The 72,089-nt window shown below is 46.1% G+C and overlaps 1 protein-coding gene and 3 pseudogenes across 1 annotated transcript; 2 read left to right on the top strand and 2 right to left on the bottom strand.

Moving 5' to 3' along the window:
- Window positions 1-12,390: 12,390 nt before the first annotated feature.
- Window positions 12,391-16,043, bottom strand: LOC136485702 (calcium-dependent protein kinase 1-like; annotated as a pseudogene).
- A 941-nt stretch (window positions 16,044-16,984) lies between these two features.
- Window positions 16,985-17,702, top strand: LOC136485703 (uncharacterized; annotated as a pseudogene).
- A 17,741-nt stretch (window positions 17,703-35,443) lies between these two features.
- LOC136489623 (uncharacterized) lies at window positions 35,444-41,941 on the top strand. Its single transcript, XM_066486203.1, has 4 exons — window positions 35,444-36,260; window positions 40,326-40,396; window positions 40,595-41,083; window positions 41,330-41,941. The coding sequence occupies exons 1-4, from the start codon at window positions 35,444-35,446 to the stop codon at window positions 41,939-41,941; spliced, it is 1,989 nt and encodes a 662-aa protein (XP_066342300.1).
- A 2,037-nt stretch (window positions 41,942-43,978) lies between these two features.
- LOC136487266 (uncharacterized) lies at window positions 43,979-45,549 on the bottom strand (annotated as a pseudogene).
- Between the last annotated feature and the right edge of the window lie 26,540 nt (window positions 45,550-72,089).

Below are 72,089 nucleotides of genomic sequence, written 5' to 3' on the forward strand. Positions count from 1 at the left end.
CTTGGGAGCCTGCTTTCAAGAACCAAAAAATAGAACATTGGAAGCACTAGATGTAGAAGAAGAAGGAAAAAAAAAGAGAGAAACAGAGAGCAATATGCAGCTTTCCAAGGGAACCAAGTGAAACTATAGGGACGTTGCTGTTACCTATAGTTGTTCACAGTATTGAAAAAAACAACACAGTGAGAGGAACACTTCAAGGTACTGAACGCAACGGCTTTATTTAAGTCTGAAGACAATGCAATTACGTTGGTGTTACCGATTACAGAATCAAACCAAGCGGCATATGAGAAGTGGAATAAAATGGCATCTCTGAGAAGGTTGCTAACAAAAAAAAAGGCAACAACAGATGCTACTCCTGCAATGTCCAACTCCATAGTTGTTCACAGTATCAATAAACTAGTATTGCGTCATAACAGGTTATGGGTGGAGCTAGAAAAGTATTGCATCTAGATCAGAGAAGTATCGATGTTTTTAAGTTAATAAGCCATAGGTAGTTTATTATATGTGATGGACGGAGCCACCACTCTCTCTCTCTCTCTCTCTCTCTCTCTATATATATATATATATATAGGGAGAGGCTATTCAGTAGCCGGCTACAAAATAAGTTATTCTGTAGCCACCTCCATTTACTATAATTTTATATACTAATTTACCATAATGTCAATACATATTTACGATAGTTGGGTTACTATAACACATGGGGATATTTACCATAACATTATATTAAACCACTTAGTAAGGAGTTACTATAATCTCGTAAATTAACATAGTAATTATCATAACTCAAAGTGGCTACAGAATAAGTTATTCTGTAGCCAGCTACAGGATAGTAGTTCTATATATATATATATATATATATATATATATATATATATATATATATATATATTCACTGGTTGAAAATGATGTGCTTCCCTAGGTTTCCAATTTCACATTATTCCTGCACGCTCAGCCAACAAAAGGAGACGAGGTCCACTGGACCCTCCAATACATATACCAACCTCTGTGCCCAAGCACAAGAGATGCTTGCTTGACGTACTACCATATAAACTAAGTATATGCGAGCAGTAAATGAAACTATAGGGAACAATGCAGAGAACAATGCAGGCAACTAAACATATTCAACTTGGCCAGAAGGCATGTCAAGGCAACTAAACATATTCATCTTGGCCTCGTGGAGCCTGGCCAGAGTGTGCAAAAATATGGTCACACAATACTCAAATCATAAAATAGATCGACTGGCCATCCTTTGAATTCTAAGTCAGCAAGTGCAGACCACCCACGGAGAAAAAGAATGCCACAAGATACCCAGACAAAGAAAATTTCAGCTATAATGCAGCTTGACCAGAGTAACTAACTAAAGAATTGGTCCTCCCAAGTTATATTGATGTCTATAGATTGGTTCAGAGACAACAGCTATGATTCTATATAACAGATTGATTCAGATTGCAACAGTAGCAAAAAAAGAAATATTGCTATACCTTACCAATTTTCCAAGCATGCAATGAGGATTTACGCAAATAAGCACACAAGCATTGACAAACCAAGGCAATGCACATTGGGTAAAGCATCAGGAGCAAGTGATGGAGCAGCAAGCAGTGAGCAGCGAGCAACAACAGTGGTGGATCTGAACCTGTCAGGTGTAGGGGAAGCTGTGGAGGAGCGCGGACGCCGAAGAGCATGGGCAGCCGGGCCGCCCGCCGTTGGAGGTGTGGATGCTAGGGAAGGAGTGCAGACACCGGAGAGCTCGGGCACCATGGCCGCTCGCCGCAGGAGGGAGCACGGACGCCTGGGCCACGGGAGGGCGGGGAGCTGGCCCGCGGCACCTCAAGGTCGGAAAGGAGGCGGCGGCGGACCGGCTCGTGGATGTGGACGGTACGGAGATGGGGAGGAGGCGGCGGGTTGGCCGGCCGGGGCTCTAAAACCCTAGCCGCCGTGGAGATGGGGCGCGCGGCGACATGGCTGCCCGGAGATGTCAAGTTGTGGCCTAGGGATGCGGAGAGGGGACGCCGGCGTCGGGAGAGGTCCAGGAGGCGGCGGGAGGCGGTGCGGAGAGGGAGGCGACGGCGTCGGGGATGTCGAGCTGTGGCCCGGGGGTGCGGAGAGGGGGTGCCAATGTCGAGAGAGGTCCGGGAGGCGACGGGAGGCGGCGGAGAGGCGATGCGGAGAGGGAGGCAGCGGCATCGGGGATGTCGAGCTGTGGCCCGAGGGTGCGGAGAGGCAGCCTGACGGCGTCGGGAGGAAGAAGAGAGCGCCCAACACTTTGTCACCCGAGCGCCCGTGGTTATATACCAAGGACGATTTGTAGGGGCGGTTCATGTTCCAGCTGCCCCTATAAATGCATTTGTAGGGGCGGTTCCTGATCTAGCCGCCCCTACAAATATTTTTTATTTTATTAAATTATTAATTCTGTATTTTTTGTATCACAAAAACATAAAGTAATATAAAAACAATCGTATATATGCACAAAGGCCCGTTCGCTTGTCTTAAAAATGGCTTGTTCGGCTTCTTTTTTCAGCTGGAACAGTGCTTTTCTCTCACAACAATTCAGCCGGAACAGTGTTTTCAACCAGTTTCAGCCAAATTTCAGACCAGCGAACGGGGCCAAAGTTATATTAAATGATTTTAGCTGAAAAGCTCATAAGTACCAAAGTTATAGAACTCATCAATATGTATAACTTTTATTTTGATCATCTTTTCATTTGGCCAAATTTGAACAGTTGAAATTTTGAATTTCAACAAATGACAACTTCAAACAAGATTTTGAAACCTTAAATGATTTCAACAATAAAAGTCGTGAACATAAAAGTTGTTGAACTCATCACTATCTACACCTTTTATTTCGGTCACTTCTTCATGTGATCAGGTATTAGTAAACATTGTTCACAAATTCACTTATGACTCATAGTTTCATGAACTATACGAGAAATATGTTGATTTATGAACAATGTTTACAATAACTTTATCAGATGAAGAAATGATCAAAATAAATGTTGTAGATCTTGATAAGTTATACAACTTTGGTATTCATCACTTTTTCAGCTGAAATCATTTAATGGTTGAAAATCTCGTTAGAACTTGTTATTTTTTAAATTTGAAAATTTGAATTGCTCAAACTTTATCAAATAAAAAGAATGACCAAATCAACACAGTAACTTGATAGGGCATGATTTTAGAAAAATTTAGGAAAAAAACCATCACATTTTGAGTTAGTATGAGGGAGAAAGACTAGTTATAAATTTTACCCAGAGATTAAAAAGAAAAATCACAACTATTCATGATGATCAATGATGAACAAGTGTGATTTCTCTTTTTAATCTGTGATTGAAACTTATAACTAGTTTTTCTCCCTCGTACTAACTCCAAATGCGATGGTTTTTTTCCTAAAATTTTCTAAAATCATGCTCTATCATTTGAGTCTAGTCATCTATCTTTGTCACTAATTTTAAACAATTCAAATTTTGAATTTCAGAAAATAATAGCTTTAAAGCTGATTTTCATCTAATAAATGATTTCAGCTGTAAAGATGATAAATATAAAAGTTGTTGAACATATCACTATCTATAATTTTTATTTTGGTCATCTTTTTGTTTGACAAAATTTGAACAGTTCAAATTTTGAATTTCAAAAAATAACAGCTTCAAACCTGATTTTCAACCACTAAATGATTTCAGTTGTAAAGGTGATGAATATAAAAGTTGTATAACTCGTTAAGATCTCCTACTTTTATTTTGGCCATTTCTTCATTTCATAAAGTGTTAAGTGAGTTCATAAAGTTTTAGTAGTAATAGAGTGGATGTTGAAATAGATTCATCTGGATATTACAAAGGGTAATCTCACACACATGCATAAATATAGTCTCACACACATATAAAAATATATAGTCTTACACACATACATAAATATATAGTCTCACAAGCATGCATAAATAAAGTCTTACAAACACACACTTACACAAACACTCCACGTTTAACAACTAGCTAGCCCACTGTAACGACTTTCCCCTTGACACTTTTTCGTTCCCATGGCAATATATCTTTGGGTAGGTTCTTTACCACAACACTGATCTTCTTAGGAAAGTCTGTGAATAGCAACATCTCATCGTAGTTATTGTAAGCTTCAACATCGTCCACGCCATCAACTCCGATAATGTGCTGTTTCCCGGAGGCAACCACGTGCTTTGTCTTCTTCTTCGGGGGAGGATACTTTGTGGGTCAGACATAGAGAAAACTTGTGCGACACGTGAAGCGAGCACCCAAGGGTCATCTTGGTAGCCTAGATTCTCGAGGTCCAGGACCCTCAATCCGATCTTGTTTAGTTGGTGTTCTTTGATCCAGCGGCATCGAAATAGGGCCACTGTTATATCCCTTCCATAGTCAAGTTCCCATATCTCTTCAATGATGCCAAAGTATTGGATCTTTCACCCCAATCCATCGAGAGCCTCTATTCGAACGCCACTATTTTGGTTCACATATTTACTATTCTTTACGTGGGTATAGTACGTATACCCATTGATGTCATAAGCATTCCAATATGTCACTTGTCTCGATGGCCCCTCCGCCAACCTACTGATGGTAATAGAGTCTATGGTTTCTTTAGCGGTATGTTTTGGTCCTTCAACCATGTAGTTAGTCATTGCTTGTGCTGTTTCATGACCCAATTATCTGAACGACCACTTCTCTCTGCCATAATGATAGCCAAGTGTTCATCAATATACGGTTGCATCAGTTATGTACTCTGTAAGACACTATAATGCGCCCAACTCACCTTTTTGTAATCATGGTTAATGAACATTTTTCTACCACTGGTGCCCTTCCTAGCCAACCTACCCTTGTGACGAGAATCGGGTTTACCAATCCTTTTCTGTACTTTTAGGTACTCTTGATAGTACTCGACGACTTCTTCAGTACTTTAACCCTCTATCATGGAGCCCTCTAGGTATGCTCGATTATGCACATATCGACTTAAAACCGACATGAACTGCTCGTAGGACCACATTTCATGCAAGTAGCAAGGGCCCAGCGCCTGTATCTGATGAACCATGTGAATCATGAGATGTGGCATTATATCAAAAAAAAGTAGGAGGTAAACACATCTCTAGTTGGTTTTGTGTCTCCACCACAAATTCATGTAGGTCACTCAGCTCTTGCTTGCCAATCGTCTTCTGTGAGATCTTCGAAAAGAAGTAGCACATGCGGGTGATGTCCATTTTCAAGAACTTTGGCTTTATAGCCCTGATTGCAATAGGTAGAAACACTATCAGTATTACATGACAATCGTGAGCCTTGCAGTGTGTTATTGACAAGTCCTTCATCGACACTAGCTTATTCAAATTTGCTGAAAACCCAGTCGGGACTTTGACCCCTCTCAGGAAAGTGCATATAGCTCTCTTCTCGTCTGGTGTTAGGTTGAAGCACACCACAGGCAGAGTGTATTTTCCATTAGCCTTAGGTATCAGGTGAAGCTGTGGCATCACGTTTAGCTGCACCATGTCTTTCCATGCTTTTATACCATCCTTTGACTTGCCTGTGTCCATCAAGGTAGCAATGAGACTCTCAAAGACATTCTTCTACACGTGCATAGCATCAACGACATGGGGGACCTCCAAGTCTGGCTAATAAGGCCGATACTGAAAGAAGATCGATTGTTTCTTGAAAGGTATGCCTTCGATAAGAGGTGTGCTTCTATCTCTGTTAGTCCCATCTGGATTCTTCTTTCAATAGACGACGCGTATGTTTTTTACCATTCTGTATATGTGTTCTCCGTTATGACGCCTCTCCGGAGGGGGTTCAATCTCCAGGGTATTGTCAAAAAATCTAAAGAACAATTTGCTGCGGTACTTGTAACATGTCTTTAAGAAGCGTCGGTTCCTTAGGTAAACTATCTTCTTGGATGCATACAGGTACACCCATGTAGTACCATCCAAGCAAACCAAGCATCCCATCTTCCCTTTGATCTATCCAGACAAAGCAAATAGCGCGGGGTAATCATTGGTAGTAACAAATATTATTGCTCTACATATGAAGTCCTCCTTTTGAAATGCATCATACATCGGCTCCCCATGCCTCCATAGCCTCTCTATTTCTTGCATCAAAGGCTCGAGGAACACGTCTATATCAATGCTTGTTTGTTTAGGGCCAGAAATAAGAATAGTGAGGAGAATATACTTTCTCTTCTGACACAACCACGTTGGAATGTTGTACATGGTCAAGATCACTGGCCAAGTGCTGTGGTCGCTCATCCTCTCATTGAAGGGATTCATTCCATCGGTGCTCAAGCCAAACCGTACATTCCTTGGGTCATCGCTGAATTCTTTGTGCTTCACATCGAACCTTTGCCACTGACTACAATCAGCCGGGTGTGCAATCTTATCATCATCCACCTTACGCTCATCATCCCACCATGTCATGAGTGCGGCTTCTTTAGGGTTTAGAAAGATACGTCTCAAGAGGTCGGTCACTGGCAGGTACCACATTACTAAGGCAGGAATTCTTCTCTGCTTTGCATCGTTGCCTAATGGATTGTCCTCTAGGGGCTGGGATTCTTGTACCACCTTTTTGTACCCTTCTTATTCCTCTTTTTCCCCATGGAGGCTTCATCCCCAACGTAAAGGTCATTGTTCTTGTACCGGCTAGCTCCACACTGGGGACATTTATCAAGTGACTTGAACGTTTCGCCACGAAAAGTATACAGTGGTTGGGGCATGTATGGATTTTTTCAACCCCCATTGTCAATGGACTTATGACCTTCTTCGCTTGGTATGTGTTGGCGGGAACTAAGTTTGGTTGTGGCAACACCCATGACAGGAGATGCAATAGATCATTGAAACTTCAGTCTGACCAGTCGTACTTAGCCTTCAGGATGAGTAGCTCAAGCACAAAACATAGCAATGTCCAATGTGTCGGATAGCCCTTTTCAACACCATACACAGTCTCCTTCGATGCTTTTGTCACCCTTTTCAAATTTTCTAGACCTTTCAGGCTATTTAGTAAAATCTCTGGTCCAAGGGATCGAATCATGTCCTCCAAATCATCTTCATCCTCGACACGTGCTCCACCATCATTATGGGCACCACCTTCGTCGTTACCATCCCACTCACCAGCATCACCACCTTGTTCATTGCCAAACTCGGAATCCATTCATGCATCAAGCTCTGCTGAATATTGGGATAGGGATTCTAGGGTTTCGTCATCGTATTCCTCCTCATCCTTGTCGTTAACAATAACCGTTTCACCATGATGAATCCACACTGTGTAGTCCTCAACAAATTCTCGTATAATTAAATGTGATTTGATGATAGTCACATCTGTCTATGCCATACGGTTCTTGCAATCTTTACAGGGACAAATAATTGTATCCTTATTCTCTGTCAATGTTGCTACATGCTTCTCTACGGCTTCAATAAATTTGTCCACCTCTTCACGGAAACCTACCTTGAACCTTAACGAACCATACATTCAAGAGTTTATGTACTCCATATTTTACAATAAAGGACTACTTATTCAGATATATATAAAAATGAATTAAATTAATAATTACTTAAGAATAATTATATATACTTCAGATGTATATGAATATAAATCAAATATAATTACATGAAGCATACAAACACACCATAGTATAGGAAAATTAATTAATGGCCCATTTATCCATAAAAAATTAAAATACACATTTGTTGATTACAATAAAAAAATTCAAAGACAACAATTAGCAACAATTATATTTTACACAATATCTTTCATACAAACCCTAGTCCAATTTCATCAAACATAAATTTATAAAAATAAAATTAATAAAAAAACCAAACCCTAGATCTAGAACTACATGCACATGAAACATCAATAAAACTAACTAATTGTTCACTAAAATCAAGAAACATGGACTAAATAAGGGTATGATCTTGTTCCCCTACCTAATTTACCCAAGTACATTCAAAACTTGGGTCTAATTTGCTTCATAAGTAGCTCAAGCACCATAGAAGAGAGAGAAAAATAAAACTCTAATTACTCACTAATCAACCATTAAAACTTCAAAAAAAGTGTGGAATAGCTTTTTTTACCTTCTACAACCTCTCCACTAAAGGATTTAAGACCAAAACCTTTCTCCCTTAGTAGAGCAATTTTGGGGAGATGCCTAAGGCCTCCCTACCTTTCTTTCACGGGTCGGAGTGAGTGACCTGAGGAGAAAGAAGGTGCTGCAGTCTTTTTATATGTGGGTTATTTGTAGGGACGGCTAGTGATTGAGCCGCCCCTACAAATCGGAGGTGTTCATACGCGGGCATTTGTAGGGGCTAGTGAGTGACCCGCCCCTACAAATCCGATCCATTTGTAGGGGCGGCTCGTATCACCAGACGCCCCTGCTGTTCCATTTGTAGGGTCGGCTGGTCTCGTGGCTTCCGAGCACGCCACTGTAAGTGGCTCAGGGTGGGCATTCGGTTCTCGGTTCGGTTTCGGTTCGGTTCTCTCGGTTATTGATGAAATTCGGTTCCCTTAAAACGGGAACCGATCGGTTCAAAAAAACTTTAGGAACCGAGCATTTCGGTTCTCGGTTATTTCGGTTCGGTTCGGGTTCTAACCGAACTAACCGAATTTTTTCAGAAGACCTCAAGACAATAATAAATATACTTGTTCTAAGGCAAATTTATATAATACTATATTCATTTTTAATAATAATAATATATAAGAAAACAATAGTAATATAGTAACACAAATATACAGCAGTTTAAATATAAAATACTACACATAATCCTACAAAATACAAGTAAGTGAAGTATAATTCATGTAATTCGGTTCTTTCGGTTAATTCGGTTAACCGAGAGTAGGACCGAATTTTCTTCGGTTATTTTGGTTCTTCAATATCAGGAACCGAACTAGGAACCGAAATTTTCGGTTTCGGTTAATTCGGTTTCGGTTCCGGTTATTTCGGTTCGGTTCTCGGTTCTCGGTTATTTTTGCCTAGGGTTAGTAGTGGCGGCTCCATCACCAGCCACCCCTACAAAAACATTATCTCATTGCTACAAATCGTTTTTCACGTAGTGAAAAAAATAGTACATGCGTCCATAGAAAAATAATCAAAATCCCAACTGAAACTGTACCATGCTTATGCTTTTATGAAGTACTCCCACTCGTAATGAAACAGCCAGTCTGCGTGTACCTTCTGCACTGAGAAAAAAGAAAATCATTTGGGGAGGAGATAAACAGAAGACCACCCGAGTAATCTTCGTCGGAATCATTCAGAAATCACTCACTTTGATTGCCAGGATGACTAGTGGGATGATTGCTGCTGCGTATGGATCCATTCATGAATATAGCAAGCGAACGGAACCGCTGGCCGAGCCGACAAGCATTGATGAACGCCACCAGCCGCTCGTCCGGCCGGTGCACAGCGCAGCTACTCATCCCCCCGGTCTCTCGTGCCGCAGTGCAAATCTACATGGCACCGGCGACCGGCCTCACTCTCCCTCTTGCCCCGAGGCTAGCGTTCAGTTAATTGGGTGAAATCAGTTTGGTAAAAACGGTTTTGGTTTTAGTTTGCAAGAAATGTTAATGGATATCTTTCTTTGTCAAAAGACTAATAAGTACAGTAATAACTGATCAAAGTCGATTTCGGTTCGGCTAATAGGTTAACCATAAGTCTATTATACTTACTACGGGCTTCCTGGCATCTGTCTTCAGAGAACAGTACCAAAGCAAACACACATAAACCTACATTTGCGTAAGAATTCTTCCAGTTTTTGTTCAGCTTTGTATAAAACTTATTTTTTGTTCGTTAGTGCAATGGGGTTTATGTACTTCTGGTGTCATCTGCTTCTGTGCAGCCTAGTGGACACAGCACCATCAAAACCTGCATCAGGTGATTTAATCATTCTGTGTATCAACTAAGGTTTTAAATCTCCGGCTATAGCGTGTCGCTATAGCCACCTATAGCTGTTTGAGGCTGATCAAGCTATTTGTATTTACGTAGAACTTAGCGGCTATAGCCCGCTATAGCCCCATTTAGCCTCCGCTATAGCTGTTTTAGACGTCATCCGCTAAATACCTTTAGCCGGAGATTTAAAACCTTGGTATCAACTCATACTGCAATTTAATTTCCTGTAAGTTGTTTTCTGCTTTGTTTGTGTGCACAGATTGAATTCTCCGTATGAATCTCTCATGTTTCAGGTAAGGACCGGTCTGCTTCTCCTATGCGCAGGTCTCTGCAGTTTAACAGGAGCACCAGTTCTGATGCTATGCAAAAGGTTAGCACTAAGGTAAGCTTGAATATGGCCAAATCTGTATCTTTTTTTGTTTAAAAGGTCTCATTGTGTATATTTTGTTTTTTTTTATTTCACTTTGTAAATTAATAGGCCATGCCTTTCTTTTCAGAACCTATCTGGTGTAAAGGAATTTTCAACATTTCATTCCTTCGACAACCCTAAAGGTCGTGCAATCCAAAAGGCCCCTGTTGGCACTAAAAGCATGCTAGCGGCTCTCTTCATCAAGCACAAATCATCGAAGATGAAAAAGATCGCAGTTCGCTGACGAGCTCACATTTGATTGGGGCGACATCACTGTAAATTTCATTTCGTGCAGGAAAGGAAGCCTATTATTGTACATCTGACCTATCGCTATGCGTTGGATATCCTGATGGTTTTAGGGGCGGATCTACAGGGTATGCCAGGTATGCACCCGCATACCCTGCAGTCCAGCAACTATAGAGTACGTATATATGTGTAGATTTGAGAAAAACGTACATGGAAGATGATCAGTGGCCGTGTGGCGTCTGGATGGTTTCCGCTCACCACTCACAACGGCCATTCCACTTTCCACTTCCAGGCCCACGGCTAACGCGGCCCGTGGCCACAGCTCACATGACCTGACTCCAATGCCTTGGCCACATAAGAGAACTTGGGAGTTGGAGTCCATGGCTCGGACGCCGCCGCGTAGAATTCGGAGCGACGGAGTCTCAGCCCGTCAACGACTCTAGTCAGCGAAGCCGCATATGCACCCGTCGCCTAGCGTGGCTACGAGCAAAGGAGAGTCGTGACTAATTATGATCAGGATCTTTCAGTTTCAGATCAAGGAGTCAAAGGATCTGCTAGGCTGCTCCGCTGCTAACTTGACTGCCGGCCACAGAGGTGAGCCTCTACTCTTTTCTTTTCTTCTTTTCAGATTGAGGGGATATTTCTTTAAGTTGATAATAAAATTAATATAATCAAGATACTCATGTCTCTTAGAAAGTATCACCTAAAAAAGCCAGAAAAGTAGTATTATAAGTCGCTTGTACTCTTTTATTTATGTCTAAACTTTGAATTGTCAGGTGTTCGAATTTAAAACTTACTAGAAGAACGTCCCACGTGTTGCTGTGGGAATCGCTCGTGAAATTATATTAATATGATTGAATAAATATCATAATACATATTAGTAGATGATTTTTAGCATTTTGACGTGGACAACTAAATATATGTTAGTAAATGATGTGGTTTGCTAATGTAAATAGCTTGAATGAAGACATAATGGCATATGTTAGATGGATATGTTAGTGAATGTTGATGTGGACAGAGATAGTTAAATGGGCTAGTGGGATGTTCTAGTGGATGCTGATGTGGTGCATGGCAAGATAAATTACTAGTGGGTTTATCTTTATAAGAGATATAGATTCTGTAACTGCGTGTGTATATTAAATTATGTTATAATTCTATAATTATTATCGAATTCTCAAATGTTTTTATCAAATTGTATACGAAAATTTTTTAGCGGCATACCCTAAGTTAAATTCCTAGATCCGCCACTGGATGGTTTAGAGGCCGAGTATTGTGTTAGTCATATTTCATTTCAGAATATCTCATCTAGCGGATGACCAAGATGTAATGATTTCACATAAGCTCATACAACATCTTGTCGTGTAATGCTGCCTGAAGCTTTGGCATTTAGCATAAATAAATGCATCTTGGAAATAGCCTTTCAGAGTTGATTTTCTATTCCGTAAGAGCAGTTGCTTTTGGCTGATGAATGCCTGCCCATTTCAAGATATGTACATGAGCTCATGTGTTAATTGGAGAAAGCATCGAAAGTGCTCAAACCTGCTCATGTGAACATGTGAAGTGGTTGGTGTCCTGTACCAGCTATTATTTTCTGCTTTGTGCCATTCGAACTACTCTACAGCAACGAATTTGGTCACAAGAAGTCTTAAATATTTGGAAGTTGAGCTAAACAATATTTTATGATACATTATTGATTCTAGTACTGTTGCACTGTACAAAATGGAAATTAAAAGTCGAGCTATGTTCGTTACAAAGTATAATCTTGTCTAGTATCGTCATCAGGGACTGTCATACAAAGCCAGGTTTCTCACATAAATGATCCAGTGACCAAAAAGAAAAGAAAAAGAGGGAGAGGATCAGAAGGCACATCGTATTACTTTTTGCCTGATATATGATAATTTCGAACTGTATTACAAGCCCATTTCTTACATAAAAGATCCAGAGGCAGGAAACATTAGACCATAAGGCACGCCTCATTAAGGATACATGGAAATATCGTAAGATGAGATGGTAGAACATGGAAGCGCCAGAAAGAACCTCCGACCATCCATGTAGATGGGCACACAAAGGCAGTCAACCATGATTGGTAACTTGTCCAAGTATGGAATATCATTGCACAGGTGCCTGGCTGAGGGGTTCCATTTCAGAGTATGAGTTGCTCCCCTCTCTGACACTGGAAAATATCTTAGAAGCCTTTTTTTCAATTAAACGTAGGACTGTAGGAGAGCCTTAAAACATGCGCCTCCGATTTGGAACAATATCGGGGCTATTATTCTTCATCATGGCAACAAACTCCTGGTAGTTGATTCTCCCATCCTACGTAGTAAAACCAAAAGACAAATAGCACTTAGCAACTGAACTAAGCAATTCATGTGAATTTAAATAGCAAACATCACAATAGTCTTTCATCATTAGTCTTTTCTTAACAATGTGAGCCATATGGTTCCAATTGTTAAGAGAGGACCCGATAACATGACGGTTTAGCTTACCAGTAAATGTATAGTAAAGACAATGGTTTCTTGATTACTAGCTAGTGAAACAAGTTGAACCACTGTTCAGACTCAAGGTGCTTGTTATTGGTGTAAATAAATTTCATTACTTTATTGCATTAAGAAAAACTGCTTGTTTTTTAAAAACAAAATCTCCTTCAATGTGCCAAAAGTCTCCAAGATCTAAACAGTGATAATGCTTCCTATGAAATAATAGAAAGTGATATTATTTTGGGTTTCCTGGAATTACTCACATGATCTGTATCTACTTCAGCAATAATTTCTTTAATTGTTGCCTCATCACCCATATCATACTTCTACAGAGCTTCTTCCAACTCATCAACTGTAATGTGCCTGTACAGGAATGTGCAAGCAACAAAGTTAATGTTAAAGGTCAAACTCAGTACATAAGTAATGAAAAAGTAGAGTTAGAAGTGAAATTACCCGCTATGGTCCTTATCAAAATACTCGAATGCTTTAAATATATGATCCTCCTTCTCTAATCTATTCATGTGCACTGTTGCTGATATGAATTCAACATAATCAATGGTACCATTTCCATCTACATCAGCCTGTTCATGAAGGGAAAACAATTAACAAGAGTGGAAATGGTCCCAGAATGGTTCTGGAGAGAATGAACTTGAACGAAAAGCTCAGAATCCGTCAGACTACTAGAAATGTCATCATACTGATTAAAGTCATATGGTATTATTTGTTTCCTCCCTTATCAAATAAGAACACATCCACTACTACTATTTTGTGCACTACTGGCACTTTCACATAACAGGCAGTTGCATCACATTATGTGAATAAGGGAAGCATTATGATTTAAGGCTATGGGGCTACAAGATAAGAGTTTGCCGCTTCCATCAACTGCCTTATTTCTGATTCAGAGATTTTGGTGCCGAGCTTTGGTAAACCAGCTCTCAATTCTTCCAGCGTTATAGTCCCACTGTTATCAGTATCCAGGGATTTGAACATTTCTTTCAAGCCCACGATCTCTTCCTCTGACAAGTTCTTTGCAACAACCTGATTGTAACAGAAGCGACGTCAAGATATTTCATGTATTATTAAGGACTGGAGTGCTAAAAAGAGAGAAACAGTAACAAAAATCCGGAAGATCCGTTTACCTTCAAGGCAACCTTCTTAAGCTTGTTCATTGCCCGGAACTGCTTCATTCTGCTTATTACTGTAATGTCTAGTGGCTTGTCTGGGGCCTCTCCATCCTCTCTAATCCAGGGATGCTCTGTGTGCTTAATGTATTAGATTGAGGCACTATATACAAACAGAGCAAGAATGAAGGCTCATTTTGCAAAGAGAGCATAAAAAGCTTGTATACAGAAGAAGATAAATAGGCAGTGCACTTGGCATGATGAGCAGCACCCCCAATCAGTAGAACCAGGATTGGCAATGGATGGGAGGGGTCGAGAACCGTGTTCGACGATAGCGCTAGCGGATACTTACTCAAAATTTCAGCAGCAGTAAGCCGCTCCTTGGGATCTTGGCGCAGCATCTTCTTGACCAAATCTTTTGCGCTATTCGATATGGAAGGCCAGGGATCAGATGCGAAATCAATATGACCTCGCAAAACAGCATCAAATATGCCATCCTCGTTCTCTGGTAAAACCAAGACCAAAATCAGGGGAGACAGAAGACAGAGCATCCGTGTCGTGTTAGTAAGGGGACAATGGCATTGGCATCAGGATGTGGCTGGTCGGTTTACGCAGCAGGGCGCAGGGACACGTACCGGCCCAGAAAGGAGGGACGCCGGATAGCAGGATGTAGAGGATAACTCCGGCACTCCATATGTCCGCCTCAGCTCCGTATCGCCGCTTGAGCACCTCCGGGGCGACGTAGTAGGCGCTCCCGACAAGATCCCTGAACTGCTCGCCTGCATTGCAATCCAATCATCGATCGTTTTCAGTTTGAGTTGAGTTGGACACGCTACAGAGTGGGAGCTGGATCGCTGAGACCAAATCAAACAACAACGATTCCTCCTCTAGACTCTAGTTAAAGCACAAGGCAATCAAACAACAATGATTCCTCGTCTTGGTATGTGCTGAATTCCCACATGAGGATGAGGATGAGCATCTATCTATATCTATGGAATCGAATCGAAGCAGAATCATACATACATAGTGAGTAATCGAATCGACGCAGAATCATACATACATAGTGAGTAGAGTGAGTAGGACTGAAATCGAAAAGGCATCCGAAAATGATGGATATCCCTGTGAACACAGTAGTGAAGAGCGAAGGGGATTAGTTAGTTACCGGGCTTGAAGAAGACGGAGAGCCCAAAATCCGTGGCCTTGAGCGGCGAGTCCTCCCTCTTATTAAGGAAGAGGAAGTTCTCGGGCTTTAGGTCGCGATGCATGACCCCCATGGAGTGGCTGCTGTGCACGACGGAGACGATCTCCCTGCAGAGCGTGGCGGTGGCGCGCTCGGAGTACTGCCCCCGGGCGATGATGCGGTCGAAGAGCCCCCCGCCCTCGCAGAGCTCCATGACGAGGTTGACGGAGTGGCGGTCTTCGTAGGCGCCCCGGAGCTCAACGATGCTGCGGTGGCCCGTGAGGTGGTTGCATGATCTGCACCTCCCGGCGAACGTCATCCACGTCGTCCCGGTGCGCGAGTTTGCGGGTGGCGATGGACTTGCACGCGTACCGCCGCCCCGTCGGCTTGTGCGTGGCGGCCGAACTGGCCCCGGCCTAGCTCACGCACGAACGTGTAGGATGCGCGCACGTCCTCCATCGGCCGGCCCAGCACGCGGCCGATGTTCGTCGCCGCCCCGGGGGCAGGGGTGGGGGCGGGGGCGGTGGTGGTGGTGGTGGCGGTGGCGGCGGGGGAAGGAGCATGGTGTGGCGGCGGAGGACGCGGAGGTAGGGGCTGCTGCTGCTGTTGCTTGGGCTTGTGAGGGTTGTGGTGGTGGTGGTGCTTGGGCGGCGGCGGAGGAGGCTGGGAGGAGGCGTGGTGGGACTGTGGGAGGACTGGTCATACGGCTGCGCGCGGTGGCGCGAGGCGTGGCTGCCCATGGCGCGCGAGCGAGTGTGATCAGGAGCTGCGGGAGAGGCCTGATAGAAGGGCCGAAGAGGATTTGGGGCAGCAGGAGGGGACTGGAGGGAGCATGGGCAGTTGAGGTGGAGGAGGAAGACAAGGAGGAAGCAGCAGCATTGCTGGTGGCTTTGGTTTGGTCAGGGGTGGAGGGTTTGCACGTGGAGACGCACGGGTCGGCGGGCGACCGGTCGCCGTCTCCTCTCCACGGACGCACGGACGCGGTGGGGCGGGGGAGCCAGCGAGCGAGCGTGCCAGAGCTGATGCCTGCTGGAGCTGAGCAGCCCGCAGCGTTCGAGTGTGTGCATTGGATAACGAACGAGGCAGTTGCGTCGGGGTTTCCGCAGGCGTTGACGGAGACGGACGCCACTCGTCCCGAATTTTTTATTTTTTAAGCTTTTTTTTGAAAAAATTTCACAAATATGTCTCTGGAGGTATGATTTTAAAATCTGGACCCTTAGCTCAGCGTCATCGTTGCTAGCGCCGAGATAACACGTCTCGATGCCATCGTTGCTGGCGCCGAGGTCTTGGGCTTGACGCAGACGTGGCGGTGACTTGACAGTCAGCTCGACGTCGTAGAGCTTGGCGCCGTAGATCCTTGCGCCGAGCTTGGTGCCAATATCTATGGCGTCGAGATGATATTTTAATCCGGCCCCCAACCTTCCTGTCCGAGCCTTCTTCCTCTTCTTTCTCCTCCCTCTCGGGTTTTTTCTCTCCCCACTTCGCCCTACCTCATGAATCGGCATATTAGACCTAGGAAACTTTGATTTGATTCATAGATCTTCGAGAGCAAGGTATCCTTGCTCCTCTCCTAATTTTTTTCGCATCGATTCGGTATATATTAGTCGGATTTTTCAACCTAAGAATCGTCATTACTTAGGGTTTCATGCAATTTTTAATATTTGTATTATACAATCGTAGGATGTCAAGGCGTGGAAAAGCTAGCAAACCAAGGTAAACGCAGCGCATGTTGTTATGTTATGGGTTCATTATTGTGCATCAAATGGGAAATCCTAGGTCTAGAGTTTAATGTTAATTGATTTCGGTTCTTAGAACAAAATTGGTTGAATTATAGTTATGGCCAGATGACAGGAAATGCCTTTGACCCATTGCCTCTGCCTAGTGGTGTTCTAGTGTCCATATGCTTTTGCGGTGATCCTTACAAGGTAGCCATGTCTGATAAAGAGGACACGTATACGCAGAGGTATTGGATGTGTTCTAATTTTTCGTTTGAGCATACACTTCGTCAGCGCCGCATTAACAAGATGATGAGGAATTGATGTTTGTGTCATATGACATCTTGCAAGATTTTTTTTGTTTTGTAATAATTACATTTTTTACAGACCCCTCCACCGCTTTGTGATTTTGAGCAGTGGATCGACACTGAGATCAAGCCTAAAAACAAGGAATGGATGCAGAAATTGTTGCGGTGGAAGGCAGAGGACAAGGAGATGATAAAGAACAGACACGGAGATGAGGCTGCAAAAAAGGAGCACAAGGAAGAGGAGGAAAGGAGGCGTGTTGCTGCGTACAGGGAGGAGAGGGAGAAGAAGCTTGAGCGTGCACGCCGAGCGAAAGCAGCGATGGAGGAGAATTCCGATACCCTGAGGAAAGAAAAGTGGCCTCGTTACACTCAGTAGTCACTGAGACAGTGGACCCACATCCACGACGTAGTATCGCCCATGGCATCAGGGAAGAGAACGCATGCAAATAGGTGTAGGATCCACGCCGTGCAGTAGTACCCAACTGTCTCCTCATCTGCCTCCTCGGGGCACTGTGCGAACTCTTGCCGGAGCCAGGAGATTAGATCTCCATAAGTGCGAGCCCCTTGCTCGCCAACCTCACTCCCAAGAAAGACCTCTACTCGTGCTCTCCAACCTTCTGACATGCACTACCCAGTCACTGTGTTGCCGTGAATCCTCAGGCCTAGCATCTTCTGACAGTCCTGGAGCGTGACTGTCATCTCTCCGAAAGGTAAGTGCAAGCTGTGATTCTCCGGCCGCCACCTACATTTTAGACAAAGCAAGATTACATGTCAAAAAGGCAAGCGCATAAACAAATGGCCATGAATGAAGGCAATGATTGAAGATAATACCTATCAACCAATGTAGTTATGGCCACTGAGTTGAACTTGGGCAACCCACGATGAACCTGAAAAGAGATGACATCTAGGCTAGCTCTTTGCAGGAAAGGAGTGTACATGTTGTCGTGCTGCATGTCCAAGAACACATTGTGGGTTCTAGGATGAAGGAGCGAAAGGTTCTGCATGGAATACAATATAGTCTCCCGTTACTTCACGAACAAATGTACGCTCACAAAAATTTCAACAAAACGTATAGATTATTACTGTCCCTCCACTATGAGACGTCCTCGGTAGGTCGCCTCGTACGTCAGGTCGAGCAGGTGGAATTACGTCATCCTACAAAAAAGTCAATGAAATAGAAATTCAATATACAATGAAACATGAACTTAGAAATGTACAAGTAATTGACACAATTCCATGCATAATTAATTAAATGAATACAACAAACATGAAATAATGAAAACAACCAATAGTCGCACCTCACAAATCTGCGAATGGCAAGTGCGTGAATTGTGGCCTAGTCTACCACACTTGCCACACTCGTACTGCTCGGGGTTAGTAAGAAATGGGGTTTCTCTCCCACGCCTCGTTCTTCTGGGTATCTGATCCATAACTATCCTGTGCCTCGTTCTCATGCGCTCGATATTATAGTTGCGATGTCTAACTGCAGCCACCAAATGAGAATATAGAAAGTGGTACTGTCTTGGTTTACCACAAGTGCATGTGAAATTTTGGAGGATAACCACATGCATCCTCGACTCTCAGACCTCGCCGTCGGACGTTGTACCGCCCCTATGCTTGACCTGATAAGTCCCTATGGCGTGGTCAAAGCATGTAACCTCATGTGTCCCAGCCCTTTCATTTGCCCTCTCTAGGTGTGCCTTTGGTTTCGGAGCCCATATCTCTCTATCACTCCACAACTTCAATGCATGGACGTGTCTATCGTTGAACCAGGCAACAAGCTTGTAGAAGGTGAATTGAATGATTGCATTCACGGGCATACCACGTATCTCCAATAGCAACATATTGAATGACTCCGCCATGTTGCAGCACTGAAACTCGTACCTCCATCCATCGGCATCGTGAGCTCTTGTCCATTTCTCCAAATCCCTCATCAAACCTATGAGCCATTGTCTATCTTCTGCATTTGATGAGGTTCTAACCTGCTCCAACTTTTTCTAAAAGTACTTGTCCTCAAGCTGTCGAGTAGCCTCCTGGAACAGATCCAAGTTATCCTTCACACCATCCTTTTAGAGTAGATTTTCGGCAAGGTGCCGAGTACACCAACGATGGTGCAAAGGTGCATACCTCTCTATCTGCTCTCGCACGACATTAAGTATGCCCTAGTGCCTATCAGATATGACGCCAACCTCCCTGCTAGGCCCAACCACATGTATCTAGACTAGCCTCAAGAACCATCCCCAACTGTCATTGTTCTCCTTCTCAACCAAAGCAAATGCTAAAGGAATCAACTTGTTGTTCATGTCACAGGATATGGCTATAAGAAGTGTGCCCTAGTATTTGCCAATTAAGAATGTACCATCAATGGAGAAGATGGGACGACAGTTTCTAAAGGCCTCGACACACTGAGGGAAGCACCAGAAAGCACGGAAGAATATCTACCTCTCATCCTTCCATGCGTTTGGTTTTGGGATGTACTCATAATGCATGCTTGGATTCAACGCTTTGATTGCATTGAAAAGCACTGGCAGCTGCTCATACCCATCCTCCCAGTCCCCATATATCATCTTCCATGCTCGCTGCTTAGCCCTCCAAGCTTTACCATAAGTTATCACATAACCTCCATACAACGTCACAACGGTCCTAATAATTGTCCTAACCTTCATATTGGGTTCTCCATGCAATATTCCCATCAACCGCTTGGCAATGAGGGTAGATGTCAACTGTCGATGCTTCAGTGTCAGCACATGGTCAGCACAATTGTGTGGCCTAATAACTTTTGTGATCTTCCACTTTCCGGTGACCTTTTGCTTCCTTGCACAAACCCTCCATGGGTAGCATTCCTTGTCACACACAACTGTGTAATGGTGCTCTGCATATGAATGCAAGACCTTGTAAGGTCTCTTTCGTATCACTGCAAATGCCTACAACCACCTCTTCAATAGAGGGAGATCCTTGAATACCCAACCATTCTGAATTACCATGTTAGGGCCAGCCTCAGGAGCTTCTAGGAGCACATCATTACATCCTTTTGCTCATGCCTGATTGGAATGAGCAAGATCGCTGAACTCATGAACTCTTGGATCACGACGATCGAGAAAGATACGCCTCGGCATCTCAACATCACTCTCTGTCAGCTCTCCAACAAGGCGATCATCATCAGAATCAAGAGCCCTTGCCATCTCATATGGCTCCGAATCATTCATAATTTCAACACTATTGGAGCCACGGAATCCATCTCCATAGTGCACTTGCGCAGCAACAGGGGGCACAGCCACATTGTCAGGAATGTCTCCTACAACATAAGTAGAAAAATAATGAAAGAATGAAAGAAATGGATGTAAGGAAGGGGGTAAGCTCCCAATAACCATGCGGATAAGAAACTTACTCGGATGATTATGTGTCAAAGAGATCTCATGAGGAGGATCTGCCACAACATCATAGTCTAACAAGCATCTCCAGCTACCTTATTGGGGGCAAATTGAGCATCGGATACCATAGGTGCAACCACCACATCCATATCAGGTTCCAGGATAGAAGGGTCAAAGTGCGCCTGCTAACCCATTGGTGGGGAAAACCCATGAGGGATGGGATCAACTAACACCTGACGCACAACCACATCCAAACATTGCAGCTGGCTCTTCATAGCCGATCTCACATAGTTCTCCCACTGATCCGCACACCCAATTGGGATCATTCGCCTGAGAATGTTGGGAGGAGAACCTAGGTGCAGTACACCCTCAACTATAATGCCATCATCATCTCCAAGGCAATGCAGCTCCTCCCGAGCCCTTGCAACCATCTCACTAAATGAAGGCCTATCATTGAATAGCACAGGCACGCTTTGCATGTCAACAAACTCAACATATCCATAGCAATCGCATTCAACGGTGCCTCCATGATATATGATCACTAGGTTGTCCATCTAGTTCAAACACATAACGAAACACATGTCCTTTAGTCCAAATTAGATGATAGATAGTACCTAACAAGTACTTTCTAACTACAAACTAAGTAAATAAGATAATAACTATGTATATATAGTGTACTCACAAAATAGCTATGTCTATGTACCTATGTATCTATGAGTCTATCTATCTACATATCTAACTATATCTATGTACCTATGTATCTATGTTTCTATCTATCTACATATCTATCTCACTAGATCACTAACTAAATCAACTACCTGAGTCATCACATTAACTAGTAAATAACAAATAATCCAACTACTATATTACATTCAAAGATAACTAAGTACCTACATTGCATATTCACAATTTTTACCTGGCGCGGCTAGGCGCTGTAGGGTCCAGGGACGGCCGACACGGGCATGGGCATGGGCAGGGACGACCGGGGGCGCGGGCGGGGATGGCCACTGAGGGCGTGGGCACGGTCGCGGGCGGGGACGGTGCGGCAGCGGTGACGACTTGGTAGAGAGAAAGAGAGAGGAAGAGAGAAAGGAAGGGAGAGCCCATACGTAAAGAGGGCTTGGCACCAGGATTATTGACGCCGAGCTCGGCGCCAAGATCCACGGTGCCAAGCTCGGCGCCAAGATACATGGCGCCGACTGCCATGTCAGCGTCCATGCCGCCAACGTGGCCCCGAGCTCGGCGCCAGAATGTATAGCGCCGAGACATGTAAGCTCGGCGCCACCATCGATGACACCGAGCTAAGAGTCTAGATTCCACCATCGATGACGCCGAGCTAAGAGTCCAGATTTTGAAATCGTACCTCCAGGGCCATATTTGTCAAAAATTTTCAAAAAAAGGGTTAAAAATAAAAAATTCAGCCACGGCCCTCTCCCTCCGCTTGTAGTTGTAGACACCGGCGGTCCGATCTCGGGTCTTGGCTGCCTCTCTCTCTCTGAACCTTCTTGTCCTATGTCCATCTGCAGCCTGGACAAGACACCTCACTCACACTAGTGTCCTCATCATAGACCGCACAATGCAACGGTGGGCTCGTGTGGCTGTATGCTGCAATGAGTACTGTTACCGGAACCAAAAGCCAAACTAGCACTTTTTTTTGGCAGTTACTCCCCCTGTAAAAAAATACACAATTCTAGCTTTGAATCTATACAAAGTTAGAATTGTGTTTTTTATGGAGGGAGTAAGGTTTCCTCAGTATCCTCTGTCCTGCCCATGGATCAATGATCCCATCCCATGACGTGGCGACGACGACTCAAACTACCGTGCACACTATAAGGAAAATGGACCCTAGGCCAATTTACTTTGGATTTTGGTGTTTGATGACCAATACAACTAAATTAGACTAATGAATTTGCAAGTAATTGTTTTGTAGTTCAATAGGGTGCAAGACGAGACTTGGACGAAGGCGACATGATGATCCCATGATCAACACCATAAGCAAGACCCTAGAAGCATAAGAGAAGACCCAAGATGGACTTCACTATTCATCATCAACGGCAACGTTCTCAGCGTAACCGAAAGCGACGGTAGGACGACCAGACACACCAAGTGCAGCATCCAATCGAGTCCAGAGAGGTTCCAGAGCGGCGCAAATGCGATCGGACGCGTCCGGTCGATGATGACTGGACTCGGCAGTGAGTCCGATCAATGCGCGTGCTCAATGGTCGGAACGACTGGACGCATCCGGCCAGGACGACAGCAGCATCTGGTTAGTAGCAGAAAGCTGGGTTTCGCCCCCAACGACTACTTTCTTCATGGGGCTTATAAATAAACCCCCCAACCGGCCATTTGAGATGTGGAGAGCCAAGGAAACATACCAAGGGTGTTGATACACCATTTTAGTGATCTCCACTTGCATAGTGCTTAGTGATTTATTAGGTGATTAGCGTAGGAGCTTTGCGAAGTGCTTAGCCTGATTAGACCACCGCTTATGCGCTTGCTCTAGGTTTAGGCCTTGTGTTTAGTGAGGTTTGCACACCTCTTACCACTCGGTGCTTGCGCGCATCATTGTTGTACATTGAAGGGGCTTGTAGTCTTACGAGATCACACCAACCGCGTTTGTGGTGTGGCCACCACCGTGTACCGAAGGGAACAAGGCCCGCGGCATTTTGGTCGGAAGCTTGATAGTTAAGACGGCGGGGACGGTCTAGGAGAGGCTTGTCGGAAGGCATGTCGGAGACCCACTTGCATGTGGGGAAGGCTCGAGGCTATCCATGGATTTACCAGACCGAGAGCTTGGCCCTTGCGAGCAATTCCTTTCGATGGGCTCCAACGAGGACTAGGGGGAAGCTTGCGCACTTCTTGATACTTCGGTAAAAATACCAGAGTCGTCGACGGAAGTTTGCATATCTCTACCTTACTCTTTAGCTTCTACACTTACATTGCAATTTGGTTTGTGCTTTACTTTCCTAGCTTAGTGATAGGCTAGTTGATAGGATTGGAACCTACGTTACATAACTCCTTTTTGCGGTAGAGATAGGAACACATCTAGCATAAACATAGTTGCACATTTAGATAGTTTATCTTTTGCATAGGTTTTGCTAAGGGTAGAAAAAAAGGCCATAGTTTAGAGTTAGAGTTTTAAGTTGCCTAATTCACCCCCCTTCTTAGGTGTCATGGTCCCTTACAAGTGGTATCAGAGCCGGTTGGCTCAATTTAGAGCTTTGGCTTCACCGCCGTTGAGCCGACGCTATTTAGAGTGTTTGGGATGGATACCTCTAGGCCTCCGCACTTTGACGGCACTAACTTCCCCTACTATAAAGCTAGAATGGATTGTCACCTTAAGGCAGTAGATTTTGGATGTTTAGAGAGTCACTCGTGACGGGATGAAACCCATTAAGAATCCCGATAAAACCACAAAGAGTGAAGAAAAAGAAATTCATTTCAATGTTAGAGCTAAAAATTGCATATTTGAATCTTTTAGCATGGATGTGTTTAACCAAGTGTTCACTTTAAATACAGAAATTTGGTTAAAACTCCAAGAGCTCCATGATGGCACAACTAATGTCCATGAGCAAAAATATTGTCTAGCTAAACAAAATTATGATTCCTTTAAAATGAATGATGATGAGCTTGTTCGTGATATGTATTCTCGTTTGAATCTAATTATCAATGAGCTCCATTCAATAGGATTAACGAAGCTAGATGATGCAGACATTATGAGGAAGATCATCTCCGTGCTACCACAAAAGAAATATGCAAGCATCATCACCATCCTTCACAATATGGAGGACTTGAGCACCATGACTCTGGCCATAGTCATTGGAAAGATAGTGGCATTTGAAATGTCATGGAAGATGAGTCAAGAAGAAGCCTCGTCATCAAGCAAAGGCAAAGCTCTCGCATATAGTGAGAAAAAGAAGATGAAGGGCAAGCAAGTTTAGACAAGCTCAAGCTCAAGCTCCTCGAGTGACGATGAAGAAGAAGATGATGATGATGACGATGATGAAGATTCAAGTGGTGATGATCAATCTTCCTCGGACCTTAATGAAGAATCAATCAAACTTATCAATAAGGTGGAGAAGATGATCCAAAGGCTCAATGTCAAGGGTGTGCCCATCCAAATTCAAGATTTCATTTTCACCAATCAAAGAAATGAGCAAAGGAAGAAAGGATGCTATGAATACGGTGAGTTGGGGCACTTTGTGGAAATTTGTCCAAACAAGCCCACACCCAAGACAAAGAAGAAGGCGTGTAAGGACAAAGCCCTCATATCAATAAGGTCATGTGATGATTCTTCAAGTGAAGAAGAAAACCATCACAAGAAGCGAGGGTACAAGCACTCATCATCAAGCACTTCATGAGTGTGCCTTATGGCACGAGGTAACAAAAAGTCTATCCCTGGTAATAGTGACAATAATAGTGATAGTGATGATGAGCTATCTTCTTTTGAGCAACTTGTGCAAGAAAATCTTAAATATGGTAAAAGTTGCATTAGTCAACAAAAGAAGTTAAAAATGTTGCAAGAAAAGCTAGATAGTTTACAAGGAGCATATAAAACCTTGCTCGAACAATATGAGACATTTGCTAATCTGAATATTAAACTATCTACTAAAATTGAGCAACTTGAGGCTATTGCAACAACAAATGCATGCATAATCAATGATGAGCAACTTGTAAAGAAAAATAAAAAATAAAAAGCAAAGTTAGTAGCTCACAAGATGCCTATAAAAGTTTGCTTGCTAAAATAGAAACCATGCGCATACATTGTGATGAGCTAACTAATAAAGTTGCTAAGTTTGAAGCCGCAAAGAAATGAGCAAAGGAAGAAAGGATGCTATGATTACGGTGAGTTGGGGCACTTTGTGGAAGTTTTTCCAAACAAGCCCACACCCAAGACAAAGAAGAAGGCGTGCAAGGACAAAGCCCTCACATCAATAAGGTCATGGGATGATTCTTCAAGTGAAGAAGAAAGCCATCACAAGAGGCAAGGGTACAAGCACTCATCATCAAGCACTTCACGAGTGTGCCTTATAGCACGAGGTAATAAAAAGTCTATCCCTGGTGATAGTGACAATAATAGTGATAGTGATGATGAGCTACCTTCTTTTGAGCAACTTGTACAATAAAATCTTAAATATGCTAAAAGTTGCACTAGTCAACGAAAGAAGTTAAAAATGTTGCAAGAAAAGCAAGATAGTTCACAAGAAGCATATAAAACCTTGCTTGAACAATATGAGACATTTGCTAATCTCAATATTAAACTATCTACTAAAATTGAGCAGCTTGAGGCTATTGCAACAACAAATGCATGCATAATCAATGATGAGCGACTTATAAAGAAAAATAAAAAAATTAAAAGAAAAGTTAGTAGCTCATAAGATGCCTATAAAAGTTTGCTTGCTAAAATAGAAACCATGCGCAAACATTGTGATGTGCTAACTAATAAAGTTGCTAAGTTTGAAGCCGTCGATACTACCCCCACCGGGGCATCTAAAAACAAAAATTCAATTTTTGATATGCCTAAAAAGGATACCTCTACTTCTTGCAATGATTTATGTTTAGACTCATCCTTGTGCAACCAAGTTTGTGTTGTGAAAGTTGTTATAGATACATGCACACAAGAGGTCACAATGAAGAATGAGCAACTCAAGCAAGAAGTGGCTTGCCTTACCAAGGACTTGACTCAAGTAAAAGACAAAATAGAGCAAGCCCAACTTCATCAAGATAACACCATCAAGGGAGTGAAGAAGCTTGATGAAGGACAAACCGTGGTTTGCTATGTATGCCATAAGGATGGCCATAAGTCCTATGAGTGCAAGGTGAAGAATGAGGGAGGAGCTAAGAAGAAAGAGAAAAATAAAAAGAAAACAAGCAAGCTTTCCAACACCTACACCAACAAGGTGGACAAAAAGGCATCCATACCTTATCTCTTGAAGAAGAAGAAAAATGACAAGGTGGTGGCCATCAAGGTGAACAAGCAAGCCAACAATGGGGCCAAACGCATTTGGGTGCCAAAGGAGATCATTTCCAACATGAAGAGCACCAAGAAAGTTTGGATCCCGAAAGGGAAGTGAGAAGTCCGATGGATTTTGGGAAATTTGGAGACTTGGCAAAGTATGGGTGCATTTTATGGGGTGCATCATTATGGACAACGTAATTGCCAAGTGGGTAGTGAATACTATGGACCCAAATTCCCCTTCCCATGTTATGTAACTAGATTTAATTTTTTGCAATTTCAATTAGCATCTAGTTCCTTTTCATGCCTAGGTTTGCCTTTGCATGTTTAATCTTTTGTCTTGCATATACTAGGTATATCTTATGGTAGGCTTGCTCGGTTTCACTGTTAACCCTAGGAGCAAACTTACATGATTTAAATTGTTTAGGAGCACGGCACATAGCTTGTTTTACAATTGTTCATCTAATATGTGTCTAAGTCCAAAATTGTAGATAGTTTCTCTCAAATATCACTTTCGAAAATGATTCTCACATTTATGTGATGTCATCTTTCAAGTGGTATTTTTTATTCTAAAATCAATGTGCATGTCTCCTATAAGTATTCCATACTTGTGTGCACAAATTTAGGGGGAGGTTACTTTACAAGTTTGATGCTTTGAGACTAACACCTTTTCAAGCTTATCATGTGTGTAGTAGTCTCATTGCAAGGAAAATGGAGTCCTCGGAGTTAAGCATCATACTTCAAATATTCACCACCTATTACAAGTGGTATAAATCAAATTGGTTTCCACATGTGGTATTTCTAAACCGGTATCATCATGTTGATTTCACTTTGGTATTTATATGCTTTCTCCATGCATTATATAGATTAAACTCCCTTGAGCATTAATTTGTCAATTATGCATAAACTACATTCTCCATCATATGTATGGATATATTTAGGGGGAGCTTAGTCTATGTAATGTGAGAGTTAAATTTTGTGACATATTCCACTCCACATACAAAGGATCACAAAGTTTGATCCTCCCTTATGCTACTAATGTCTTCCTTTTCGGTGTTTGATTCCAAAGGGGGTGAATTTGTAGGACCAAAAGCAAGCCCGATCATAATAATTTACAAGTGGTAATGGCCCGAGAAAGGGAGGATAGTGGATTATGTAGTTAGGGGGAGGTTTAAATCTATAATGCCACATGGAGACATTTACAAGGGCAAGATAAGTTTCTAAAGAAGTTTACATGTGGTATCTTTTAGCATCATATAACCTTGCCCTTTGCATTGCATCCTAGCAAAAAATAGTTTTTAAATTCCAAAATTTTTATTATTTGCATGCTTTGGTTGTGTTGTCATCAATCACCATAAAGGGGGAGATTGTAAGGAAAATGGACCCTAGGCCCATTTACTTTGGATTTTGGTGTTTGATGACCAACACAACCAAATTGGACTAATGAATTTGCAAGTAATTGTTTTGTAATTCAATATGGTGCAAGACGTGACTTAAACGAAGGTGACATGATGATCCCATGATCAACACCATAAGCAAGACCCTAGAAGCACAAGAGAAGACCCAAAATATCAAGCAAAGTCCAAGCACGAAGATAGGAACCGAACCGGACGCAAGATCACGAAGAAACGAACTACACAGAGGTGATCGGACGCGGCCCTAAGAGGACCGGACACGTCCGATCAGTTGCTCGGCAACAGCAGGCGTCAGCAGCTGTGACCGAACGCTAAGCGAGGCAGTGACTGGACGCATGGACTTCACTGTTCATCATCAACGGCAACGTTCTCAGCGTAACCGGACACGACGGCAGGACGACCGGACGCACTGACCCCCCAACCGGTCATTTAAGAGGTGGAGAGCTGAGGAAACAAACCAAGAGTGCTGATACACCATTTTAGTGATCTCCACTTGCATATTGCTTAGTGATTTATTAAGTGATTAGCGTAGGTGCTTTGTGAAGTGCTTAGGTTGATTAGACCCTCGCTTATGCGCTTGCTCTAGGTTTAGGCCTAGTGTTTAGTGAGGTTTGCACACCTCTTACCACTCGGTGCTTGCGCTCACCATTGTTGTACATCGGAGGGGCTTGTAGTCTTACGAGATCACACCAACCGTATTTGTGGTGTGGCCGCCACCGTGTACCGAAGGAAACAAGGCCAACGGTGGTTCGGCCGGAAGCTTGATAGTGAAGACGGCGGGGAGCGGTCCGGGAGAGGCTTGCCGAAAGTCACACCAGAGACCCACTTGCGCGTGGGGAAGGCCCGGGGATATCCACGGAGTTACCCGACCGGGAGCTTGGCCCTTGCGAGGGGCTCCAACGAGGACTAGGGAGAAGCTTGCGCGCTTCTAGATACCTCGGTAAAAATACCAGAGTCATCGACCGAAGTTTGCATATCTCTACCTTACTCTTTAACTTCCGCATTTACATTGCAATCTTGGTTTGTGCTTTACTTTACTAGCTTAGTGATAGGCTAGTTGATAGGTTTGGAACCTAGGTTGCATAACTCCTTTTTACGGTAGAGATAGCAACAAACTAGTAAAACCGTAGTTGCACATTTAGATAGTTTATCTTTTGCATAGATTTTTGCTAAGAATAAAAAGATGACATAGTTTAGAAGTAGAATTTTAAGTTGCCTAATTCAACCCCCCCCCTCTTAGGCGTCACGGTCCCTTACACACACATGTTTCGGTTATGGCAGCTCAAGACTGTCTCCAACAGCCCTCACCTAAATACGAGATGCATACGTTCATTTGGGTCACACGGGAAAAAAGAGTCACGCATCCAAACCTTCCATTTTCCGACAGCGGACCCAAAAGGAGAGCCCCCGAATAGATCCCTGCATGTGCCGCTCGCTTCACTCCCCGCCGACCGCCGACCGCCGAGCCGGCCGCGCCTCGCCACATCGGCAGCTCCCCGTCGTGGGCCCGACTCGCCGTTGTCGTCCACGGGCCCGCCTGGCAGCGTTGGCCGCGTCGGCGGCTCCCCGTCGCGAGCCCACCTCGCCACCCCACCCCGGCGCCTCCTACGCGGTCTCCTAAAGGCCAAATGTGGTCACGGCGCATATTTGGGTCGAGGAGAGAGACAGACATAGATTTGAGTTTCCTCTCACCTTCGACGTAAAATAGGATCTCTCTTTGCCTACTCTGTTGGAGGGCGTTTTTTTCACCGTGAACCAGGTATTTTCGATATGAGTAACGTGATGCATAGCCTGTTGGAGAGAGTCTGTTAGTCGTAGCCATAGGCTCATAGCCGCCGCTCGCCGGCACCAGGACGGGACACTACTGGTAGTCTGGTACACTCACCTCACCCCGCGTCTGCCTCTTGCTGTCCGTCCTCTCATCATTCACCCGATAACTCCATGGGCCGCATGGGGGATGGGCAATGCCAAATCAAGCTCAACCAATGGATTGAATGATCGAAGCATGCATGGGAGACAAACAATAGTTTCCATTATTAACGTTATTTATGATATTATCGATATCTGCTCAGCTTCGTAAAAAAAACAACTGAAAACTCCGAGATATCTTCTGCTAAAAAAAACTGACAACTCCGAGTCAGAGAACGCTTCACCAACCTCGTCAGCGCGTTGCGCGTGCCGAGTCCACATCAAATCCTGTCTATCCACCTCTCATGTCATGGATGCCGATGGACCTCTCGTGCCTCGTCGAAGCCAGACCCGGTCCCCGGACCGATCGGAGCACAAGCGCTCGCCCAATCGGTCGGTCAGAGATGAACAGAGAGAAACGCACTGGCCGTCTGCTGGCATCGGACTCCGACCGGAAACGATTGGCCTTCTCCAACTACGACTCCACCCGTTGTCAGGTACTCAGGTCACAGACTACGGGCCTGTTTGGATAGAGACCTGGGTGACTTGCCTGGCAAAAAGTGTTGCCTGGAAGTTGCCTGGAAAGTTGATGAGTTTTGCCTGGTGAGGCAATGTGAGAGAAAGTCTGTTTGGTTGGATGCCTGTGCCTGAGAATGCTTATGCGAGTGAAATTTTACTTTTTTATTGTTTGTATATGATTAATGAACACTACTATGGTGTGTTTACTAGAATAATAACTTAGGTTAATTATCTCTTCTTTGCTAAAAAAATAATTTAAATTATTTTTTTTCTAATGAAAGATCTCTATATGTATTTAATTAAAGAGTAGAAAGCTTCAGAGTAGAAAGCTTCAGAATACAAACTATGTTAGCGTTTACATGGAAAAAGGAGAGGAAAAATCTGTTGTAATCATGGTCTTATGGACTTAATAAGTGGCCATTAACGTCAATTAAGAATAGAATACTTTATTGCGTCCAGGCAAACTACGAAGCCTGAGCCAGGCGGGCGTTTTCCATCGCCTGGGCGTGCGCACGGTTGCCTGGGTCAGTCAAGCTCTCAGGGCTTCATCCAAACACTGCACAGGCAGTTTCCAGGCGAGCTCCTAGCCAGGCATCTTGCGTCCAGGTTCGTATCCAAACATGCCCTACGTGAGTGGGAGGAGTGGGAATGGAATGACTGTGAGGAGCATATGGATGTGAAAACTACCATTGCCATGCCTTGTCTTGAGAAACTCCAAATCGATAACTGCAAGCTGAGCCATCTTCCACCAGGCCTCGCCACAGCAAGATGCATAATCTTAGAGAACTAAACCTGTACGAGCTCTCCAACCTGACACATGTGGAGAACTTCCCTTCAGTTGTGGATCTTGATGTGTTTGACTGCCCTGAGCTTAAGAGGATCAGCGGCCTCGCCATGTTGCAGAAGATTAGGATCACTCGCTGCCCAAAGCTGGAGGTTCTAGAAGGTGTCCCAGCACTCGACAGCCTTCGACTGGAGGACACCACCATGGACACGCTTCCGGAATACCTGCGAGCTGTACACCCAAGGTATCTCGAGTTGTATTGCAACAAGAAGCTACACGAATCCTCCTTATCACCAGGTAGCTCTGAATGGAAGAAGATCAGCCATATTGGAAAACGCGACATCAACTGCATCGAAGATTCAGATACAAGTTAGGATGGATATTCAGAGGAAGACTGAGGACAGCACAGCTCCATTGATGATCGCTCATGCACTCAGGTAATACTAAATCGCATTCTTTCACTATGCCGAAAGTTGCTTTCCTGATTATTTATTAGTTGTTGCTTGTACTCCAATTCTGGCATAAGTATGTTTATTACCATCTCTTGTATTTGTAGCTATAATTTTTCTCTCACTTAGTACGTATTTCCAAGTGTCATTATGAAGTGACCGTGTAACTAATGTATGCAGGGATCCAGGATCCTTACGTAGAGCCACATGACGTTAGCTTGCAGTGGCAATTGGGAGTGAGATGTGCTTGGTAGAAGCTCGTCTCCATGACGCACTCATGCAGTACACATACTCTGTTCACATACAGACTTCAAAAAATATATATGGAGTGTACAAATATACATGGTCTCCATGACGCCAAATCATGGTAACAGACCTATATATATTTGCACAAGTAATGGGCCTAAAGTTGTGGATCTTTAGTTGTATCATTATTTTGTGTTACTACAGGATATATATTTGTCACACATTTCACATGTTCCATTTATGTGTCACAATATAGTACCACTTTTGTAACACTTCACTCGTAACATTAATTTTGTGTTACTAAAATCGTTGTGAGTAACACTTCACTCGTAACATTTCTTATAGTACTTACGTGCCGCTTAGTACTTATTTTCAGGTGTCATTATGCATGGACCGTGTAACCAATGTATGCAGAGCCACATGATGATGTTAGAAGCTCGTAGTGGCCAGTGGGAGTGTGAGATCCGATTGGTAGAAGCTCGTCTCTTTTACACAGTCGTAGCAATACACATATTCTGTTCACATGCAGAGCGTGGACATACTGTCAAACAGGGAAAGGTGAACCAGCGGCGAAGGTGCAGGAAAATGTATTCTCTTTTTTTTTTTGGCCATGTATATTTGTAGATTGCATATATATATTATTGTTTCTTGTTTTGAAGTAATGGACCAATATTTGCACAAGTCAATGAACCGAATGTGTGGTGAAGAAATCTCTTGTGGTACAGTAACAAACAGCAAGCATCAACATGTACTGTACGCTGACCTGATCCACTTACTCTTTGCTCTGTTCACATGTACTATGTTCGTGCAGAAACCGAGCAGAGCAGCTGCAATATGTTTGGGCTATTTCGTACCATCTGCTTGCCTTTGCTTTGGCCAAATTTCACTTCTAGTGAGACACGGAGGACTCTGTACAACAGATTGCCTTGGGCTGATGGCGCTTGGAGTCATAACATGGTGAAGCAGAGTGCTGGATATAGTCATATTTATTCTTGTGTTCGTATATTTGGGGAGATAATTTAGGTGCGGTCATGGATCTATTTATAATGAACGTGCTGTGATGAACGAAACATTCTGTAATATATAACTACTACCTGTAGCTGGCTACAAAATAATTTATTCTGTAGCTACTTTGAGTTACGATAATTACTATGTTAATTTACGAGATTATAGTAACTCCTTACTAAGTGGTTTACTATAACATTATGGTAAATATTCCCATGTGTTATAGTAATCCAACTATCGTAAATATGTATTGACATTATCGTAAATTAATATATAAAATTATCGTAAATGAAGGTGGCTACAGAATAACTTATTTTGTAGCTGGCTACCGAATATACTATATATATATATATATATATATATATATATATATATATATATATATATATATATATATATATATATATAGTATAGTATAGGCGTCAGGCAGACATGGAACACATACAGGCACATCAAGGTTTTCCTCTGCTTTTCTGAGCCCAGCAAGCACTGTATGTTAATCCTCTGCTTTGTAGCCTTGGCATGAAACGTTGAGTAATAAACCCCACCGCAAGCAGACATGCATAGAATGAACAAACACAGTCAGAGCGTGGTCGTCCTCTGCTTTGCACGAGTACTATTATATATCATATATACATACACAGATGCTCTGCTTTGCAAGGAAGGAAACACATAACGGATCGGAGCAGATCACAACCCAAATGCCATGTATGCAAGGGTGCGATTGAGATAGGTGAAGGTACGGAAATTATTATTATTATTATATATACCCAGACGAAGATAACATGAGAGCAGGAAGGAGACGAGAAAAATAACATGAGAGCATCTTACGCTGAAGTAGGGGAGGGAAGTGGAAGCGATGTACGCAACTCTAAAGTAAGGCATAACTTTCCATGTGCGCAACTCTGACCTGCTGAAGGCATGCATGCTGTCTGTGTACAAAAAAAAAACCCTTCTGCGAGATTCCAGAAGGAAGGAATTGTAAGTGAGACAGAACAACTCTAAAGTTTGGTTCTTAAGAGTGTGTAACAAGCATTGTATCTTCGTCTCCTTTCTTCCATTAACATAGCGGCTGTGGTGGCAGATGTATTGCCTTTAACAAAAGCGGCTGTGGTGGCAGTTGTCAGCAGCGTGGAAACCCAAGCTCTCCATCTACCTAGATCCAAAGCCCAGTATCAGTTCCAGAAGCAAGAAAAAGAACAAACTATCAAGCAAGCACAAATTAAGTTATTATTATAGTTAATTAACAGTACGTGCATTTATCAATCATCAAGCAAGGCATAACGTGCGTGCAATATATATAACAGCAGCATGCTGGTTCCATTCTAAGTTTGGTACTCGATTCTTGTAGTGTGTAGCAAGGATTGGATCGTCGCCTTTTTTTCCATTTTCCAGCTGGTCCATCTTATATATATAAGCTAAGGTTCATGCCTGATGCCTTGCCATTTGCCTTACACCCTCAAGAGCAGTTAGCCCAACTGAGACGCAAGCACTACCTGCAAATTGAGGTGCCTCCATCCTCTATCCCGAAACTATATATGCAGTGAATACTTTAAAGTTCATTTCTGTAATGTCTTCTTACTTGCTTGCTTGCATTGTTCGACCATCCTTTTCCATTATATTCTCTAAACTTCACCTATATCTGTATTTAGAGAACCATGCCATAAATATTTCCCACATATATCTCTAGGTTTTGTTCTGTATACTGTAATACCTTATCACCATTTTTCTTGTGTGAAAATTTCATGAGAGAACTACCATATCTTGAATTTAGAGAGCAGTGTAGCCTCGCCATTTTCATCAAAAGCGTAGCCTCTCTATTGATGGAGAGTGAGAAGGGTGGTTTTAGATTGCAAAAGAGATGGAGAGTGCTTTAGAGAGTCTATAGGAGTCTGGCTTTTTGTTTTGTTTTCTAAATTTTATGATAAAGCGGTGTGTAGAGATCCTCTTGGAGAAGTTTATTTCTCTAGCTAGCTATACATGCATGCATGTTCTATTCACATTAATGCAGTATCATGCCTGTAACATGTATCTGTAGCGAATCTACATGTTAACTGCAAGTTCTATCCTTCTAAAAAAAGGAAAAAAGAATGAGCAAAATAGGTAGCTAGAGCGAGGCTGTTTCTTTTCCAGCGTTAGTTTTAAACTCCCCGCTGCTCGCCTTTTGGTGTAAGTATAAGCACACTAACGTCTTGATCTTTGAACTCCCAGCTGCTCACCCTTTTGGTGTGAGTAAGCATATTAAAGGTCTAGTATCCCTTGGCAAATCCTAATTCACTTTAAAACAATAGATCTAGATTGAAAAAAAGAATTATCATGATCGAAATTATATTATGAGGGTCTACTATAAGGTGATTTAGTACAAGTGGCACAAAAGAATAAATGATCCAGTGGTTGTTCTGATGCAACAAGTGTATGATTCTGATGTACTTGTATATGTATAGGAGGGACGTCTGGGGGAGCCATGGCCGCAATCTTGGATGCTATGGGACCCTACGTGATGCAGCTGATAGCTGACATGGCAACAGAAGAGGTGAAGATGTTGCTGGGTATATCTGGCGATATTGAGAAGCTAGAGAACAACATGGAAAGTATCAAATGCTTCCTTGCTGACGCTGAGAGGAAGCGCATCACTGAATTGAGGGTGCAAAGATGGGTTCAGAAGCTCAAGAACGCCATGTATGACGCCACTGACATCCTAGACCTATGTCAAATCGAAGCTGACAAGCAGAGGGAATCGAAAGGTAGCAGCACGGTTGAAAAGGCTCCAGGTTGCTGCCAGCCATTGCTCTCCTGCCTATGGAATCCTGTGTTCGCACACAAGATAGGCGGCCGCATCAAGGAGCTCAACCAGAGGCTGGACAACATATATGAAGAGGCTCACAAGTTCAACTTCATCAATCTAGGATCCCACCCAGAACAGAGGATGTCCACTAGAGAGAAGGTGACATCTGAGTTTGTTGAGTCAGCTATTGTTGGTGAGAAAATTGAGAGGGAGACAAGGGAGCTTGCTCAAATGCTAACCATCAATGGACGTCATGACATCAAAGTGGTGGCCATTGTGGGCACAGGTGGCATGGGAAAAACCACCTTGGCCCAGAAGATCTTCAATGACACCACCGTCCAAGGACACTTCAAAGTGAAGATATGGCTAAGCATCACCCAACACTTTGATGAGGTTGAGCTTCTTAGGACAGCAATTGAGCATGCTGGGGGAGTCCATGATGGGATGCAAGACAAGACCCTCCTCTCACGGAGGCTCACCAACACCTTGTCCATGGGTAGGTTTCTCCTGGTCTTGGATGATGTGTGGAGTAATGTAGCATGGAGCAATGTGCTTAGTGTTCCAGTCAGAAATGCAAGTAAAAATCAACAGGGCAATTGGGTGCTAATCACTACAAGATTAGAAGACCTAGCTCTATGGACCGGAGCCTCCTTCTACCAACATCATGTCAGCCCACTCAACGAAGATCATGCTTGGTCCTTGCTCAACAAACAGTTGCCGCCAACACTTGGTCAAGTTAGTGAACACATATACCATTTATTTTGTAGTTTAATGCACATTATTCCCTTAACTCTATCTATTCCGGGCCTATTTTGACATAGTAGGTTTAGAAAACTATGGTATTACAAACTAGTTACAATATACAACTCCTAGTAAAGCCATAAGTACGCATCCAAATTATCGAGCTTTGTTGTTGAATCTAAAGTGACTCATGAATATGCATCTAAATTATCCACACTAATCCATTACGTGTCCACCTATACATGTTTGAACCTTTGAGATATAAGTCTTAGAAGTTTGTGGAAATGTTTAGTACCTATATCTAATCAAATTGCTTGTCTTTGTGCCCTTTGTCTCTCTTTTATTCTTTATACATAATAACCATATAGATACTCTGTTACCTCTACCGAAGTGTGATAATTTGACCAAGTAATCTATATGTTTTTCATCAATATCCACTATTTCTTCCTTTTTGTATCACAAAACTGTGTGTCCGCAATGGTTATAGTCCATGATGAGCTACGATGTCATGGACTGCATCTTTTATCCTATTATTAGTCATTGTAATTTTCTATGCATATATCTTAAGTTGAAACTCTATTTGTATATTCACCTATTAAGAAAAAAATAGCAGATATTAGGGAATGACCCCCATTACATGGAAGGAGCCACCATGCAACAAGACATAAAAGCTTAAGAGATCCTAAAGACAACATCCACAGTGATAACCTAAACAACACATATTTGAGAATGATTTCCAAGTTAAATCCGACAAAAGTGCCAGAAAGTTTTGATAATGGCTCATTGGAAACATGGTGAACATTGTGTAACAAACCAGCCTGTTAGAAGCATGTAGTTGTGTTGTTGGCCCATGTGACCAGGGAGCGGTGTACCAAGGGGTGGTTCTAGGCATCTGCTGTGTGTCGTGAGCTGCCGAGGACATCAGCCCTTCATGGGATGAATGCAACACCTCAGCATGTTAGATGCCTGTTGTTGGCCCATGTGGCACATGAGCAATTACAATTGGTGGGTTTATTACCACCTTATATCACTAGTAGAGAACCTAGCTGTAGTCCCGGTTCTCCACCCCCTTTAATCCTGGTTTTGGAACCGGGACTATGCAATCGGGACTAAAGGTCTTGATTTTTTGTCCCGGTTCCTCCAACCGGGAGTAGGTGTTTATTGGGAAGTTGCAGCTGTAGAGATTCGAACCTACGACCTCCCACTTCAGCTCTTGCACGCGTTACCATCTCACCTACCACCACACATCTAACTTAGATAAGATATGCTTTCCTTTTAAATTCAGTTTGGAGACACCTTTAGTTCGGGTTTGAGACATAAACCGGGACTAAAGGTACATTTAGTCCAGGTTCGTGTCTCAAACCGGGACTAAAAGTCACACTTTTAGTCCGGGTTCATGTCTCAAACCAGGACTAAAGATTCTCGCACTGACGTGCCTCCGACACACCTCGGTAACCGTTACAACCGGGACTAAAGGGTAGAATTAGTCCCAGTTTGTATTACAAACCGAGACTAAAGGTCCAGTCCTCCCTTTAGCCACGGTTGCAATTTTTAAACAGGGACTAAATACTTTTTGGCCATGGATGAAAGGCCGTTTCTCTACTGGTGTATATTTATTAGGGTGAGGGCTTGTCATTCGAAAAATAGCATCTTTGGGTTAATTCTTTACACAAATTGAGGACTGAAGTGCAAGAGAGGTGCTATGTGTATGCAGGTCCGTTGCACTTGAGGAACTAGGTCAAATAAGCAAATTCTGGACACAGAGTATTACACACTGTCATAGGATAACGGCACAAAAAACTTCCTAGTGATGCCCTTGAAACTGTATTAATTATTGCTTCCGTCATTCAAAAATAATTCTCATTTTTTGTTTTATTTAAAAACTGGTCCAGACAAATGACACATCTTTTTTCAAAACTCTTAGGCATTCTTTCATAGCAACGCACGGGCCTTCTTTCATATATTAAAGACCAAAAGGTTTCTTTATCTTTCATCAATCACAATTGCCCGATGGGATCCAACAGACTCAATCTATTCCATTTGTGTACAAGTTCGAGTGCGACGTCTAAGCATGATGCAGAGTCTATTTCCAAAACAAATTGGAATACCAAAGTGTTACCATGGTCCACCACATTTACCTATGTCCATACAAGTTAAGTGTTTAGGCATGGTGCATAGCCCGATTCCAAAATGAAATGGAACAAATAACATGATTGTTGAGAGTTTCCTCCCGTACACATGAGTCAAAATATAGCATGTGTCAAGGCACAATATAGTGTTTGATTTTAGATGAATTGAAACACATGAAGTGATTACTAAATAGATATCCAGCACTACATGACAAAGTTCCCCTTGAAACGCATAGGTAAGTTTGCTAGTAATAACCTAAAAAAACCCCCTAATATGCATCCAAATTATCCATCTCTATCATCATGAAAATAACAAAAGTAACACCTAAATATGCATCTAAATTACCCATATTTTTCATTAGTAAAAATAATCTAGGTAACATAAACGTCTGCATCTAAATTATCGACTTGTACGACTATAAAAAGGTAACAAATGTACCTCTAAATTTGCATAAATACTATTTTTTTAGTATTAAACATAATCTAAGGTCATTTATAAGTCTCCAATAAATTACTCATCTCTCCCATCTACATGTAAGATTGGCCACTAAATCATAATTTGATTTTGGCAATTTATGCATATTTAAGGTATGCTTGATTGGCTCTCGAAATTTTCCATGCCAAATATTCAGTTGTGAAAAGTTGCACAAAAATATTTGCCATCGATTTGTCAACCTAAATGTGCGATGTTGGCAAATTTAGGTAGCAAACTGATTGGAAACCAAAAATTTAGCGTCCATCAACAAATCAGCCAATGCTCCCAATGTGAGGTGGGCCCACAAATTCCAAACTGAACCTTTCTACTCCCTCTGTTTCATAAATAATGCAATTCTCACTTCCAAGAAGTCAAGTAATTTAAATTTTGATCAAAATTATATAAGAAACTACTAACGTTTATGATACAAAGTAAGTGCCTTTAAAATATTATAGAATATATTTTCATAATAAATTTGTAGGGAGACATAAATGCTAATATTATTTATTAAAATTTTGTCACTGGAGCTATTTTGGCTAGCGCAAATCCCATAATTGCTCTTTTTGTGACCGGGAGTATTTATCATTTTAGCTTCTTCCGTCCGCGCAGGCGGGGCAGCATATACAAAAGATTATATAGTATAACAAATCCGCTAACTGCTTACCATTATTTTACAAATTAAATATTGTAAATATGTTTTATGAGTGGAAATGGTTGTTTGTGCTGGTAGGTACATGGAACAGATCACCTGAAAGTTGTCGGGATGAAAATTATCAGTAAGTGTGGAGGTTTACCACTTGCTATCAAAGTGATGGGAGGACTGCTAAGTACGAAGCCCGGCCCCGAAGCGAGGGTGATTGGGAGGCTGTTTTGAAGCATCATGCATGGTCAGTAGCTGGATTGCCTAAGGAAGTGGACAACGCGATCTACTTGAGCTATGAGGATTTGTCTCCCCAGCTGAAGCAGTGCTTCCTATACTGCTCACTTTTCCCTAAAGGTACAACTATTTGGCAAAGTGATGTTGTTACGATGTGGATCAGTGAGGGATTTATCCATCCACCAGACAGAAGCAGTAGTTCATATGATGATTGGCTAGAAGAAATAGCAGATGGGTATTACCAGGAGCTAATCACGAGGAATCTTATTGAACCAACTGAAAAATCAGCTCTCACTCGATACTCATGCACCATGCGTGACGTGGTGTGATCTTTTGCAGAGTTTATGTCTAAAGAAGAATCATTGGTGGTCCAGGACCAGGAAGATGATGGTGGTAGCAAGATCAGCCATGTACGTCACTTGTCTATAGGATCAACCAAGTCAGCACTAGAATGGGATATTCTACAGAAGCACAAATCAGTAAGAACATTAATTGTAAATAAAAGAATTAATGTTCAGCCTAGTGACTCATTTGGGAGATTGTCTACCCTAAGAGTGCTTTTTATAAGGGGTACTGATTGTGATAGATTGGTTGACTCTATATGTCAGCTGAGGCACCTGAGATACCTCCACTTCCAGGATACAAATATATCTAGGCTACCTGGAGACATTCATAGGATGAAGTTCTTGCAGCACATTTGGATTGAGAAATGTCCACAGCTAGACCATCTTCCTAGCTGCATTACACAGCTTCTGCATCTAAGAACTCTTAGCATGTATGGTTCCCATGACAATGTTTTAATACCCAAGGGGTTTGGTCAGTTGAAAAATCTAAGAACACTTTTGGGGTTCCGAGTACATTTGGACAAGAATGGGGGCACGGGCTGGTGCAGCTTGGAAGAGATAGGGCCTCTGTCCCAGCTTAGGAAGCTTTCTTTACATGGTCTAGAAAATGTGCCTGCTAGCTCGTCGGCTGGAATGGCCATGGTTAGTAGCAAGGAGCACCTTGATTACTTTCTACTAAAGTGGAGTAGCATCGGATTCATGGAACTGAGGGATGAAATCAACAAGCAGCAGCAGCAGAGAGTAGTGGAGGAGGTAATTGAGGTGCTCAGCCCTCCATCCAGCATACGGCATCTACACATGGAAGGATACTTTGGTAGCCGGCTACCAAATTGGATGATGATTCCAGCTACATGTGTCTATAAGAGCCTGAGGCTTTTAAGGATGGACAAACTTTGTTGTTGCACCCAACTCCCTGACGGTCTGTGCCAGCTCCCTAGTTTGGAGTCGCTTTCCATTAATGACGCAACTGCTATCAAGCGTGTTGGGCCTGAGTTCTAGTCACCCTCCTCCCTGGCAGTGGGTGGAGGTATTGTCACTACTGGATCAGTAGTAGGTTTTCCTAACCTAGCAACTCTTCGTCTGGCTGGCTTGTGCGAATGGGAGGAGTGGGAATGGGAGGAGCAGGGTGAGGATGCAACAGTAGATGCCATGGCAGTGCCTGCACTCAAGGTTCTCGAAATTCGTAACTACAAGCTGAGCTGTCTTCCACCGGGGCTCGCAAGTAGCAGGAGGCATGCTCTAAGAAAACTGTGCCTGTACAGGCTGAGCAACCTGACATATATAGAGAACTTCCCTTCAGTTGTGGAACTTCAAGTATTCGACTGCCCGGAGCTGATAAGGATCAGCAATCTCTCCAAGTTGCAGAACATCGTGATCTCATACTGCCCAAATATGGAGGTGCTAGGAGGAGTGTCGTCACTTGACAGCATGGAGATGGAGGACGGCACCATGGAGACAGTTCCGGAGTATGTGACAACAGTAAGACCAAGATATCTCAAATTGACTTGCAGCAAGGAGTTGTATGAGTCCTTGTTAACAGGAAGCTCATCTGAGTACGACAAGATCAGCCATATCAAGTCATGGACCATTTGTGCTGAAGATGAAGATTAATTGCTGCACGACCATACCAGAAATAAATCACGTACTAATATTTTCAGGTAACAAGTGTTCCACATTACTTCTGGTTCACAGTGCAGTGCACCGCACCAACATGTGCAGTCGTAGTACTTACTACGTAGTAGTACCGCTTATTACGCACTCAATTTAATACGTTCATTGTGTTTGAACCGAAACATACTATACGCGCGTATAAATGTATAATTAGCAGCGTACAATACGACTTCGAAAACCTATTTTGAAAAGAAAACAAAAAAATGAAAAGAAAAGAAAAAAGAAAAAAAACCTTTAGTCCCGGTTCGTATTACCAACCGGGACTAAAGGTGCCGGCTATCGTGGCATGTCAGGAGACACCTTTAGTCCCGGTTGGTAATACGAACCGGGACTAAAGGTCCTCCTTTAGTCCCGGTTCCTGACCCGGGACTAAAGGACCCCCTTTAGTCCCGGATGCTTACTCCCGGGTGGGGAACCGGGACTAGAGGGGGTTCCCCACCGGGAGTAAAGTTCTGTTCTCTACCATTATAATATATATGCCGGGATCCTTATGGCGGAGCCGCATCCTGCTAGCTCGCAGCGGCCAGTACTCTGTTTTGCTCAATTGCTCTGCTTGATGCTGCCGGTGGGTGTGGTCAGTGGTCTACGAACGACATACTGAGGAATCATTGTAACCGGAGGCACTCTTGTATTTTACTTGGGCCTCTATATTTCATCTACTATGTATGTTTTTTATTGAAGTAGTGGACCTATGTATATTTGTACAAGTAATGGACCAGAGGTGCAGGATTTGTAATAAACACGGAGCAGACATGGGAGCACCATAATGGTATGCTGATCCCTGCCAGATCATCATGGTGATTATGATGTGCTCTGCTTTCTGACGCAGACGGGGCAAATGTCCAGAACGAGCCTTCCTTGTGAGTTGTGGATAACAGATGAACCAAGCATGGTGGGTGGTGGCTTTGGTGGTCAAATCGACACTATTTGTCCGTCATTCTTTTTGTCTTAAATCGGTCGTTCTAACATTGTGAAGCAAAATCGTCTAAAAAAAACTTGTGAAGCAAAATGACCAAAAAAAAATAAAAGCCACCCTGTATTGCCCGATAGACCAATTCACAATTCCACTTGTAGAAGAAGGAGAAAATTTTGTATTTAGCCCTAAAAATAATGCTTCTTTCTTATTTGACACCGAAACTAAAAATCTTTCTTATATGTCCCTAACTTGAGTTTTTGTTAGCTACTTGACACTTCCGTCAGATCTGTGAGGAAACATCGTCAGTTGTCCAACTGAGGCAACGCAAAAAGACCATAATGCCCTGTCACTAAAGAAAAGAAAATGAAGTCCGCCGCGGCAGTTCGTAACTTGGTTGACTCGTCTCGAGTCGCGGTCGTACAGGCCGTTTCCCTCCCCTAACCCTAGATCGAGGGCGGCACAGCCATGGAGGTGGAGGGTGGCGCGGCTTCTGGGGAGGGTGGCGCGGCTTCGGCTGATGGCGTCGCGGCCACGGAGGCACCGCGCGCGGCCACGGCAGAGATCGGCGCGGCCACGACGGAGGTCCGCGCGGCCAAGTAGGTGGCCCGCGCGGCGATGGCGGAGGTCGGTGCGACCACGACGGACGTCCGCGCGGCGAAGCAGGTGACGCGCGTGGCCAAGCAGCCTTCCCGCGCGGCCATGGAGGTGGAGGACGGAGCGGCCACGGCAGGGGGCAGAGCGGCCAAGCAGGCATGCGGCGCGGGCTTGGAGGCGGGCGACGCGGGCACAGGGGCGGACGACGCGGCCAAGCATGCGCCTCGCGCAGCCAAGCAAGCACCCCGTGCGGCGTTGGTGGCGGGCGGTGCGATCTCGTTGCCGCGCGGCGCGGCCTCGGAGGAGGACGACGCGGCCACGGAAGCGCCACTCGCGGCCATGGAGACGGGCGTCGCGGCCACAGTGGAAGGCGGCACATCCAGGACACAGCACCAACTCCCTGCAGGGTGAGTTTATTATCTCTATGTCTACGGACTGCCTATTCTCCATGTTTGGTTTCTGTTTTTTTACGCGAGGTCTGGAGATGTTTCACATGTCACATTCCTATGGATTGACTCCTTATCAATGCTTCCACCACTGGTTCTTTTAGGAGATCTCTTTTTTAGGCTGACTGAAGAGTTGAACAGCAGATAGATATGGTACAAAATACGTTGTAAACTGACAATGACTATTCCACAAGCCTTTTGACCTCCGGAGATCTTGTGCCTTTACATCCAAACCATAGCAGCTAGGCTCTTCGTACCACTGCCAGACAGTTCTTAGAGTGATATCTGGAGTCTGAAGTAAACAAAACTTTCCAAATCAGCAATAGGCCTACCACCAATGCGAAGTTGGATATCTTCGACTTGCTGCTGTGCTGTGTAAACATAACTGATAGCCTCTTTGATCTTGCTGTAATCGGTCTCAGTTGCATTATCTGCTTGGAATTTCAAATCAACATGTTCAGATGAGTTCAGTTTATAAGTCCTTTCACTAGGTAAGTTGCTGTCCTCACCATTAGCTGAGACATCCAAATAGATCCCATTGCAAGTTTCCTTCTTACCAACAGGAATCCACTTCTGTGACAAGTGTCCAGCAGAATACCACTTACAGCATTCTTGAGAATTATTCTCTGTTAGTAACTTCACACATCGAGCTTCCTTTGTTTCTGCAACAAAAGGATCAGTGCACAGGTTCTTGGAGCTCCGACTGGTGGATACACCCTTGTTTCTGCAACAAAAGGATCAGTGCATAGTAGTTTTTCGATGACTGAGAACCTTGTTTCGAAGAAGAGCTTCTTTGCTGGCGTAGAAAGGGTGCCTGCTTCTTGTAGACATTTTTCTATTCTGATTACATTTTGCCCGAATTCTTGTTGGATCTTCCTGTACACCCTTCTTACCAACTTCATGTGCACCCTTATCATGAATAGATGAATTGCTCAAATGTCCTACTTTAGATATCATCTTGTCATTTCTTTCTACCTTCTGCCACACTGCTGAACTATCTTTTCCATTGTTCTTGTGCCTATTGGAACCTCTCACTCTGTTAGACACAGTCAAATCAATGTAGCTTGGTGTTTTACTTGATTTTATGTTCCTCCTCCCTGAACTAAATTGAAGAGAGGCCTTGCTGCTGCATGCCTGACTGCTGCACTGAACCCTTTCAGTATTGCTACAACTATCAGTAACATCCTTAGAGTATGGAGATCTCTAGAGTATGATCTGATTCCTAGATGATCATTTGTATCTTCAGCATGAGTAGCACTAAGATGTGACCCTATGAACTAGCATTCCACCCTTGTGTCAATTCAGTGTTCCGAAATCTAAATTTGATTCTCCTATAGGCTGTAGTAGTGAAATTGATCCACAAACAGCTGATGTTTGAATGTTTGATACAATACTTTTTTATTGATAGTTGTGGGCGAAGAGGTACTCTATATGAATTTAACACGTACTCTAAATGTCTTATGATATTGTGACATGGTATACTAGTATAAATATATTATTTTGCTATATTATTACGTATTTCCTATAACATCACACCACTGCAAAAATTAGTAGTACAAAGTTCGCCATAGGTTGAAGAAGTTCTCATGCATGACGTTATTGTGCTTTCACAGGATGGATGTAGCTACTAATTTTCTATTGAAAATTCATTTGCTTGGCAATCGTAAAAAGGCTAGAAAGGATGTCAAATGTTTTAGTTTTGAGATGGTTGTTGACTCAGACCTGTCGAATTATAAGGGTTTCATTGACTCAGTTACAGAGAAGTACCCTCCAGGCTACTTAGAAATTCCACATGTTTAGTACTATGATAATGTTCTTAAGAATTTTCTAGCAGTAAAATCAGATCAGGATTTGATGTCTATGTTTGATGTACACAGTAAGGAGAAAGTTGTAGAGATGTTTGTCGCTTATTGTGATCCCTCAGAAAAATTTGAGCCTATCACTAAGTGGGAGTTTGATGTTGAAGGGCAGCCTGCAAACAATATAGAGGAGGATGACGATGATTACCTTAGAAATCCTTTACCAGAGAATGAACATGTTGATGTTGATGAGGAGATCATGTACTTGGACATTGTACCTGTGAATGCTGTAGATGTGCCTGGATGTTCTGAAAAAGGGAAGGAAAAAACAGTGGCTGAGGATGGCTCAGAGGATGAGTCTGAGGATGGCTTAGAGGAGAAGTTTGAGGATGAGGATGAATTAGAGGCTGATGAGGATGAACCATATGAAGAAGTAAATCATCACCCAATTGCTAATTTCGATGAAGAAGATCCTCCTATGGAAGTAGGCACTACTTATCATAACACGTACGTGTTCAAGTTGGCTCTTTGTCAACATGCAATCAAACATGAGCTTGAATTCAACACAGAGAAAAGCTCAAAAAGTAGGTTCAGAGCCTATTGTTCAAGGAAAGTGGAGGATAATTGTCCATGGAGGCTACATGCATCTACCACGGCGGACAAATGCACTGTTATGGTAAGAATAATTTTTTTAGTTGCTACTACATGTAGTATGACAATGTTATGTTTTACTAACTAGCTATCTTGAATGCATTTGTAGGTGAAGAAGAATAACTTTGCTCATGATTGTTCTAGCACTAGAAGGAAGAAGAGAATAAAGAATGCTACCAAACACTGGATATGTTGGAAGGTGAAGGACTTTCTGATAGAAGATGCTACTTTGGGAGCAACAACATTGCAAAAGAAAATTAAAGAACACCACAAGGTGAGCATCAACTACCAGAGGGTATATCAGGGTCAACAACTAGCAATGAAACAACTTTATGGTGATTGGGATAGCAGTTTTAATAATTTGTTTAGTTTCAAAGCACAAGTTGAGAGCTCTTGTCCCGGTAGCAAAGTAATTATTGACCATTACATAGTAAATGGGGAATTCAGATTTAGGAGATTCTTTTTTGCCATGAAACCTTGCATAGATGGGTTCCTTAATGGTTGTAGACCTTACTTGGCAATAGATAGCACCTTCCTGACAGGCAAGTTCAAGGGGCAATTGGCTAGTGCTTGTGCAGTTGATGGACATAGTTGGTTGTATCATGTTTCTGTTGGAGTTTTTGATTCTGAAACTAATGACAATTGGATCTGGTTCATGAGTAGGCTTAGAGAGGCTATTGGGTCACCTCCGGGTTTGGCAATAAGCACTGATGCAGGCCAGGCAATCATGGGAGCTGTTGCTGAAGTATTTCCATATGTAGAGCATAGAGAGTGCATGTTTCACTTGGTGACTAATTTCAAAAAGAGGTACCGTGGGAAGGTGTTTGATGATCACCTCTGGGCAGCAGCTTACTCATGGAACCCATACTTGTTTAAGAAGCATTGGGCTAAGATGGAGAAAGCAAAGCCTGCTGCAACTGATTACCTAAGACGTCACAAGAAGTTGTGGACTAGAAGTCAATTCAAAACAATTTGCCAAGTGGACTATGTGACCAACAACTTGGCGGAGAGCTTCAACAATTGGATTAAGCAGTACAAGTCCATGAATTTGGATGATTTGATGGATAAGATCAGACAATTAATTATGATCAAGTGGAACCAAAGGAGAAAAATTGGAAAGAAATTAGATGGCTTCATTCTTCCCCACATAATTAAGAAGCTAAATGAACAGAGTAGAGAATTGAACTTGGATGTATCAGAATGCTCAAAAGAGGTGGCTGAAATTACCTTATTTGGTGGCAGCGGCTTTAGGTTTGTGGTGAACTTGGTTGATCGAACATGTTCTTGCAGACAATGGCAAGTCTCTGGCATTCCTTGCAAACATGCCCTTGCATTCATTACAGCACTACCTAATGCACCTATTGACAAATATGTTGACTTCTACTACTCCATTGAGAAATTTAGAGGAGGCTATAGTGCATTAATCCTGCTATTCCTGACAAGACACAGTGGCCTAAATCTACCCATGGCTTCTTCATGTATGGACCACTACTAATGTCTGTAGCTGGTAGGCATAAAACCGAGAGACACAAAGGCCATAGTGACAAGAAGGGTAAAAAAGGGCAGCACCAATGTCCTATCTGTAAGGAATATGGGCATCACTGGCACAACTGCAGGAAGGGCAGCAAAGAAGATATTGAAGCAATGAAAACTCTTAGGTACATTTCATCTTCTATGCATATTTTTTTAATTAGATCATATTCTTTACTATCTATTTGCTTATGTAGAGGAACACCGAAAAAGAGGAAGAAGGTTACCAAATCAACAGAGAGTTCCATTGTGCCAATGGAGGATGAAGCACCAACACGTTCTATGACTTTTCCACCAAGGTTAGCTCAATTTCCTCTTTTTGTACTTAGATTCCAATTCATGGTGTCTCATCCTAGTACTTTCAATATTACTGTAGTCAAAACTTGGAACCTGAACCCACAGCTAGTAAGAAGAGAAAAGGTGCTGCCTCTAATTCTAGACCAACAGGAAGGTAATTAATAAAAACTTGAATAAATATTCTACTAATAGAAAGCTAATGGTGACTTCTAAGTACCAAACTCTCTTCTTTTTTGTAGTATAAGCTCGGAGATTACAAGTAGAAAAAAGGGAAAGCAGGGTTCCTCTAACTCTGGAGCATCAAAAAGGTAGCCTATACTAAATCTAAATTTATTTTGCATGGTTAGTTTGTTGATTTTGCAAGCAGTTCTATCTAACAATAAATTCCCATGGTCAACTTTATATGCTTGCATTTTCTAGCCCCTTCTATATGAAATGTATATCCAATATATTTATAAGTTCTTTATTACCGAAATGTATATCAAATATATCTCAAATAATGTTTTCATACACATGAACACGTATAGGTCCAGAAGTGGTTCAAATCAACCTGAACCACTTTCAATTGAGCTTCCCTCATCCAAAGATAAACCGCAAGCTGTTGTTGTCAAGTTAAAAGGCAAAAGGAGGAAGAAAGAAGTAGATAAAAATGCTGCAAAGAATCTTTTGTCGCAGCTTCATAGCCCTGCAATGGGCACGAGGAGCAAAAGACTTCAGCCTAGTAGTCCGGCACTGAGCACAAGAAGCAAAAGAAGGCTGAGTTTGTGATTCTTGTATGAGAAAATTTCCTAAATGTGTATTGTGTTAGATCTCTGTAATTGATGCAATCCTGCGAAAATGTTTCTGGGCATGTGAACCTGAATGTATCTCGATTATTATTGTGATCATGGATGCTAAATATTGCATTTATCTTGAACATGTGAGTTTTCTAAAATAAATGTGCTATTGTTCTGCTGCGTGTCATTTTCAAATTGGATGTTGTTGGAGACCTATTTTATTGTTGTTATTCATGTATCTAAATAATTAATTTCAAACTGAATATAATTATACGTAATTATATAAGATGATGTTTGATCCTTTATTTATTTAACACAAGCAAAAACTGAAACATTGCAGTTTAAGATAAAAACATTCATAAAAGATACCAATATTAACCATGGAATGATAGGACTAGTAAAAAACTCTAGGGGTAAAACAGACTTTTCACATAGGACTTGACACCGTTAACAACCCAAACTGATGGAAGTGTCAAATAGGAAAGAAAAACTCGAGTTCAGGACATATAGGAAAGATTTTTAGTTTCGATGTCAAATAAGAAAGGAGCATTATTTTTAGGGCCAAATACAAAATTTTCTCAAGAAGATATCCGTCAAGTAGCATGTACATAATATTTGTGAAAAAGAAAAAAGTAGCATGTACATAATGATCTTGTTCTTCCCAGCCCATTCGTGTAAAGCAAACAGATACTTGGATGACATAACACTGAGTGGATTTTTTGTACGAGTCCTTGTTAATACGCAGCAGCTCATCTAAGTACAACAAGATGAGCCATATCAAGTCGCCCACTATCGACTACTCCTACAGTCCCAAAAAGACCGTTGTTTTAAAAATAAACCTGAACAAGCACTTGTCCAGATTCATTCCTAAAACAACAGTCTATTTTTTCTGGAACGGAAGGACACTACCGGAATCGAAGGCTTTGCCGAGTGTCATATTCTTTGCTGAGTGTATTTTATCGGACACTCGGCAAACCATCTCTTTGCCGAGTGTCAAACTAAAAACACTCGGCAAATATTCTAACACTCGGCAAACTCTCTGTTTGCCGAGTGCCTTACTAAAAACACTCGGCAAACTCCGACACTCGGCAAATATGGGGAAAACACTCAGCAAATTACGGCACTCGACAAACATCGCGCCACGTGTCCCTCCATGAAAAGAGAAAAATAAATAAAAATAAATAATAAAAAAATCATTTGCCGAGTGTCGGATCTAGGACACTCGACAAACTCTTTTGTTTGCCGAGTCTTGGACACTCGGCAAACTCGAGCTTATTGGCCCACGCGCGCATCTGGTTACTTCCCTCACCTCTCACACCACACCGCAGCGCTCCCCTCCGACATGGGACGACAGGCACCACCCCTCCCCAGCCGCCGGCTCGGAGCAGGCACCCGTCCACCCGAATCACACAGATCGGGACGCCGGAGGAGGAGCAGCGCCGTTCCGCATCGCCAGAGCAACAACCGTGGGCGCCGAGAGGCCCGCCCGCCAGCAAGCATAGGAGCAGGTAACCGCAACCCCTCTCCTCGTCCCCTCCCCTCCATGGCACCGGCACTGACACGCGGGGCTCGCCTGCTCGCCTTACGCACCGCTGGCGGCAGGCAGTACGGCGCCCGGCGGCTGCCTGCTCGCCTCGCCGCCTAGACGCAGCGCGTGTGTGCGTGGTTGTCATGAGTCGTTTCCTTCTGGGGGGGTCTCAGTCAGATCCTGTGGCCTCTGCTCTGCGATGCCTCAGTAGGAGGTAAGTGCCCGTTTCAATCTTAGACGAGTGTGGATTCGGCCAGCGCAGTCGAAATTGGTCGTTTTACTCCGCCCCTCCTAGATTTTGGTCCTGGATCCTCCACTTGGATGGAGGGGGCGTGGGAAATCCATCCTTGTAGTTACCTGACGGACCTTTGCCGGAAATCTCACACCCACTGCTCAAAACCTGTGATGACAGTACTGCTCCCTAATCTGCTTGCTTTGCTGGGTGGACATGGCTGCACTACGCCAGATTCGCACAGCAAGAACGGGGGCATTTTTACTGTAGGGGCGGCTGGGGTTGGGGGCGTCCCTATAGTGGGCGTCCTCGGGTCCCAGCAGCCCAGCCGCCCCTACAGATGGCACTGTAGGGGCGGCTGGTAACCTGAGCCGCCCCTATAGTTGGGGCTGATCTGTAGGGGTGGCTCAATCACCAGCCGCCCCTGCAGTGCCCATTTGTAGGGGCGGCTGTCACCAGCCTGCTGTTCAACTATAAGGGCGACTGAATCACCAACCGCCCCTACTGATGGCGCACGAATAAATAGCAGCCACCCCCTTCTTCCACCTCGGGACACACTCTTCTACAAAAAAAAGGTTGGGAGGCCTTTGGCTCCTCCTAAAAATTACTCTACTAAGGGGGAAGGTTTTGATCTCAAATCCTTTGGTGGAGAGGCTCTAAAAGGTAAGGAAATGATTCTCCAACTCTTTATTTGAAGTTTAATTCATTGTTTAGTGAGTAATTTGATTTTTGGTTTTTTCTCTCTTCCATGGAGCTTGAGCTAGTTATGAGTGAAATTGGACCCTAATTTTCACTATACTAGGGTAAATTAGGTAGGGAAGTAAGATTGCACCCTTTGTTACTACATCTTTGTTGATTTTAGTGTAGTATTAGTGAAGTTTGATGCATGTGTCATGAAACCCTATATCTAGATCTAGGATTTTGTTTTTTTTCTTTTTCAATTTTTTCTTTATGTGACTAGGGTTTGCATGTAGGTGAATGTGTAAGATTTTAATTGTTGCTAATGTGTAAAATATCCTCTACCATGGCTGCTAATTATCATTTAATATTTATTTTGATTCTTTTCTATAATGTGTGTTTTTAATTAGTTATGGATAAATAGGCCATTAATTAATTATCCTCTACCATGAAATTGGAATGGAGTTTGCATGAAAGGTAGTGGATGAAATATTAAATGTTGCTAATTGTTTTCTTTGAAATTGTTTATTTGAACCAATTAATTTATATTTTAAAATATTTATGCATTAATAGTCAATTAATTAACTATCCTCTACTACCATGGTGCGTGTCTCAGGTATATACAATTATTCTCGAGTAATATTCTTTCTTTGGTTGTTTTGTTTCTTTAAGATGGACTACAGGAACTCTTGGATGTATGGTTCGTTAATACACGATGCTCTTTTCCGTGATGAGGTGGACAAATTCATCAAAGCCATAGAGAAGCATGTAGCGACGTTGAAAGAGAATAGTGACACGATTATTTGTCCCTGCAAAGATTGCAAGAACCTTATTGCATTTCGAGATGTGAGTACCATCAAAGAACATCTTATTAGGAGAGGATTTGTTCTAGACTATACAGTATGGATTTATCATAGTGAAACAGTGGTTGTTGATGACAGCGACGATGATCTAGCTGATGAAGCTGAAACCCAAGCATACTTGTCCCGATTCACAGAGGATCTTGAGCAACAAATGGATCGTGACTATGGCAATCAACAAGGTGGTGGCTTTGGCAATCAACAAGGTGGTGATGATGCTGGTGGTGCCAGCAATGATGGCGAAGCACGTGAGGGGGATGCAGATGACGGTGACAACTTGGACGAAATGCTTGGGGCCTTTGGACCAGAAATATTAGAAAAGAGCAAGAGAGGTCTAGAAAATCTTGAGAGGGTGACAAAAGCATCGAAGACTGGAGGAGTTCAAGGAAAGAAGACCACATCTAAAAATGTTGCAAGAAACTGTGGACATGCCAACCTGACTTTTGTGACTAAAATAGGAAAGCGATATAGTAGCCTTTTGTTGATAGCAACATGGAATATGGTAGCAGTATAGTTGCTTTTGTGGATAGCAACATCTTTTGTAATGCATAAACACTAGTATGCATGCCAAAAGTCTAGACATCTTGTATAGGGATGCCTACACTGAGCTGCAGCTGTCCAAGTGTAGATGGTTGTATGCATGTGATGCAATGCCATTGTCTTAAGCTACAAACTTCATGACTGGATGTACAATTTCATGACTGGATGTACAACTTTGGTTGTTAAGCATCATAATGTAGTTTGCATAAGTGAAATGTGTTCTTCTGAAATTGCAGTCACAAATACTACAAATTGTAGTCAGATAACATACATGATCAATACCATAAAGCATTACCGGTTCTTACATGGAAATATTACAAGTTCACACATAAACAAAAGCATTCCTACTCCTCAAACCTACTTCACATTCACCATTCACTTCTTCATCTGAACAAACACCAGCAGCAGTTGCACAACTACAATTAACAAGCACATACAGAGAATGCATTTCAAGAGCCCTGCAATATCATATCCTATATAGATCAAAGTTCTAAGCTCTACTTCAATAGCTGTGGCATGCTCTACTTCAACAGTTGTGGCATCTCCATTTCCTAGGTCGACATTCTACTCCAACAGGCTCTCAGTAACTTCATTAGATTGCATCTCAGCTGCCTTTTCTTTTACTACTTCTGTCTCCAAGTGGTTGATGTATCTTGCCTCTTAAAGGAAAAATGGGCAACCAGTTCCATCCTTCTGTAGATTCATCAAATAGACAAAGCACACATACTAAAAAACTTGGACTCTAATACTCGGATTTGGAATGAACTCAAACTGGCAAACCTAACTTACATTGTGATCTAGGCATGTGTAGAAGATCTGATCCAAGGACCACGACAGCTTCGAACGGCACTTTACTACCTTATGATGATGGCACCTCGGGCACGTAATCAGTAGCGGCTCATCACCGCGCCTCCTGGTCACCGCCACCGAGCTCGATTCGGCAGCCATCTCCCCCATCGTCCGCGCCTAGAGGGCCCTCAAGGGGTGGCCATCAGGTCGTACTCACTCTCTGCAAGCGCCGCCTCCGTGAACGGCACCAGTCGCCACACTCCGCCCCTTTTCCCCCTTTCATCGAGGTCCGAGAGAAAGGAAAGGAGTGAGTGGGAGAAGATGAAATCGTCCGGGGCCTTCTTGCTAAAAAGCCAGTAGTTGCCAAGGGTCACATGTGCCTCACGTGCCTCCCCTGCGTACATGGATAGCCATGTCTACTGCTTGACACCGCCTGGGCTGTTTAGGACCTAGATGGACCAAATTAAGTCGATTGGGGAGCCAAGAGTGCGATTTCATAGATTGGGACCCAAACGAAATCAGCCCAATACTTTAAGGACCGGCCGTGCAATTTACGCAAAAAACAAATTATACAAGTCCTCAGTAATCCGCAGTTGGGACCCTTGCCAGACTCTACCTTCATTCAGTCCAACCAGTCAACTGCAAGACCAGTAGTTATCACTGTTGCAAATAAAGCATGCGGGGCAAGAGTGAACAAGAAGAAAGTAACTACTGCCGGCAAGAGCAAAGAAGCTGGACAAGGTGGAGGGAAGAAGGGCAAGAAGACTGGACGAGTTCAAGGAAAGAAGACCACATCTGAAAATGCTGCATGAAACGGTGGACATGCCAACCTGACTTTTGTGACTGAAATAGGAAAGCGATATAGTTGCCTTTTGTTGATAGGAACATGGAATATGGTAGCAGTATAGTTGCTTTTGTGGATAGCAACATCTTTTGTAATGCATAAACACTAGTATGCATGCCAAAAGTCTAGACATCTTGTATAGGGATGCCTACACTGAGCTGCAACTGTCCAAGTGTAGATGGTTGTATGCATGTGATGCAATGCCAATGTCTTAGGCTACAAACTTCATGACTAGATGTACAATTTCATGACTGGATGTACAACTTTGGTTGCTAAGCATCATAATGCAGTTTGCATAAGTGAAATGTGTTCTTCTGAAATTGCAGTCACAAATACCACAAATTGCAGTCACATAACATACATGATCAATACCATAAAGCATTACCAGTTCTTACATGGAAATATTACAAGTTCACACATAAACAAAAGCATTCCTACTCCTCAAACCTACTTCACATTCACCCTTCACTTATTCATCTGAACAAACACCAGCAACAGTTGCACAACTACAATTATCAAGAACATACAGAGAATGCATTTCAAGAGCCCTGCAATATCATATCATATATTGATCAAAGTTCTAAGCTCTACTTCAACAGCTGTGGCATGCTCTACTTCAACAGCTGTGGCATCTCCATTTCCCAGGTCGACATTCTTCTTCGACAGGCTCTCAGTAACTTCATCAGATTGCATCCCAGCTGCCTTTTCTTTTGCTACTTCTGTCTCCAAGTGGTTGATGTATCCTGCCTCCTAAAGGAAAAATGGACAACCAGTTCCATCCTTCTGCAGATTCATCAAATAGACAAAGCACACATACTGAAAACTTGGACTCTAATACTCGGATTTGGAATGAACTCAAACTGGCAAACCTAACTTACATTGTGATCTGGGCAGGTATAGAAGATCTGATCCAAGGACCATGGCTACTTCGAACATCACTTTACTACCTTATGACAATGGCACCTTGGGCACGTAATCAGTCACGGCTCATCACCGCGTCTCCTGGTCACCGCCACCGAGCTCGATTCAACGGCCATCTCCCCCACCGTCCGCGCCTAGGGAGCCCTTAAGGGGCGGCCGTTGGGTCGTACTCGCTCTCTGCAAGCGCCGCCTCCATGAACGGCACTAGTCGTTGGCGTCGCCACGCTCCGCCCCTTTTCCCCCTTTCGTTGAGGTCCGAGAGAAAGGAAAGAAGTGAGTGGGAGAAGATGAGATCGTCTGGGGCCTTCTTGCTAAAAAGCCAGCAGTTGCCAAGGGTCACGTGTGCCTCACGTGATAGCCACGTCGACTGCTTGACACCGCCTGAGCTGTTTAGGACCTAGATGGACCGAATTAAGTTGGTTGGGGAGCCAAGAGTGCGATTTCATAGTTTGGGGACCCAGACGAAATCAGCCCAATACTTTAAGGACCGGCCGTGCAATTTACTCAAAAAACAAATTATACAAGTCCTCAGTAATCCGCAAGATAAATTTATTAAGCCTAATTAATCCATCACTAGCACATGTTTACTGTAGCACCACATTGTCAAATCATGAACTAATCAGGCTTAAAAAATTCATCTCACAAATTAGTCTCAATCTGTGCAGTTAGTTTCGTAATTAGTCTATATTTAATACTCCATACATGTATCAAGCATCCGATGTGATAGGGACTAAAGTTTAGGAGGGGGAAACAAACAAGGCCGAGCGGCCTCGCCGGCATGAGGATAGGGAGTTGGCTGGGGTGGCCACACGGAGCAAGAGGAGGGCGTCGGACGAAGGTGGCCCTGGCCACCGTGAGTAGGGCACAGGCAGTGCTGGTCTTCGGCATCGACCATTGCGAGCATGGCACAGACAGTGGCACCGTGCTTGGGGGAGGGGTTCCCGGCCGGGTTGAGCAGAGGAGGAGTTCCACCGGCGATGGGGAAGCGAAAAAGGAGGATGCGCCACCGGATCCGGGCTTGGGCGGGACGGAGGAACTGCCCCAACAGAAATTTGGGGCCCTTCCCTAGGGCCCTTGGCAATGGGAGCCAGAAGGAGAATTTGGGTACGCATCTAAATACGAGGATCTTGTTAGAGTTGGCCTTTGAACATTGACACCTATTGCCGTAGACCAGGCACCCTATATATATTTTGTATGGGGCACGGCCGATTGCCTGATCAACAAACACAAAAATACATCTACTTTTTTCATCTACATTTTTCTAGCATAGTAGTTCGTAATCTTGCCGAACCTTAGCTACCCTAGGGATTGGTTGCGCTGAAAAATGATCGGTTCGCCTCCACGAAAGTGAGGATCCTTTGTCACTTTACTCGAAAAGCAATCGCTCGTCGTTGCGAAAATATGATAGTTATCGTGTTGTTGCGCGGATCAATTTTGCGTGCCAACAACTTATTTCTCCCAGCGTTCACACGAGATGCAATGCAAATGATCGCCAGCCAGCTACCCCTGCACGGATTCATCAAGCAACAGGAGGCAAGGCCGTACTCCGACGACTGACTGCCGGTCACGGGTCGTCGTCGTCTCGTCTTAGCTCTCTCTCCCCCTGCCACCGGCCAGCCTCTGTTTCAACACTAACACCACGCTGGTTCAGTCCTTCCTCTGCCTCCATTGGGCTCCACACCAGCTGTCACTGCTAGAACTTAGGTGCATGTTTGGCTTATGGCCTGGCAGCAATCCTTGGCTGCTAGATTTCGAAATCCACTAGGCCTTGTTTAGTTGCACCAATTTTGCATCTCCAAAATTTGCACAGTGTAAGATTCTCCATCACATCACATCACGTTAAATCTTTGGACACATGCATGGAGTATTAAATGTTGACGAAATCAAAAACTAATTACACAGTTTGGTTGTACTTTACGATACAAACGTTTTGAGCCTAATTAGTCAACGATTGGACAATTATTACCAAATAAAAACAAAACAACACTGTTGCTACCCTAGTGTGGCGTGGACGATTGCCGGTGCGTGCCTCCTGCTATGACAGGTGAGTCCGGGAACGGTCCGTGCAGTGTGGCGGTGGCCGGCACCTCCCTCCCCCTCCATCTAGGTGAGGACGATAGCCACTTCGCACCATGAGGGGCGAGTCTGGGAATGGCTCCGCAGGGTGTGGCGGCGGCCTACACCCTCCCTCTTGGTCTAGGTGTGGACAGTTGCTGGTGCACGCCTCCCACCATCACGAGCAAGTCTGAGAACGGCTCCACGTGGTGTGGCGGCGACCGGCACCCCCTTGGTCTAGGTGCGAACGCTTGCCGGTGCATGCCTCCCATCGTCGCGGGCGAGTCCAGATTGAGCTCCGTGAGGTGTGGTAGCAGCCGACAGTCGCTCCCCTCTCTCTGTCCAGGCGTGGACGCTTGCTGGCGCGCTCCTCCCACCATCGCGGGCGAGTCCTAAATTGGCTCTGTATGGCGTGGCAGCGGCCGGCGACCCCCCTCTCCACCTGGCGTTGCCAGTGCGTGCCTCCCACCGTCGCGGGCTTGTCCGGGAATGCCTCCGCGCGGGGAGGCGGCGACCGACACCTACCCCCTTCGTCCAAGCGTGGACGCTTGCCGATATGCGCCTCGCTCAGTCACAGGCGGGTCAACGGGAGCACTGGCAAAGGTTCTGGGTGAAAGCTTAGCCCCGATCAAGTCTAGGCCAGCGACGAGATTTCCTTCTTTAAGGCATCACTGAAGAACCTCTAGTAGCTGCTTCTTGTGGATCGGCCTGATCAATGCAGGTCCCCATCGGCGCAGGGTATGGGCTGGAGTACAGTGGTTTTGACTTATGAACCTCGCCCAGCCTTGCTCCGCACGCCTTCTAGCTCTATGAGTCTCTGTCGGAGGGACGCGGAGTCGAGGTCCGGAGTAGCGCTGTGGGCAAGGTCCTGCGATTTGGTGGACCCGAGGGGTCGGGAAGCGGGTGCCGCTCCCTTGGGTCCATAATGTGGTGACGGCATGTCCGTCATTCGTGGAGATTACAAATCCTTTTCTGGAGTGTAGTGGTTGTCGTGTATCTTCATCGGGTCCCGTGTCCCAGAGCTGAAGGCGGCGCCTACAACTCTACAGGATGAGGAGTACGCGCCTGCAATACCTTTTGGGCTCTACGGCGCCCAGGAGGGTCTAAAGCACCTGTCCAGTCGTTCCCTGGCAGTACCTTTCCTACCGGGGCGCAGGGTATGGTCCTTGAAGCCGTGGTTGACCCGAACGTCTTATCTTGCACTGTACCCATCATCATGAGGGAACGGGAGAGAAGTTATCAGGTAAGATAAAACCAGCCTTTGGACATCGAACGGGGCGAGGTTCGTCCTCGGTCATCGGGCGAGGCGGAGCCCAGTCCTTATCCCTTGGGCATGACCAAACCCACCCCTCGGGGGTCGGGCGAGGCGGAGTGTATCCCCCAGCCCTTGGGCGAGGCGGAGACTAGCCTTCAGCCCTCGGGTGAGGCGAGGCTGGCCCAAAGGCGTCGGGCGAGACGGAGGCCAGCCCTTTGCCCTCGGGCGAGGCGGGGCTGGCCCAAAGGCGTTGGGTGAGATGGAGGCCAGCCCTTTGCCCTCAGGGCCCTTTGCCCTCGGGTGCAGCGGGGTTGGTCCAAAGGCGTCGGGCGAGACAGAACCTAACTTTCGTCATTCGGGCAAGGAACGCAGCGGCGCCCTTGTCCGTCCAGAAGTTTTTAACGTTCGATGGTTATTGGTTCCACCTTCTGGGGTACCCTGGTATTAGGTCCCCTACAGTAGCCCCCGAGCCTCCAGGTGTTTCGGATAGAACCGCCTGGAGGGTGTTTTTTGATTTCATCGGAGACATTTTGCCAGAGGGTGCGCACGAGCGCACCCATTGGGTGTAGCCCCCGAGCCTCCAGGTGATTCGGATAGAACCGCCTGGGGGTTGTATCGGACCCTTCACGGGTAAGGCTGAAGGACTTGGTTTTTTCGTCAACTGGATATTTTTTTGAAGGGTTCGTGGTATCCCGTTCGCGGGGATCTCATTCAGGGCTGACCTAACTAGGGCTTGACCATGGATCGAGACCCTAGTAATGCCTGCGCCCTTGATTTTGGATCGTTTGTGGACCCACCCTCAGTTGGGCCGGCCGCCGAGCTTCTGGGCCCTAGGTGGGCCAAAATAGAAAAAATCTTTGTGACCTGCCTTCCCTAGGTGGGAAGAGAGTCCGGATTCGCCTGGGGAAGGCGAACCGTCCACCGTGATTCTCGATGGGAAAGGATAGGGACTGCGGGCGCGTGTCCCGCGACGTGACGCGGCGGTGCGCGTGGCAGGCCCGGAGATCGAGGCGGACGGTTGCCCTTCTCGCGCTCGTCGCCCCTATAAAACCATGGGGTTCGCCCCCAAGGTTCCGTATTCCGCCCCCTTGCCTTTGCGTCTGAACCATCCGCCGCCAATCGCCCTAGCCTCCTGCGCTCGCACTACCACCGTCGGTCAGCTTCATCCGTGTTGCAGCCATCGTCAAGCTCGCGCCTGTCGTGTAGCCACCGTCGAGCTTGCGCCCACCTTCTCCCCAATCACTTTAATGGAGTTGTGGGGCAGATCTAGCATCACCTCTCGGTGTTTGGAGGGCCTCGTCCGCCGTGGCCTTCTCCGTCCATTGTTTGCCGTCCAGGAGTGGCTGATACCTGGTGACGAGGGTGAGCCGGCGCCGCCTGAAGGGTATGTCGTATCTTTCGCCATCTTTCATGAGCGGGGATTTGCAGTACCTACGCATAGATTCCTTTGGGGGCTGCTGGATTACTATGAGGTGGAGCTGCAGCATCTTACTCCCAACGGGGTTCAGCATATGGCGGCGTTTGTTGCCCGGTGAGGGTTTCCTAGGGATCGATCCCCACTTTGATTTGTGGCGGTATTTCTTTACCGTCAGTTTGTCGAAGAGGAAGATTGGGGGGAAGGATGTGAGCGTGCCGATGGCATGCGCTAGTGTTCATCTGCGCCATACCCGGTCGAGGGGTTACCCGTTCATGCGTCTGGCGACGTCTAATAAGGGATGGCACTCACAGTGGTTTTATGTCAGGGATGATGTGAGTGCCACCCTGCCGAGGTACATCGGGCGCCTTATCGAAGAGGCTCCGGGGTCGTGGGGCTAGGGCGTCCAGTCCAAAGACAAGAAACACCTTTCCAACCTTCTTTCTGCCCTCCAAGCTCTGAAGGAACGGGGCGTAAAGGGGACGGGAATTATCGGTGCCTATCATGCGAGGAGGGTGGCGTCGCTGATGATGCGCATGCTTCCCCTACACCGGATGATACTCGGGATATCGTTCGAGGGGACGGTGCTTATTGACGAGGCACTCCCCTTCTCAGAAGTGGCACAGCACATAAAGGAGGCGACGGAGCCGACGAAGGATTCCAAAGGCAGCATCCTCGACATTGTGTATCCGGTGCCTGGACATCCCCCAATGCGGCCAGAACCTGGGTTCTTCGAATTCGTAAGCCTTCTTCTCCCGTGCTCTTTCTTTTTCCTGAATCTTCATCTTTTTTGATACTTGCTTTTGCGATGTTGGGACTAGTCTTCAAAGATAGTCCGGTTCCACCGCCAAAGGACAAGGCCGTGGTGGCGGCGAATCGCCTCGTGGCCGAGCGGGACAAGAAGGTAAGGGAGCAGATGAAGAAGGAGAGACGACTGAAGCAGGAAGCATGGGATCGGGGAGAGGACGTGAGCAGTGATGATGATGACGACGACGATGATGATGACGATGAGGTACTCGTCGACGTGGATTGGGGCGTCCTAGAGGATGAGGACACGCTGACAAGTGCCCGCCCATCTGTGCAGGGACCCTTCCCGTTCCACGCGGAGGGAAGTGAGTCGGTGAGGTCGGTGGAGGCCGGAGAATCTGCCGCTTCGCACGGCGTGCTGGCCGAGGATCGATGGATGGGGGAAAGCGGGTCTGCCGCCGCCGACCCCGAGGTGATGGTCGAGAGGGGCGGTGCTGGTGCCGCGCCCCATCAGATGATGGAGGGGAGCGGCTCTGGTGCCGCGCCCCACGAGGTGATGGAGATGAGCCCCCTGCCTCAGAACAGGGGGCAGGCTCGAAACGGTCCCGCCCAGATGAGTCGGGGCAGGGATCTGGGGATCCGTCCCCAAAACGCTTCCGCCCCCCGAGGGCGTCAGCGTAAGCTGCTAATTCTCCTGTTTTCATCCTTTTTCCATTTCTATTTTGACCTAATGGCTATTCCCTTTGTGTAGGTTCTTGCGGACGGGTCACCCCCTGGGGCTGGCGCCCAAAAACAGCCTCGCCATTCAGGCGGGACGGATGGCGCTGCCCGACGTCGCCCCTGTTTCGGGCAGGAGCGATGCCGATGTTGGGGCTACGCTGGCCGATCTGACGGCGCCTATGGTGGCGCCCATGCCCTCGGTGGCTGTCGAGCAGAGCTAGGCTCAGCCGGACGCCACCACGGTGGTGCTTGAGGGCGCAGTGCAGTCCGTGCCACCAGGGGCAGAGGTGGATCCGCCCATGACGCTTGAAGCAGCCCAGGTGGAGGAGGGTCCGGTTGGAGGGTCCTCGAGCGTGGCGGTGGTGCCGCATAGGGTCAGGAGGAAGCCGCCCCCGGCCCCTTTATCGGGAGGAAGCCGCTCCCCCGTGCGGGGGGAGCCGCCGCTCTAGTGGATGGCCGCCTAGGATCCGTCGTCGGCTCTTTTCTCGCTCGATGATCATGCCGAGAGCATGGAGCGGGAGGGTCTTGACGTTGGCATTTCGACCATGCTGGATGCCCTGGAGTAGGCCAGAGGAGCCCTGCATGAAATCGTTGTTCCTACTACCCAGGTACTCACTTGGTTTTCTTCTTTCTTCGCATATTTTTGTGTTTTCGTATTTCTGATACCAATCTTCTTCCTCTTCAGACTCTTGTTGCTCGTAGCCAGAATAAATCCTGATTCCTCCATGAGCAGAAGGCGGAGTGGGATCGCCTTTCTGAGGAGGCCCGACTACGAGCAGATATGGCCGCACAGCTTGCTGCCACCCAGGAGCGGGAGGCCTAGGCGCGTGAGGACGCGGAGGAGGCCCACGGGATGTTTGAGGATTTATCGGCGAGGTCAAAGCTGGATGAGGAGGAGATCGCCAGGCTCCGAAAGGAGCGAGACGAGCTGCTGCAGAGGAATGCCGTGGCTGATGAGATGGCCAGCGAGGTCCTGAAGGAGCTGGAGATGGAGCGGGACCTCAGACGGAAGGCCGAGAGTAGGGCCATGGCCCTTCAGCAGAAGGTGGATGAGGACATCGAGGTGGTCCGTTCCCTTCGGGCGGATCTCGGTGACGCGGTGAGCCGAAGGTTGAGAACCGAAAACGTCTCTGTCAAGCTAGAAAAGGAGCTTGGCCATGTATGAAGGACCCTTCAGACTGAGAGCGATGAGCATGATCGTCTGCAAGCTACGATCGGGGTGGTCCTTGATGCCCTAAAGGTGGTGGAGCCGGTGGAGACCAGCCCGCTTGCGGCTCGTGCCGCAGGTATCACGGCTCGGGTGGGCTAGCTTGAGGAGAGTGCTTTTCACGCCGAGAGCACCCAGGCCTTCACCATCGCCCATGCTCATTACGAGAAGGAGATCAACCTGAAGTTGATGAGTGAAGGTTTCCCGCCTACCTATGAGGATGATGAGCTGGAGGCGATTGAGAAGGTGGTGGCTCCCCTTGCGAAAAACCTGGCGGATAATCTGAAAGAAATGGTCCTCCCTTCGCGGGAGTAGTTAGTCGAATAATTTTGAGCACAACTTATATGTAATATGTGAACAAGTGTCGGTATTTTCGAGTCTGGACGCAGTTTCGTGATTTTGCTTAGTAATTTTGTTTTGTTTGATTTTTTGCGATCTTACCAATCTGTTCCCCTGAATCTTGCCGCTGGTCTTGATGCGAGGAGATTGTTTCGAAAAAAGGAAGGGAGGTAGCCGTACCTTAACCAGCCCCTGAGTAAGGTCCGACCCCTTGCATTTGCTGGGGTCGGGTTTACTGGAGACCGAAACGTTTGGATGGAATCCCATTCCGTGGTTTTTGTGACAGGGTCGGCGAAGTCCTTGGATGTCATTACAATATTCCCCACCCTGTCTTCCAATAGAATTCCCCAAATGGGGACTCTATGGGCTCGGCAAGGTAGGGCCTTCGAACCTGTATCCCTGTATTGAGCGGCTCGAGCCCCCGGGCCTTGTCAGGTCTGATAGGGGTCGGCCGTAATTTGCGTGTTACCCCGTCCTCGATTTTCACAATCGGAGGGGCTGAGTAAACAACACTTGCCTCGATGGCTCGAGTATCACGCTCAATGAGCTCGCTAATGGGTACGTTCGTGTGGAATCCAGGTCCATCATTTGCTGATGGGGTCGGAAGAGCCCTCTGGTGGCACTCCACAACTTCTTAACCTGCCTCCTGGCAGATGCCCGAGCCATTCGATAGGCTCAGGTGGCCCGATGGCCTCTCCTCGATGGAGATTCTGTGGGTTTGGCTCGGGGTTAGAATGGAACGAGAAAAGGTTGAGATGTCCCTGTTCATTTCTGAGCGGGGTTAGGCAAGGCCGCTGGGGCTCGTCTCAGTTATTTCTCCCTGGCTCTGTTCGGTACGAGGCGGCCTCGAGCCCTTCGCGGGCCGGCCTTCGAACCTCGGCCTGCTGTCACCTATATCGAATGAGGTGATGGCCGTTTCGTGATGCGACACGAAGCGTTGGGATGCAATGTTTTGCATACGTAATGTTTGAATGCATAATTTAATCGAAATAAAGGCGGGGTCGGTAATGTTACCTTGGTAGCATGAGTGGCAGAAAAGCTCCTACCAGATGGGTTCAGGCCCTGATGTTTGTGACAGGGTTTGGAGTAACCTTTCTTTGGACATTCGTTCGTCGTTTGCTCCCCTTCACAGAGGTCTTGTCGTCGGATCGTTCCGTGGTCCTGCATGAGGAGGCGAAGGGTTGTCTGCCCATGTGGGCGCCTTAATTGCCGCGTCTAGAGCGGGTCAGTGGCGGGCCATACCCAGGTAGTATCCTATTTGACCGGGGGATGCCTCGTCGACCGGGGCGCGTCCCGTCAGCTCCGGCGCATCCCCTTAGGGGTCTATCAGCATTGATTTTGCATTTAAGTAGGAGAAGGGAGAGAGTTTTTCGTCCCAACCTTTCGCCTTTCCTTAGCTGCAGCTCCTCCTCTTTAAATAGGGAGGGGGAGGGGAGTTCTCACCCCATCTCTTATTCCGCCTCTGAGCCCGCTACCTCTCCTTCTTCCTTTCTGCCGGATACGTCCGTGCGTTGCGGCGGTTCCTGAGTGAGGAAGGGTAATGCCAGAGAGAGAGGGAAACTCACTGATCTGTTCATGAATCCGGAGTCTGATGTCGAGCTGGAGGTCATCCAACGTAGATGAGGTGGTGCGGGCCGCCTTTGCTGGGAAGAGCTCGCTGCCGCCGAAAGAGGAGTACTGGAGGGTGCCGGACATCGTCAGCCTTGCCATCGTTCATTGCGGCCTCCCCATGGCGGGAGGCGTCTCCCGTTCAGGCACCGTTGTCGGGGTTGCGGTTGCTGATGACGGCGTAGTCCCCGGATGCCTCGGTGGAGGGGCACCACAGTTGCCAGCGTGGAGCTCGATGTTGCAGGTGATGGTGCCTTCGAGGGCCCCATGGAGCGGCGGGACGTCACCGATGGAGAGCGTGGCGCGGCGGCCGTAGTAGACGAACTGGCCTGTGCATATGCCCCAAGCGCTGCTGATGGAGAGCGTGGCGCCGCGGCCGCAGTAGACGAACTGGCCCGTGCACATGCCCCGGGCGCTGCCGATGGAGAGCGTGGCGCGGCGGCCGCAGTAGTACTTGTAGTAAAACTAGGCAGAGACTGTAATTGAATAATTTTGTGGGGAAGCCTCCGAGTAAACTGTCCTCTTAATTTACAAGTATGTTAGTTCTTTTTGTGATGAAATCACTTTGCAAGTGGTGAATTTGTGCAAAAGATGAAAAAATACGGCAGATGGCCCTTTAGCTTCCTCTTTTTGTAAAAAAGGTTTTGGTGCCCTCCGACCCTTCCCATGGTTTAAGCCGTAACAAACTAGGAGTGCGGGTGAAATAATTCTGATCACGCTGGTGAGCAAAGAGGTCGCAGCCGCTGGGGCGTGGGTCTCCCGCAGTCCTACCAGTTATAGTCAGAATTTATTCCCGAAATCTTAGTTCTTACGACTTTTTTACGAGAAGAACAGAAAACTTTAGGGAACGTTTGTAAATATAACACAGGAAGTTTTTGCAAGCGTACTACTTGTATTACTTATGTCAGCCCCCGAGTGAGATCTGACCCCTCGCGCTTTGCAGGGGTCGGAAGTCACTAAGGATCGAGGTTTTGTAATGACAAAAACTGATAAGGAAGAGTATGTGCTTATTTAAGGGTAAAAACGACGTAGCTGCTCAATGTTCCAGGCGTTGTTGAAGACCTTGCCGTTGATGGTTTTCAACCTATAGGCGCCCGGGCGAAGTACTTCTGCGACGACGTAGGGCCCCTCCCAGGGCGGTGAGAGTTTGTGGCGGTCCTTGTTGCTCTGCACAAGGCGGAGGACGAGGTCCCCGACGATGAAGGATCGACCCCGTACCCGTCGGCTATGGTACCATCGCAACGCCTGCTGGTACTTAGCTGAACAGAGGAGGGCGATGTCACGGGCTTCATCTAGCTGGTCCATGGCGTCTTGGTGGGATGCCTCGGCCCCCCTGTTCGTCGTATGCTCTGATTCTTGGTGCTCCATAGTCAAGGTCCGTTGGGAGAACGGCCTCGGAACCGTAGACCATGAAGAAGGGTGTGTAGCCAGTGGCTCGGCTAGGAGTTGTCCTCAGGCTATAGAGTACGGCTTAAGGCTTTGCAGGAGCATGCCGTTTGCGCGCTCGACCTGCCCGTTTGTCCAGGAGTGTGCGATGGCTGCCCAGTCGATCCGGATGTGTTGTTCATTACAGAATCGAATGAATTTCCTGCCGGTGAACTGCGTGCCGTTGTCTATGATGATGGAGTTCGGTACTCCAAAGCGATGGATGATGTCGAGGAAGAATAGTATAGCTTGCTCGGATTTGATCGTGGATATTGGTCGAGCTTCAATCCATTTTGTAAACTTGTCTATGGTGACAAGCAGGTGGGTGAAGCCCCCGGGCGCCTTTTTGAGTGGCCCAACCAGGTCGAACCCCCAGACCGCGAAGGGCCATGTGATGGGGATCATCTGGAGTGCCTGGGCCGGGAGGTGAGTTTGCCGAGCGTAGTACTGACACCCTTCGCAGGCGCATACAATTTGCTCGGCATCGGCTATTGCGGTGGGCCAGTAGAAGCCTTGTTGGAATGCATTCCCAACCAAGGTTCTTGGTGCGGCATGATGACCGTAGATTCCACCGTGGATGTCACCCAGCAGGAGTTTTCCCTGTTTGCCAGGGATACAGAGTTGCAGAATCCCGATGTGACTCCGTTTGTAGAGTTCGCCTTCTACAAGAACGAAGGACTTGGCGCGTTGTGCGAGCCGTCGGGCTTCCATTTTGTCTGCTGGTAGTATGTCGTGGAGGAGGTAGTCGAGGTAAAGTGTTCTCCAGTCATCGGGAAGGTCGGACTGTGCCGTTGGGTCCTCTTCAAGCGCCATGACCTCGCGGCCGGGCGAAGCAGTTGGCGGATTGGCCCTTGGGGTCAGACTAGATGGGCCATTGCCGGCTTGTTCCGACCCCGTGTAGCGTACCAAGGGTTTGCGTTGATCACTGGCGAAGACGCCTACCGGGACTGGCTCTCGGCCGGATGCTGCTTTCGCAAGCATGTCGGCTGCCTCGTTGAGGCGCCTTGGGATGTGATTGAGTTTGAGGCCGTCGAATCTATCCTCCAGCCGTCGGACTTCTTGGCAGTATGCCTCCATCTTGGCGTCGTGGCAGCTTGACTTCTTCATGACCTGGTTGACGACCAGCTGGGAGTCGCCTCTGACGTCGAGACGTCGGATGCCCAGCTCGATAGTGATTCATAGGCCGTTGATGAGCGCTTCATACTCTGCAATATTGTTTGATGAGGGAAAATGGAGCCGAACCATGTACCTCATGCGGACCCTGAGGGGAGATACGAAGACTAGTCCCGCGCCGGCGCCCTTCTTCATCAGCAATCCATCGAAGTACATCGTCCAGTACTCTTGATTGGCGATTGTTGGTGGCATCTGGACCTCGGTCCACTCTGCGATGAAGTCAGCCAGCACCTGGGATTTGATCGCTGTTCGAGGGGCATAAGTAATGCCCTGATCCATTAGCTCGAGCGCCCACTTTGCAGTTCTTCCTGAAGCATCCTGGCTACGGACAATCTCGCCGAGGGGGAAAGACGTCACGACTGTCACAGGGTGTGACTCGAAGTAATGGCATAGCTTTCTCTTGGTGACGAGAACGGTGTACAGGAGTTTCTGGATTTGGGGGTAACGGGTTTTGGAGTTGGATAGCACCTCGCTGATGAAGTACATAGGCCGCTGTACCCTGAAGGCGTGCCCCTCTTCCTCTCGCTCTACCACTAAGGTGGAGCTGACCACTTGTGTGGTGGCCAATATATACAGCAGGAGGGATTCTCTGTTGTACGGAGGGACTAGGACCGGCGGTTTAGTTAGGAATTGTTTAACCATGTCAAGCGCCTCCTGAGCCTCGGCTGTCCACTCAAAGTGGTCAGATTTCTTAAGGAGTCGATAAAGGGGAAGTCCTCGTTCGCCGAGGCGCGAAATGAATCGGCTGAGGGCGGCAAGGCATCCTGTGATTCGCTGAACCCCCTTTATGTTTTGGATTGGGCCCATTTTTGTGATGGCTAAGATTTTCTCCAGGTTGGCCTCGCTGCCGCATTCGGAGATAATAAAGCCGAGCAGCATGCCCCTCGGGACCCCGAAAAGACACTTTTTGGGATTGAGTTTGATGCCGTTTGCCCAGAGTTTCGCAAAGGTTTGCTCAAGGTCGGCGACAAGGTGTTCGGCCCGCTTGGATTTAACTACGATGTCGTTGACGTAGGCCTCAACGGTCCGCCCGATGAGGTCCCCGAAGCAGTTGAGCATACAGCGCTGGTAAGTTGCCCCAGCGTTCTTCAGACCGAACGGCATTGAAATGTAGAAGAACGATCCGAAGGGAGTGATAAAAGACGTCGCGAGCTGGTCGGACTCTTTCATCGCGATCTGGTGGTAGCCGGAGTATGCGTCAAGGAAGCAGAGGGTTTCGCACCCTGAGGTGGAATCAACTATTTGGTCAATGCGTGGTAAAGGAAACGGGTCCTTTGGGCATGCCTTGTTGAGGCCCATGTAGTCGACACACATCCTCCATTTCCCGTTCTTCTTTCGTACAAGAACGGGATTTGCTAGCCACTATGGGTGGGATACTTCCCTGATGAACCCAGCGGCCAACAGTTTTGCTATCTCTTCGCCGATGGCCCTACGTTTTTCTTCATCGAAGCGGCGCAGGCGCTGTTTTACCGGCTTAGAGTCTGGGTGGATTTTTAAAGCATGCTCGGCGACCTCCCTCGGGATGCCTGGCATATCCGAGGGTTTCCACGCAAAGATGTCTTTGTTATCGCGGAGGAAGTCGACGAGCGCGCTTTCCTATTCGGAAGAGAGCAAAGTACCAATACGTACCCTCTTAGCCTCGGAGCCGCTGGGGTCCACGTGGACCTCCTTGGAGCCCTCTGCTGGTTTGAATGACTCGGTTGTTGTTTTGGCATCGGGCGTTTTTTTGGCAACTTCCTCCCTAAGGGTGGCGAGTTCTTTGGTGGCGATGACTGCGGAGGCGTGATCGCAGCATTCAACTTCGCACTTGTAAGCGCACTGGAAGGAGGTGTCGATGGTGATGACCCCGTGGGGGCCCGACATCTTTAGCTTAAGGTACGTATAGTTGGGGACGGCCCTGAACTTCGCGTAACACGGTCGTCCCAGGATGGCATGAAAAGTCGGAGGGAACCCCACTACGTCGAAGGTGAGGGTCTCAGTCCTGTAATTGGACCGATCCCCAAAAGTGACGGGCAGATTGATCTATCCTAGTGGCATGGCCTGCCTACCAGGTACGATGCCATGGAAGGGTGCTCGGATGGGACAGAGGTTCATTCGATCAACGCCCATCTCGTCGAGCGTTTTAGCGTACATGATGTTGAGGCCGCTGCCTCCGTCCATCAGTACCTTTGTGAGCCATTTTGGGCCAACGATCGGGTCGACGACAAGCGGGTACCTTCCCGGGTGTGGGACGGCGCACGGGTGGTCGGCCCGGTCGAAGGTTATGGTGGATTCTGACCATCGGAGGAAGGCAGGCGTGGCCGGTTCGGCCGTATAGACCTCGCGGCGTGCGACCTTTTGGCAGCGTTTGGAGTCGTAGGCCGCTGATCCTCTGAAGATCATGAGGGCACTGTTTGGAGTCGGGAAGGTGTCGTCCTTTTCCTCGACGTCGTCTGTCCTGGGGGCAGGATCCTTCCCCTGCTCTCCTTTGTTGAGGCCCCCGGTCAAGTATTTTCGCATGAGGCCACATTCCTTGTTTAGATGTTTGGCCGGGAAAGCGTGGTTTGGGCATGGCCCCTCGAGCATTTTTTCAAAGTGGCTCGGAGTGCCTTCCGCGGGCTTCCATCCACCTTTACGGTCGGCGGCGACCACGGGCGAGTTGTCGCACCGTTGCTTCTTATTCTCTCTTGGCGGGACGGTCGGAGGTGCCTTCGTCAGCGGCCTCGTCCTGCCTTGCCTTGCCGTCGGTGCGGTCGAAGACAGCTCCGACCGCCTCCTCTCCTGAGGCGTGGCTGGTGGCGATGTCCAGGAGTTCCTTGGTGGTTCGCGGGCCCCTGCGTCCCAGCTTGTGGATGAGGGATTCGCAAGTTGTCCCGGATAGGAAGGCTCCTATCACGTCGGCGTCAGCAACGTTAGGGAGCTTGTTGCACTGCTGGGAGAAGCGCCGAATGTACCCGCGGAGGGTTTCATCGGCCTTCTGGCGGCAGTTCTAGAGGTCCCATGGGTTTCCAGGGCGTTTATACGTGCCCTGGAAGTTACCCACAAAGATCTCCATGAGATCTGCCCAACTCTGAATGGTGTTGGACGGTAGGTGCTCCAACCACGCTCGTGCCGAATCAGCCAAGAATAGCGGGAGATTGCGAATAATGAAATTGTCATCACTCGCACCACTGGCTTGGCAGGCAAGCTGATAGTCTTTGAGCCAAAGCCCGGGGTTCGATTCTCCAGAATATTTTAGGATATTGGTGGGCGGTCGGTACCTCGGGGGGAACGCAGCATTGAGGATGTGTCGGCCGAAGGCCCGAGGGCCAGGCAGGCTGGGACTCGGGCTTCGGTCCTCGTCGCTATCGTAGCGTCCACCGCATCGTGGATGATAGCCGCGACGGGCTTCTTCTCTTTCGTCGCCGTGGGTGCGCCTGCGGGTGTCGATGGTGCTGCGCATGTCACGGCTGTGGCCAAGACGTTGATGTACCGGGATAGCGGAGCGCTGCCTGTTGCCTAGAGGTGTCTGGTGAATGGACGCGTCCTTGGTGGGACGTACCGAGGGTGTGCACTGGCTGGTGTCGGGTTCACGTCGTCGAGACAACGAGCTTTCCGCCTGCTGCGCCGCCGCACGTTCGAGCAATGTGCGAATTTCTCGACGGGCGCGGCGATCCTCGGACGTCGCGGCCTCTGGAAGGCCGTGCAGCAAGGCCATCGCTACGGCGATGTTCTGGCTTGCCCGAGCGAAGTGAGGGAGAGTCCCATCATCGGTGAGGATCCTCCGAAGCACATCACGGGCCGAGGTGCGTGCGTGCCCACCGTTTCCGCGACGCTTGATCTCCTCCTCGATGTTTCGGTATTCCCGGACAAGCTGTTGCCCGGCGTCATCGATCTCCAGCTTTCGTGCTCTTAGCTGCTCCATCCTTACGTGAGATGGAGCCACTGTCTCCGCCTTGATCCTGGCATCGGGGTTGCCTGTTGGGGTTGTTTCTTCTCCGGAGACGCTTTGGACGTGTCCCTCAGGGGTTTGCGTCATGAAGCATTCCGGGAAGGGTGATGGCTCCCCTTGCTGGAGTCGGAGCTAGAGGACGATTCTGGTTCCTCCGCGAGGAGCCCGTAGAGTGTCTCCGGATTGTGTTCGACTACCCCCACAAACTCGCTATCCGTAGGCGGCTGAACCATGCGTAGTGACAGAAGGTGGCCGGCGGTCATCGCAGCGTTGCGGAGACCAAATGGAAGCGCTGTCGGGGCGCTTCGTACGGGGCCTTCCAGAAATAGGGTGATGCTGTACGGGGGCTCCCTGGATAACCAGGGTCCAAGGGAATCGCCCCGCGGGCCCTCAAGCCTCAGACGGCTGAGGTTGATGGAAGGGAGAGGCTGTGCGGCCGTGTGGGTCAGCGCCAGTTCTCCTCTTAGTGTGACGATGAAATCTAGGTCGCCGAAACGTACATGTGCGCTCGAGGCCTAGCTGATTGCGTGGGTGGCCATCCGAGGCCTGGTTTGGAACGCGCAAGCCCCCTACCTAGCGCACTAACTGTCGGTGTTTCGTATAAGCACCGGCAAGTAAATTTATAGTAATGCGCGTCAAGCTCGGATGGTGCGCTAAAGGACACAAGATTTATACTGGTTCAGGCTGAATATCCCTACATCCAGTTTGTTGCTGCTCGTGTTATTAGCACCGTGAATGGTTCGTAGTAGGGGATACAAACGATCGAGAGAGGGACAGGTCCCAAGTCTCTGATGGAAGGGTCAAAAGGAAGCCAAGAGCTTGGTAGCAGCTTGA

This window comes from Miscanthus floridulus, chromosome 10, assembly GCF_019320115.1.
Source record: "Miscanthus floridulus cultivar M001 chromosome 10, ASM1932011v1, whole genome shotgun sequence".
Lineage (NCBI taxonomy): Eukaryota > Viridiplantae > Streptophyta > Magnoliopsida > Poales > Poaceae > Miscanthus > Miscanthus floridulus.

Excerpts from the sequence above, each read along its gene's own strand:
- LOC136489623 (XM_066486203.1), top strand. The coding sequence starts at position 35,444 with ATGGCCGCAATCTTGGATGCTATGGGACCCTACGTGATGCAGCTGATA. Across the intron at positions 40,397-40,594 it reads GTGGTAGCAAGATCAGCCAT|CTGAGGCACCTGAGATACCT; the intron begins GTACGTCACTTG and ends TCTATATGTCAG. Across the intron at positions 41,084-41,329 it reads AGCAGAGAGTAGTGGAGGAG|TCACCCTCCTCCCTGGCAGT; the intron begins GTAATTGAGGTG and ends CCTGAGTTCTAG.